At 38.7% G+C, this 72,089-nt stretch overlaps 6 protein-coding genes across 6 annotated transcripts; 3 read left to right on the plus strand and 3 right to left on the minus strand.

The window, feature by feature from the left end:
- Positions 1-1,276: 1,276 nt before the first annotated feature.
- Positions 1,277-2,474, minus strand: LOC306757073 (adenosine receptor A1-like; the record flags this gene model as incomplete). Its single annotated transcript, XM_079242036.1, has 2 exons — positions 2,134-2,474; positions 1,277-1,949 (listed from the first exon to the last, which is right to left on the minus strand). The coding sequence occupies exons 1-2, from the start codon at positions 2,460-2,462 to the stop codon at positions 1,277-1,279; spliced, it is 1,002 nt and encodes a 333-aa protein (XP_079098162.1). The 5' UTR covers positions 2,463-2,474.
- A 4,442-nt stretch (positions 2,475-6,916) lies between these two features.
- Positions 6,917-8,769, plus strand: LOC306757074 (adenosine receptor A1; the record flags this gene model as incomplete). The annotated part of the gene is made up of 2 exons (XM_079242037.1): positions 6,917-7,269; positions 8,136-8,769. The coding sequence occupies 2 exons, from the start codon at positions 6,917-6,919 to the stop codon at positions 8,767-8,769; spliced, it is 987 nt and encodes a 328-aa protein (XP_079098163.1).
- Positions 8,770-12,142: 3,373 nt separating this feature from the next.
- On the plus strand, positions 12,143-14,217 carry rplp2 (ribosomal protein, large P2). The gene is made up of 5 exons (XM_079241702.1): positions 12,143-12,216; positions 13,425-13,548; positions 13,641-13,689; positions 13,779-13,874; positions 14,089-14,217. The coding sequence occupies exons 2-5, from the start codon at positions 13,426-13,428 to the stop codon at positions 14,163-14,165; spliced, it is 345 nt and encodes a 114-aa protein (XP_079097828.1). The 5' UTR covers positions 12,143-12,216; position 13,425; the 3' UTR covers positions 14,166-14,217.
- A 15,743-nt stretch (positions 14,218-29,960) lies between these two features.
- Positions 29,961-31,649, minus strand: LOC306757479 (potassium voltage-gated channel subfamily A member 10-like; the record flags this gene model as incomplete). The annotated part of the gene is made up of 1 exon (XM_079242535.1): positions 29,961-31,649. The coding sequence occupies one exon, from the start codon at positions 31,647-31,649 to the stop codon at positions 29,961-29,963; it is 1,689 nt and encodes a 562-aa protein (XP_079098661.1).
- Positions 31,650-35,810: 4,161 nt separating this feature from the next.
- Positions 35,811-37,622, plus strand: LOC306757075 (general transcription factor II-I repeat domain-containing protein 2-like; the record flags this gene model as incomplete). Its single annotated transcript, XM_079242038.1, has 2 exons — positions 35,811-35,826; positions 35,932-37,622. 2 exons carry the CDS (start codon positions 35,811-35,813, stop codon positions 37,620-37,622), a joined length of 1,707 nt encoding a protein of 568 aa, XP_079098164.1.
- A 22,316-nt stretch (positions 37,623-59,938) lies between these two features.
- Positions 59,939-61,435, minus strand: LOC306757480 (potassium voltage-gated channel subfamily A member 2; the record flags this gene model as incomplete). Its single annotated transcript, XM_079242536.1, has 1 exon — positions 59,939-61,435. One exon carries the CDS (start codon positions 61,433-61,435, stop codon positions 59,939-59,941), a length of 1,497 nt encoding a protein of 498 aa, XP_079098662.1.
- Positions 61,436-72,089: the final 10,654 nt, after the last annotated feature.

Genomic DNA, 72,089 nt, shown 5'->3' on the forward strand with positions numbered 1-72,089 from the left:
GTAGGTTTTACATGCTGCAAAATTGTAGGTAAAGAAAACAGGACATGTGTGACACAAGGAGAAAATAGTCCTTTCTCTTTTTTCTTTCCTATTTCTTATTCTTATAATATATATATATTATATATATATTATTTTTATATAATATATATAAAAATAGTCCTATATAAAATAGTCCTTTCTCATATCTCTGTCTTGTGAGATGAGACTATGACTGGAAGATAAAGCAAGTTTACAAACGTGAGAAAGTTTAATGAAAAAAATCCTTTGTAAATAAATTAATACTGTGGCGCCATAAGGAGAGATGGCCACCATCTCTGCAGTGCAACGTTTTGAATAACACAATTTTTATATATGTACAGTATATATCTATATTATTATACTCCTTATCTAAAAAGTAAAACAAGCCATTTTAACAGTGCAGGATATTTTATTTCATAAACCAAACAAATTATAAAATGGAGTACAATGCATACAACCTTAATTAAAGTCAGCTGTGAGTAAATAAACATTTACTGTGCAATGTTTGTTGAAAATGCCTGTAACTGGTAACTCAATACTGTGGTCATTTGCAAGGTTGCACTTTGTGGTACTGTTACAGTGCACCATTGTGAAATTTGTGCCTGTTCTCAGCTACATGCCCCACACCCCCACACACAGACACACACAAACACACACCACTCCCCTTAAAAAAAAAAAAAAAAAAAAAAAAAAACAAGATCATCATTGCAGACTTAAAATGTGTAGAGTAGAAATAATATACTTTACAGTTAATGAGTGTAATTCTCAGAAAAAAAATTGTATGCGCTGATTTTTAATGTATATGTTGTCATTGGCAGTTTTACATCTTAGTTGCTAAATTTGATTCTTGGGTCAGCACTGAACAGGATTTAAGAATTGGTGAGCGGTGCTTGTGGATTCCCTTCCTGTCGTTTCAGCACTTTCTCACAAACCAGGCAGAACTGAAACTTGAACTGAAACACAGCAAAACAGTGATATGAAACTTTGCATGAAAACAAAAGCTTTCTATTATAAGTCAGTTAGAAGTTGTTATTTCTCTCTGCAACACAAGTTTTTGCAACAAAGACAGACATACCAACAGGATGTACAAACAGAAATCATTCAGGGCTCAGAGCAGCATTTGTTTTCTCTATCTGCACATACCCACTGAGTATCATATGAGTTAATGAAAATATTGTCTTTGGATTCAAAAGTCTAAACATATTTACACAACATCAAAAAGCTGTCAATTAAAAATAACCTGAAAAAATCAAACAAATCACCTTGGAAATTGGTCTTGGTTATCATTGGTAATACTGTCACTGCTGGGATTGTGGTCTGATATCTGACTTGTCTGAGAAACTTGATTTTCTTCTGAACATGAAATAAACCGTCTCCAGATCTTCACATATGCTGTTCTGATTTTTGGTATTTTGTATGCGTACACAACTGGGTTGACAGCTGAGTTAGCATGAGAAAGCACAATGCCAGTGTAGAACGCTGTGTCTGGTACATTATGTCCATGCTTATACTTATTCTTTATGTATTGGATGCAGTTCATTATATGGAGAGGCAGCCACGACAGGGCAAATAGAGCCAAGACCAAAGACAAAGATTTGGCAAGCTCTTTCTCTTTTTGTAAGTAGTTTTGTGACTGCTTTTGGGCACCATTGCCTGGTTTTTCACGAAGGTTTCTATGAATGTTATAGAAGACACAGCTGTACAATACAGTCATCACCAACAGAGGGGTTAAGGTACACAAGAAAAAATTGAAGTAAACCAAATAGGGCATTGGAATCACATCTATAAACTGGCAGGCATTGTTGGGATTTTGGAAGAGCTTTCCTTTATTGTACCATCCAAACATGGGTACAAAGCTCAGTGGTATTGCAACAATCCAACATGCTGCGACCACAAGGTAAGTGTGTCTCTGCGATACAGTCCTCCTGTACCTATAAAGAGGAATAATGATTACTGATCATATTAAATAAAAAAATAAAAAAATTCAAAGAATAAATATAATAAATAAGTAAAATCACTATTAAACTGAACATTAAAACAACATTTTGGTCTGATGTAACATATGAACTATTTATCACTGACATCTGCAACATTAACAACCTGAAAAAGTTTTACCTCAGAGGGATATGGACTCGAAGATAACGGTCCACAGCAATGGCCAACAGACTGAGGACTGAAACAAGGGTCAGTAGGATGACCACACAGCAGATGAAGAGACAAGCATGGAAGGAAGTCGTCACTTGTCCATCTACCACCACCGCCATCGGTATGGCCACGCATCCAACCAAGAAGTCAGCCACAGCCAGAGAGGCAATGAGGCAGAAGGTGGGTTTTTGGATGCTTTTACTGGTCCACAGTGCCAACATAACCAGCAAGTTACCAAGGCAGCAGCTGATTCCAATGAGTACTTCCATCACTGTGTAAATGATTTTATCGACATCCATAATGCTACCTGTCAGAATGATGTGAGTGTCAGCGATGAAGCGTTGGGTGAGAGAGTGTAAGTCTGACTTTGTGTTGTGCTGTGAAATTTATCATTCATCTCTCTCTTCTGAAACCTTTGAGGAAGTCCTTACCCTTTTTTTCAGCTTTGGGTGCAGCTCTTGCAACATCAACTCAAAGCACTCTGTCAAGCCACTGTAATTCTTCTCCTATTTTCTTGCCAATGATTATGTGCATTAGTGTTTTTAGTTAGAAGCTCTAATGGCAAAATTATGCCCATCTCACCATGGGCTGCCAAAAACCAGCATGACAACCCGGCTGTCAAGTGACCATGAAGAGGTTGCCTGAGAAAAAACTCCATATCAAACCAGCGATGGCGTTAAAGTTTGAAGGTTGTTCTCATAGTTTTCAATTTTCCCAATTTGTTATTGACAGAAAATTATCCATAATCTCATACAATTATGTATAATAGGTGTGCTGTGTCTGCCTGATCTTGTATGTTTTGTATGTATGACTTGCATGTTTGTGTCTAACCACTGTGGTCAGGTTTGTACTGAAAGACAAATTTCTTTGTACTGGGACAGTGGACGTTGGTTCATTGATGATAAATAAACCTTCTTCCTTGCTTGATATTCTCAGTTTTAAAGCTAGAAAAGATATAAGGTGAAGCTAGTGGTGGTAGGGCCGAACAAATACACTTGGTTTTTCACTGTCACATTGCAAAGGGGCTGCGAATAGGAAACACTGCCAAAACTCAAAAAACCACCAAGAGACGTTTGTTATTATTACTCTAACCAGTCAGTTCATGGAACTTCTTCCATCTTGAAAAACACCAACCACAGGTTTTAAAGATTATTGTCATAATAAATTATGTACTCGCCCTACGATGGACTGGCAACCTGTCCAGGCTATATCCCGCCTCTTGCCCGAAGGCTGCTGGGATCAGTTTCAGTGGTTCAAATAATGAATGAATGAATAAATGCTTTACTCGTCCCATCACAAAAATATCTGAACAACTTGCTGAATATTTGGAAGGAGTGCATGATGTACCATCATCACTGACACAACTGATAGCCGCCAGCCAGTTATCGAATCTTTCTGGGCTTTTGAATTTTAACAATCTCATTTTCTATCAGAAACTATGTTTATGTCAGCCAATGACGACATAAATTTTTGGCAGATTTACACTTCAGAAACCTTGTGTTTTTTTCCAGGCAAAGACCCGGAGGACAAAATTCCTAGATGCTTGTCCCATGTCCTGTGATCGTAAAGAAGGATTTTAACAAATTCTTGGGTCCACACAGTGATCTGGATCACCTCCAAAATCTCATCACCTGCTCCTTATTCCATTTCAGAGATTTCCTAAAAATTTAATCAGAATTAATCCATGACTATTTGAGTTATGTTGATAACAGATAGGCAGACAGACAAACCAACACAAAAGTGAATTAATACTAATAATCCTGAGTAGCTCACATGAAAACCTTTATGTAAATGTTATGATCATTGTTAAGATTGATACACTGGAGGTATAGATATACTGTAGACATATTTGTATAGACATATTTTAGTTAGTAAACTACAACAAAAATATCACTGCACACATTAGGTTTTCTATGCTTATACGAGACTTTACAAATGACAAGAGCTGCCTTACGGGTCCTTTTCTTTTCAAATTGCAAAGAATAAAATGACAAGTTTTATTGCAAAGATTTTCAAAGTTCCTGGCAGGCTAGAAACAAATTTCTTTCAGAACAACCACAGCTGTGACTCTGATCTTATCTGTTGTAGTCTGTCACTTGTGTTGGTCCTTTTCTATCTGTGTGTGCAAGAATCTTATCTAGAAATGACAAGATAGTGAGGTACTCAGAGAGTGCAGACCTCCACCAAGCCACAGGGTCACACACTTGAGAATAACTCCAAAAGGCCCCCCTGCTTACCAACCCCATGTGAACACTCTTCAAGCTAATATGAAAATTTATCAGGAGAGATCCACTCATTCATTCATTTTCTTAAACTGCTTAATCCAATTAAGGGTCACGGGGTTGCTGGAACCTATCCCAGCAGCCTTCAGGTGAGAGGCAGGGTACACCATGGACAGATTGGCAGTCCATTGCAGGGCTAGGATAGATCCAAAATATTTATTTAGAATCCTTTGACCTCTAAATATACTCGTATAAGCCAAGATGAAAGACTTTAGGTTTACTTGATGACATTTATTAAACTAATTATGAGGGCTACATTTTCATTCAAGCACTAATGTGACAAACACTGACCTGCTGTAATAATATGTTACTTAAATTTGCAATAGACATATTTAAGCACAAATGATGCAGTTGTCTGGAGATATGTAATTAGTTTGATAAGATTGGTCACTTTTTTGCATTATTTGAAAGCATGACAGAGATAATAATCAGATGGCAATGAAAACAGAAAGAAACCAAACAAACAAATGAGCAACAAACTTCCTCAAACTGTGAGGACTCCCATATGCACTGCTGCTGTGAGGAGAATATGTCTTCATATTCAATTTCACAAAGGTCTATTTTTCAATTCTACGTTAACTTGATTAATTTCAGCACTAATTTCCCATTGAATAAACTGCTGAGGTTCAGATCAACATAGACACAAACTGGGACTGCAGAGCAGCGGCTAATTTCAAAGTGCAATCAAATTTAGGATTAAACTGGAGGTTAGTGAAGGTGATGAGAAATTTCTTTTAGTTAAATTGAAACTAGAAAGAGAAGCTCTCAAGCATGTAGTCCTTATTATCCATGTGCGAGCGGATGCTTGCAAGACCATAATGAAATTCCCTACATCTGTTTCTTGATAATTATGTTGTGTCTTGCAAATATAATGGTGGAAGACATTATAATGGCAGATTATTACAGATGGCATTTTCACTTAACGGTTTCAAATAATGGAGGTATTTGTCTGGTTTTAATATTTCTGTAGACATCCTTAACTTATAATAGCTACCTGTTATTATAACAAATTATTGCAATGACTTGTTGAATTTACTGTTCATATAAGTTTGCAGTTATAACTGACTGCAGTGCACTTTTCGCCTTTTTTTCCCCGAGTGGTTTGAAGCATGAACTAATGAATTATAGCTCACAAACACATAAAAAAACGTTGCTGTTCAAACCATCATAGCCAGCAAGATGCTTTTTTTTAATATAACATTTTGGGGTTAAACACTGAACATCTGAAAACTGTTGAATATTGGGTCCAAAGAACCAATAATGTCAAATCTATTATTAATAAGAAACCTCACTGCAATGTAAAAAATGAGTTGTACATTGCCAGATTGATGAAAACCACAGGAAAATCAATGAACAAACAATCAACATCCAGCAGTCCTGAGTGCAAAATGCTAAATGCATACAGAAGAGCTGCATGTTTGTTTTCCTTCTTTGAGCTTTGTGATTATTGCATCTTCAGAAATGTGAATTCATGTGAACAGCTACAGTGATGACAGAAACCCAATATAACTGATTCATTCACTGGTGTTTTAATGTAAACACCAAAATCTGTGATCGTATGCAATGTCCCAAAACAAAATCCAGAGTCATCGCTTTCTTCAAAGTGAACTGATCCAAGTGAATATATTAACAAGCAGACATTCAATTTGCTGGCTTAAGCAACTAAAGACAATCTCGTGATTGCTTGCTCAGTGAAATTTGCTGCCAAAGTCTTTTTATTGTTGGCCAGAGCAATAGATAAAGTTGTTTAAGCAATGGAACTCATTTCTGCAGATAAAATTCTTTCATTGAGTTGAAAAATTATTTGAGCATTAAGTGAATGTTAACAATCAAGATGTCTGTTCAATAAGGAATCGCTCCCTCTGTACTTATAAAACAGAGTATATGTCTTGAACGGGGAATTTTTTATATAATACAAATAAGAGATAATCTAAATGTTCAGCTAAAAACTGCATCATCAGAATTTGATTCTACTTATTTTGATGGTAATAGACTTATCAAAGGTTCAGATCAGTTCCGATGTATATCTGTTGTCGCAGCTTAAATACATCCTGCCAGTTATTACAGCACATTTCCTCCGAAGAACTACACACACACACACACACACACACACACGGGCACACACACATACTTGCAAGAAAAACTATTGCTGCAGAGTGCTGCACAAGGCAAAGTCCCACCCCCTGATGTTATGGCTTCCATATACAGACCAGTGAGTGAATAAGTGAGAGAGCTTGGGAGTAGTTATGCACTGGTTTAAAGTGCTCCACAGAGCCTGAGCTTTACATAAAGGATTTATAATTCAGCATGTCTTCATGAACATTGATTTTTCTCACAACAGGGCAACTTGATTACTGGAAGATGTTTTTGCTGAATGAAAAGCTGAAGTGAGGAGAACAATAATCAACAACCGGTTTTTGTTTTTTTTACAGTCTGAGTGAAGATAAGTTCTGTGTGTCAAGAAAGGAAAAATGACCTCTCCAGGTATCAAGCCACTGGCGCGTGTGGACATGGTGTACATCTCCATTGAGACAGCTATAGCCCTGGCCTCTGTCCTGGGGAATGTGCTGGTGGTACTGGTGGTGTGTCTGAACCGGGCTCTTCGCAACACCACCTTCAGCTTCATCGTTTCTCTAGCTGTGGCTGACATCGCTGTGGGAGTTTTAGTCATCCCTCTGGCTATTGTGATCACTTTGGAATTTAAAACTAAGTTCTACACCTGCCTCCTCCTCTCCTGCCTGCTGCTGATCATCACTCAAAGCTCCATCCTTTCCCTGCAGGCCATAGCCATCGACAGATATCTGCGAGTTAAGATTCCCACCAGGTGAGCCAAACCGCTGTTATAAAAGGCAGCAGTACTTTCAGTTAAAAAGTGTTATTTGAGATTTTTTTCAATTTAAATACAAACTGCATGAAAGTTATGGAGATTTGTTTAACCAAGACTTTCACTGGCACCTTTAAAAGTTGTGAAATGTGTACATATACTAAGAGTCATGTGATTTCATAAGAAAATGAGTAAATATTTTAAAAAAGATACCAATAAAAAGTAATGTGAGTACCTGCTCCAGTTTGCTGCAGTTTTGTCAATATAAACTATCCGTTGCTGAAATTTGCTTTAAATTTAAAGCATTAAATATGAACTTATACAGAAGTTAAGTGACTCTGCTTATCGATATTATTGTCTGAACTGAGCTTTTTTTTTTTTTTTATCTAAATAGTAAAACCCTTTAACATACTTATAATAAAACAAGCAATATATAATCATGGTGACTGTACTAATAATATAACTGTACCCTTTTTAAGCACTTACCTTTAAAGAACTGAATTTATTTCTTTAGCATTGGAGCCGGCGATGAAAAAAAGGTTTTTATGTGAATGTTGTACATACAGTTGTTAATATATCACTCTCTGGCTTCATGTAAATCAGTGGATCTGGCAAAAAAAACCTTTTAGGCAAATTAAAACGCCCCTGTCAGTCTAAATTACTGACCAGGGTAAGGTTTATAAATGGAGCTGGCACATGCTCTTGCTAGTGTTTGTTTAGCTGCTGAATGCTGATGACAAAAACTGACTCTTGACAAAAATGCTTCTGAAACTGGCATTTGTTCAAAGTATTGCCATTAAAGTGGTAAGTGTGTGCATTTAGGTGATTAGAAAAAGTAATATTTCTTTTCCAATTGTGATTCCCAGGTACAGCATCATAGTGACCCAGAGGAGGGCTTATGTGGCAGTTTGTCTCTGCTGGATCCTCTCCTTTCTCAGTGGATTGGTTCCAATGACTGGCTGGAATAACCGTGCTGCTCTCAAAAATGTCAGCTCCAGTGAAATAGTCTGCGAGTTCACCAAAGTTATGAGTATGGACTATATGGTTTATTTTAATTTCTTTGGCTGGGTGGTGGTCCCACTGACCATAATGATCATTCTGTATGTGGAGATCTTTCGACTGATCCGGCAGCAGCTTAACCGCCGGGCTGAAGCCACCTGCGATGGAGACAGGTATTACCGGAAAGAGCTAAAGCTGGCCAAATCATTGGCTTTAGTGGTCTTCCTTTTTCTTTTGTGCTGGCTGCCAATACACATCATGAACTGTATCACCTTCTTTTGCCCACAGTGTCACATACCCAAGCATGCCATGTATGTAGGGATAGTCATGTCCCATGTAAACTCAGCCCTGAACCCTGTGGTTTATGCATTCAGGATAAAACGCTTCCGTCTCACACTGATCCAAATCACTCGCCGTTACATTTTGTGTAAGCCCACAGAGCCTACCCCATGCACCACCAGCGTTCCCGGTATAACCGAGAAAGGGAATGTAAACTTGTAACAAGGACTACACCACTCCTGTTTTTACACTGCTGCCAGTGGGAGTGCATCAACAACAATCATCGGATTACAACAACACAGGAGATTGACTCATTAAAGGACACAGCAGTGCACTTCATGAGTGAGAGGAAGCATTAGTTTATCATTCAGATACATTTCACAGTCTCTCGCAGTCCGAATAAAACAAACTCCTATCAGTTTGCACCATTGTTTTCAATTGTTTACTATTGTTTTAATGTTGGATTTAAATGCTTTTCTTAACAGCTGGCACAAGATTTGATCATCAGAAAGGTTCATATAATGACCTTTGAACAGTATTTAAAACACAAATCTCAAAGAATGAGTTGATGGACTTAAAATTTACATTATGTCAATATTTTGCTTAAAAAATTTGTCATTTTAATTACTGTACTAACAGGGCTTGATATTTGGTGGTATATATGCAATGAAATATTACAGGCATTTCTGTAAAAAAAAAAAAACCAACAACAACAAAATTAACTTGGAAAACAATCTCAATTTTAGAATGTTTATAGTGTTCTAAAACTGAAAAAAAAAAAAAATCTGCTTGTTTAAATTTGAAGTTGTTTTCTTCTGAATAAGCCGACTACATGGCAATGTATCTTAAAAGTGTGTATGTTTATTATTAGGTCCCAACTTGAAAACAAGAACTTTCTTGCGAATAAAGTTTATTTATCCTCTGTAGGTTGAACACAGCAACCTCAGACAACTATAACATGATGACTTTCCACCCTCATATGAAGTGAAAATACTCATTGACAGCAAAATTAAATGTGTGTGTTTTGCACGCTAAGGAAATAACCACTTTTTATAGTGTGGTCATAGATGTTTTCCCAGAATTTATCGACCACTGGTCTTGTACTTACATAGTGCCTTTCCAGTCATGCTGACCACACAAAATGTTTCACACTACATGTCATAGTAACCCATTCATACACACACTTATATACCGATTGGCAATATGTATGGATCCGTGTTTTGGCCCAGGACACTTAGCCATGTGGGGAAGTCGGCCTGGCATCAATTCGCTGACCTTCCAGTTGGTTTGCACTTCCACCTGAGCTACAGCCATGCCAGCAAACATGGGGTCTGACAAACATGTTGAGCAAAATTAAATGTGGACTTGCTGACAGTGCTAGGACAAAAAAACAAATCACCAGTGTTTATCATGAGTAATGCTTTAGGCCTTGTCCACCACATCTTTGCAAATGCAACGGCAATCTGGCACACACTTGTTGAGATATTTTAAACTGAATCAGGGTGGTGGACTGACTGAAAATTAAATTAGATTTAGAGTAAGGATTTCATTTTAGAATGATCACTCTGTGGTTGAAGAGTCGCATATATCAAGGTAGTGCGGTCAAGATGGAAAGATTTACTGGGGCGAGATCGATAGAAAGTTGGCTGTGTGTTAAACAGAAGCCACTCATACAGAGAAATGAAAAGGCTCTGCTTGGACAGCAAACAGTAAAGTCACTACTTTAAATTAAACTCTAGCAAGAGCAAAGCCACTCAAACCAAGTCTTTATCACAGGATGCAAGGATATGTTCAGCTAAGTCAGCTTGTTAAAGTAATATATTTTAAAAGCTGTGGCAGAGAGGTGAAAGGCTCCAAGGCATTTGAGTAAATTACCAACAGGGCATTATGCTAAAGTGATTTATTCCTAGTCTATAGCTAAAACTTCTGCATCAGGTCTGCTTTGTTATCTGTATGACTTCTACTGGGTTTCAGCCGCAGTATTTGATAAACTACAAAATGTCAAATTAGGTTTTTGTGTGTTTCTTTGAAAGATTTTTCTTTAAAAAGTTTTTCCACCTTCTGTACTTAAGAGTTTTACTGTATTTAGATATATGCTTTTTTCTGACTTGCAAAAATACAAGACCTCCCCCTCTTCTTCTCTGCTACTGTCTCTCAATCACCGACACATTAATACGAATATTACCATCTGTCACCTTCATCCTTACTGAGGGATTTGAATCTGCTGAGTGAGGTTTAATCCTCAGCCCTTATTAGTGAGGTAGGTAGATACCACACAACTAATTCGGAATCTACTGCCTACACACTCCATGTCTGCGTTCTATGGCCTAACAAATGCTAAAGGAGCTGAAGCATGGTCCAAGTTTGCTGAGGAAATATGTGTTTCTTGGCTTGATACCATCGAAAAATCAAATCTTTTTTAAGGTAAGGCTTTTGCTTTTGATCTTAAGACAAATATTTCTTTGCCTTTCTACAACAGCCATCTCTGCTGCACTTCAAAAAACAAAACTAATGTCTTGTTTATGCTCTCTGGCTTCAGAGGGAAATTTAAACTTTCAGCCATAAATTTCAATAAAATGGCTGACACAGATGGGACAGAAGAAAGTCAAGACCCAGAGGCTCCACAGGAAGACCTGGATGATGAACACCAATCCTTGCTGCACTTCAGCAAACATGTTGAAGCTCGTCATGCCCAACCATGGCAGCAGTGGACCTTCAGAGAAAAGGCAAACTATTACATTGACCGCATCTTCCTTGGATTTCTGTTCCTCTTTTTAATGGTTTTGGTGGCTGAATGTTGCTATAAGATGTGGTATGTGTCAAACATGAAGAAGATAGCAGAGTTTGTGTCAGACTTGGTGGTGTTTCTCTTTGACTGGCTCTTCACACAGGAGAAACAGGAGGAGCTGGCTGAGTTGTAGCATAGTAAAATATGTTGACTGACTGTATTGTCACTTTTTGTTTTGTTTTCTACAATGTTTGGTCATACAAATGGTTAGTAAATGATCAAACAATAATTACTGAATTGTTTTGGAATGTAAATTAATAGAAATAAAAGTTGTTGGAAACTAACTGTCTCAATGATACCATCCCAATGCCGCTTCACATAAATATCATAGTAAATGCTAAGGCTGAGGAAGCCAGTGGGGGGGTGGGGGGGTCTTTCAAGTTACTGTAGGAAATAAACCTTCACTGCTTTAATGTGTGTGTCAAAACAAATATGGAGTGTTTATTACCTGAAATTGTTAAAAAGAAAAAAAGAAAAAAATACAGGAGAAAAAATTGCGCATTGTTACAGTGATATCCTGTTAGGCTTTATTACATAAATCTGATACAATAGCAGACTTGTACAGAGTTTAATACATTATGAAAATCTGTCGTTTTTTTCTTTTAAATTGCTAACCGACAGCTAACACTGGTAAAAACATAACCTTCGACACCTCCTTGGCAAATATAATAATAATAATAATAATAATAATAATAATAATAATAATATATATATATATATATATATATATATATATATATATATATATATATATATATATTTTTTTTTTTTTTTAAATCTTTTTCGTCAACGGCTTGATTCATAGAACTTCCGGTGACGCGTCCTTTCCTCTTCCGGTTTTTCTAGCGTGTCCGACGTTTCGTGTCTGTTTAGACTTAAAAGTAAGTTGAAATGTACTCATTTAAAACAACATTTTGTGGGTTAGATCGTGCGTTAGTATGTTCATGCTGTGGTTCAAACTGGAATAACGCAGTTACCAATAACGTTGCTTTGTGTAAATCCTATGCAGTCTGAAATGATGGCGCCATGCTGCCTCTGCTAGCAGTGAAACGTGCGCTATAAATAACGTGGTTGGATCCCCGCATCAGGCCACCTTACTTTAGGCTGTATTTGTAGTTTAAAAAAAGCCTCACACGGTGATTACTCGAGTTTAATGTGATTTATGAAATTAAATTGAATGAACTCAAGCTAGTTTCTGCCGAGTTAGCATCAAAACATGGCTCCTCTTGGCGTGTTTAAACGCTCCGTGTGAAATGTCCTTAATGCTAAAACGTTTAGCATACACGGAAGAAAATGTAAATAATGCCTAAATCTTACTGGATTTAAGCTTCAAGGTAACCGACGTTGCTTTTCTTGATGCGATTATTAATAACCACACTGTGTGACGCCTCCCTGTGGTGATTATCGGAACTGTTGGAGACGCAGGCGGGAAAAGGGTCACCAGTATACAACTTTTATATACAATTATAATGAAATATTTATTATAAAGGAGATTATGCCCTAGTTTGTTAGGCTAGTTTATTTTCTGATATACATGTGTTGATTATTTTGCAAGTTTTTATGTGGCAATCTAAATTGAAAAAATATGATTGCATTATATTTTGTAGATGGAGTTATTCATTAATAATTTGATTAGATATATGGCTTATTAATTCTTTGTGTGACCATGGAAGGAAATTCTCACTCTATTCATTAATTAAACACGTTGCATAGGTCAAGAAGAATATTACAGCTGTCCATTGTGTTTGATAGCTTCATTAAGAGTTTTGTTTTTTGTTTTTTTTTCATGAGAAGATGGATTTAAAAACTTATTTCAGGTCAAATTATTGTAATACTGAGTACTCCATGTCGTTTAGCAGAAAAGCTTCTGCTAAATGACTGTAGAATAGAATAATATGACAAGCCCATTTCAGATAATTGTAGACGTAACTATTTTAAAAGGCTGAGAGAATAACTGATAGGTATGGCAGGTAATAATACATTATACATTTGAGTTGATATGTTTTTCTACGTTTTTTTTTTAAATAACATTTCACTACATTTGATAACTCTGTGTCCAGATGGTTTACATGTCTTGTTTTCACTCCAGAATGCGTTACGTGGCCGCTTACCTCCTCGCTGTGCTCGGTGGAAACACCAGCCCCTCCGCAAAGGACATCAAGGACATCTTGGGCAGTGTGGGAATTGAGGCTGATGATGAACGCTTGAATAAGGTTAAAACTATAGTAATGGTTTGTTGCAGTGTTTGGAAAAAAATATCGAGACATTAACAGTACCCTATAATTGAATTGTGTTCTCCCAACAGGTTATCAGTGAGCTGAATGGGAAAGACATCAATGAAGTCATGAACTCAGGTAATGACCCTTTAGTGAACGTGGCTGGGGAATTTTGAACGTGCTGTGTGCTGAAGTTCTCTGAAGATGAGTATTTCTTCCTTTTATAGGCCTCTCCAAGTTGGCCTCTGTACCAGCAGGTGGTGCTGTAGCAGCACCTTCAGCTGCTGCTGGGGCTGCTGCAGCTGGGGCTGCACCTGTTGTTGGTATGTACATATCGGCTGTTTGTTTTGTATAACTTAAAAAAAAAAAAAAAAGCCTTTAAGTAGATTTAAGATCTATCTAGGATCAGTGACACTTTACTGCATTCTTATTAGTTTGAAGTTTTTTTTTATTTGTGCTTGAATAAAACTGTAACTGGATTTCACTCCAGCTAAGTATTTTTGTTGACTTCTCCTCAACCTTTACTGTCATTTCCAGCGGAAGAGAAAAAAGAAGAGAAGAAGGAGGAATCCGAAGAGTCAGACGAAGATATGGGCTTTGGGCTCTTTGATTAATCTTTCTTCTCTCTGTTTAAAAAGCAATAAAAATGTAAAAGGTTTACACAAATTGTTGTCTTGTCCATTGATTTGCTTAAAATACCACTTAATCATGATTTCACGATACTAGGTAAATTGTTCAAGAAGTACTAGCAGTCAGGTGTTTCAGGAAGAAAAAGTGTAGGTCTTCATGATGAAATTTTGTTTTTCCTTCTAAAAATAGTGAAGACTGGGTGGCCAGACATCATTGGGCAATCCAGAACCTGCATGTGGTCAGTTTGTTAGTCACATAGATAAGACCACAGAATGGCAGTGTTGAAAAGACAAGCAGTCACAGATGGAAGTCAAACCACAGTTCGTTGGTGTTGGTGTTGGCTGGTTTTTTGTAACTGACTACTGATGTTTCTATCAGGAAACAGTATTTTCCAAATGTCCCGTCTTGATGAGTTGGAAGTTGTTGCTAATTTACAATCCAAAAAACTGGTATGTAATGTAAGGTTGCTGTGAAACAGGTTCAACAACTGAAGAGATGAGTAGGTGGAAGGCAAAAGCTCCTCATTAAAGAATTAGAACAGATTTCCGTGTCCACAAAATATTATGTCTCAGTTAAAATGTATTGCAAAACAAGTTGATAAAGTCAGTGATATAGTTTTATAAAGCAGCACTGGTATTTTACAAGGATGGCGCCATTGACGCAGCAGAGCAGTCACTAATGATATTAATTACTTGTCTTCACTGCCCGGAGCCAAGATTGTGCTCCTTCGTGTGAAGCATGAGTCATTACTGGCATGTTAGTACAACCTTTCCAAGTTTCTCTTTTTGTTTAGCTTTGCTTGTATGGCAGCTAATTTGGTCACAGAACATGTGAGCCCAGTTAAATAAAAGCTCATTTTCCATTACCTGCCTCCTGTCATGTCGCCTTACCAGCAGAATTTATGTTCCGAGTGTGTAAGATTTTGTCTCAAGTTTCAACAACACATTTCTGTGGTTTATGCTGCACCGCTGTGAATCCAGAGAATGGTTATGTATGCTATGTTCCTTGCTCATAAAGCAGTTGTCCTGATCTGCAGTTGCCTCTGGTGTCTCAGCAGTATATACGTACATGTGTTTTATAGCACTGGATGCACAGAAATCCTCATGAGTCTTGTTATTTCTGTTACGTCTTCTCATTATTCAGCCGAGTGCAATCACTGCGATCTCCTATCATGCAAATGACAGACTTTATGCTATCTCATAACTTGTGGTCTATAAATTGATCTTTCATCATTCAATTGATTTGAATTTTTTATTTAGACTTGTGGAATTATGTAAAAAAGGATAAATATTTTGATAGAAAGAAATTAAAAAGTATTACATTACTCAGCCTTAACCCTTATATACAGCCTGTAATAAACCAAAATATTCATTCCCATAAGGAATGATACAATAGAAAATAAGCATACGAATAAGAAACAAAGACATAAGTGAATAATGTATAAGCATATATACTGTGAAATGACCTTATTTCCTCTGTGGATGTCTTGAAAACCATGTTTTTCTACGGATTTTTTTAACTTGGTTGTGCTTGGACATTGGTTGAGCTCCACATACCATCTGTTCCATACTCTTGCTCCACATATTAAAAGACAGAAAGATTTTAATATTGTACAAAATGTACCAAATTTGAAATGGAAGCGCTATCTCAAATTATAATCCCCTTCTCTGCTAAAAAAAATAAAAAAAATGAAATAAAAAAGTTTTGAATATTTCCAGAAAGTTAGTTGTTTATTACTCAGTACATTACCGGTACCATTAGAAAGTGAAGCAGATCACTAAAGTTTAGTCATTTTGATTTTTAGAAAATGGTGAATTAGTGTGTTTTTCTAAAAACTGGCTTTATGAATGATCCATGTGGCTCTTATTTGCAGTTCATAATGATAATGATTACAGTGAACATTTATATGTACTGTACCAAACCTCTGCACAGTAATTTAGATATGGTAAAACCAGTGAAAAATATGGAGTTATCTGTGGTTCAGAATGTGTTTTGCTTTACACAGTACTGCAATGCTCCTTGATAGTTTATTACATGTTTTATGTGAGATTTCCAGTTTATTTTATTTATTTATTTATTTTTTAGATGAATTTATTTTGAACTAAAAAAACAAACTTTAAGACAAAAATAATCATTACAACAAACAAAACAAGCTTCTTAAGTCAGAAAAGGGTCTTGGAAGAAGTTGAACACTTATCTGGTCCAAAACCCCCTCATAAATAATGTCCTAATGTTATACAGGATCTCTGATAATTAATGGACATTATGTTACATTACAAAAAAAAACTTAAACAATAAATAGTGGTAATACACACAATAAATCATAATATACAATATACATTAATTTCAATCCATATTTGCCTCATAACTTTTAAGTATCTTATCTTTTATCATTTGTTCAAATTTTCCTATTAACTGACATGTTTTTATTTCTTCACTGCAGCTGAAATACAATGGAATTTGGTATTTGTCCTCACAGCAGGTTTTTTAAACATATGTTCCTCTCAGGCCAAATATACTCTCTCTTAACTGAAAAAACTTTTGGATGCTGTTGGGTGTTGACAATTTTTAACTTTGTACGTGATTTGAAGTATCTTGAATTATTATTTTTTCTGTCATCACACCAAAAAACTTGTATACTTTGATACTTTTCTGTATGTTATATATACACACACAAACTCCATGGCTATCACTGTAAAATCTTTCTGATCTGATCAAGTAGACGTGGTATTGGTAGTTTTTAATAATGGTATGTTCATTTCATTGCCAGGAATGCTTTATGAACACACCCTAATGCTCTGGGCTGCTGTCTCAGCAGAGCAGAAGTAAGATCCACATTTCTATGCTTCTAAAACATGTGCTGACTGGCATCTGTGTATCCTGAGTTTCAGAAATAAAGGATCCTCTTCTTGAAATTCATTACAAAAAATGTATTCCTCTATTACTGTGGAAGCCATATTAGGTTTTAAAAGCAGTGACTAGAAAAGATGAAAGCCTCCAGAGCCTGAGAAACAATACTTACCACTATGTGCTTTTTCCAGATGGACTGACAGGCACCTGCATTTATCAACCTCTGTGAGCCTGCTGATACCAGATCAAAACACTGCTCTCGAGCTTTGGAGCCCAATATAATAACTGCTACTGAAAAACAAATGACTCGATTACCTTTTCCTAAGTTCAGGTTGCTGCCTGTCCTCCACATGTTCAACATTGGCTTGCTGTTAGATCTCCCTTCAAGCCATTTATTATATTCCAGTCAGAACGCAGCCCCTTTCAAAACGTCTTACACTTGTCTTGTTTCATTTATTATATAACTAAAGGTCAGCGAAGGAGCAGGAAAGCAGAAATAATACAAATGCAAATAAGTTTTATAATGACAAACACACAAATCTGTCTATTGGAATTCCATATCTTTTATTTGAGACGTTTGTATGAATGCCTGCATTCATGACGACAAATATTAACAATCACAGTTTGTTAAGCTAGAGATGACAAACATAAAAAAGTGCTTAAAGTTGTCTAGCTTATATAAAATGGAAAGTTATTGCACAGCTTGAATTAGTAAAAATAGTTACAAAAAAAAATAAGAGCATCATGTTTGTAGTGTTGCAGGGGAAACCACATTTGTGTTGCAGATAGTGCTTTTGTAGTGCAACACTATGTTTGTTGTGTGCTACCAATATCTCCAGCTTTCATCTAAAATGGGAAATCCACGTAAAATATAAAGTTTTTTGTTGTAAAAATCTGGTTGAAACAAATTTCTCAATCACAAAAGATTAAAATGGACTCAATGTTGAAATGTTTTGGGTACAAGCAGTCTCTCCGTGCCAGGTGGCCCCTTCCATTGAAAGAGGAAGGGGATGCAACACATTCTGTTGTAAAGATTTCCGTTTCAGTTTTGCTTTTAAGCGGCAGCCTCTCAGTCATCACTATCCGACCATGGATGATCTGTACATGCCTGGAAAAGACAACAAATTATGTTAAATTACTCCTGTGCCCCGTCAGTTTTCTTCTGACTGTCTGCATGTTGTACTGTTGTGTTCTCACAGATAAAGACTATATGAGGCAAAAAACTAATCTAGCACATATTGGTATTCCAACATCTTTAGGCCCAAACGCAGTTCCTGCCTTCATGTAAGTCCTGTCTTATTTAGGAGATTGAGGAGTAGTGGTCTCAGTCCTTCAAAAGGGACATTGGGGGTAATTTAGATAAATATATCACAACTATTTGCAATCTCCATATTCTTCAAAGGGAAGATTTAGGTTCACATAATGTCACCAAAGGGCAAAACTGTATTTGCGTCTGTAGAAACAAGTGTCTGCTCCCATTATTTATTTATTTCTTCTGTGTTGCCTCTTTTCTGTGATTCTTACCTGTTTATACTCAAATCGATCCTGCAGATATCGGTTCCCAAGACCTGTAATGTGGCCTACATTCTGCTTGGAGAGTCCGGCGATCCTGGCTGTGAAGTCCAGGGTGAAAGCCAGTTTGACCAGCTCAGGTGCAGTAGGTAGAACAGTGAGAGGAGTGTGGGTTGGTGTTGCTTCTTTCTCCAGATATGCATCTGCCAATTTCTGGAAGGAAGAGTAAGACATCTTCTGGAAGAAGTTGTTTAGTGTAGGATTATCTTTCATCTGGAAGAGATACAGAGGGATGGCGGAAGTCAATGAGCACTGCATGTTATATGCATATTCACATGCATTTTTATTGTAAAAGAAATCCGAATTCACAATTTTTTGCTTTAAAATCATCAATGTAGTTGAAAGGTTTATAAAAAAAAAAAAGAAAAGAAGAGATATTTAACAATTTTGCTAGATTATCTAGATTGTCATTTATTAAAGACCTGATAGTCTCTCATTTGATAGGGTAATGAGTAGCAGTTCTGCCCTGGGAATGTTTTATGAGATACAGTTTCAACAGACAAAAAAACTACTATGGTCAAATGACATGCAGCAGTTTTCATAGCAGCCTTTATGACTCTGCACTTCACTTTGAAAACCTCTTCTGCTTTTTCTCCTGCTGCATTTACTGTAATTTCGACAAGTTACATCTTATGTGCAGAATCAAAAAAAGGGTGATTTAGGAAAAAGTTGCTAAAAGCTGTTGAAGTGTGTCTCTTTAACACCAAGTCAAGACATGAAATTTTCAATTACTATCTTTTTATCTGTACATCTATGGTTAATTTGGGAGCTTTTTCTTGGAATTTTCTTGTGTCTCTCATAAGAACACACAAGGATGATCTTAATCTCACTGTCTCACCCTGCAAATGTTATCAAATCACTGAATGTCATCTAGATTTTCATCACTGCATACTAACCTTGTCGTCTATGGCGTCACCCTCCATCTTTGTCAGAGCAATGATCCTGTTGATGACCTCCTCTGAGACCAGGCAAGAAACAGATGATATTATTAAAAAACTGAGCAGTTCAAGATTGTCTTAAAAAAAAAAAACATGTTTTCACTGTTAGGACTGCATATCACTCCCACATTTGACTGTAACGTGCATTAAGTTTATATAACTTCTGCTTTTGTATTAGGCAAAGCAGGTAATAGTGTTTCTTTCTTCAGACAGTTTGCTGCAGTTATCTCTAAAGGCTGCATGCTAAATATAATGAGTGCTTCTTACCATCTGAAAGAATTGGAGCTTCCTCTTTCACTTTGACCTCATGCACAATTTTTTCCAGTTCCTCTGACACTTTCTCATAGTAAGAGTATGTTGGTTCCACACTGATCACAGCTGCAAAACACAAGTTTGCTTCATGTTAATCAAGATCTGCAACAATGTCCTACAAATATAGAAATGTTACACTAAATAGTTTTTTTTATTTTTTCATACATGCCTTCTACACCAGTGATGTCAGCAGGGTTGAGATCTTTGCCAAGTTTGTTTTGTCTAAAAGACAGTCGTCTTTTTGAGAGCCTTCTCTTGATGGATTTTCTGCTCATGGGCTTCTTTTGCAAGGTGACCGGAGTTGCGGGTTGGACGGGGGCCGCAGCATGAGAGGTGTCCACCACGTCTGCTGGACAGTCTTGCTCTTCCTCCCTGTCCTCATTACTTTTGCGAGAGAAGATGCCAAACAAACCTTTCCAAAATGAAGGTTTCTTCTTCTTTTTTGACTTTTTGGTTGGTTTTTGTGATTCTTCAGAAATTCTCTTTGGTTGATTTATCATCGGGTCAACTACAGACCCTACAGAAAGGGTACCAATATCGCTGGGATCTGAAGCCCCAGCCAAGTGAAGAGAAGGATCGCTGGAGGACCGCCTTTGCCTTTTTGGAAGGGTCACCCACTTTTGTTTCCTTGTTTTCCGCGTTTCCCCCACTGCACCATCATTTAGGCTGAGGCTGCGCTTGACATACACCTCCAGAAGACGGATTGTGTCCTTGTGAGGCACAGAGATCAGCTGGCTGTTACCAGGCTTTTGTTTTTCTGTTTGCGTTTCCATGATGAGGCCTGCATAAAACAAAACATCACAGTCCAGAGACTATCAGCTTTACATTGTTTTGTTTACATAAATCATCTTGAGCCACTTCACATCAGAAATCATTTGAAATGAAATCATTTGGGAGAAGCTGCAACATATTTCAGACTTTTCAACCAACATTTCTAACATTTTGGTTTGCATAATGTTTAAGGTTTAAAAATGAGCATGCTCCATTGTGTCATGTGATCATTAACAAAATATCTTTATCTTTTATAGCGTCATTCAAACGCAAGCAGCACAATATTCTGGTCTGTTTAGGTTTTAGAGAAAGATTTGTCACAATTCTGGACCCAACACTCACACAATTTATCCATAAAGTGACCAGAGATTGATATGAATAGTTATTAGTTGTGCCTAAAACGTAGCTCTCAAGCTAATATAGTAAGCATGCTTTTTTTTTGTCTCAGTATGAGTCCAAATCCTTGAGAAAAAGAACTGTAAAATCAGCAAATATTTACATTTCTGAAGCTACAGAAAACAATTAAACATGTGTGGATGAATTTTCAGCAACTAACCATAATTACCTGAAACAACAAGCAAGCTGTTATTTTATTTACAATGTCAATTAAATAAATGAATAAATAAAAACAGTCTATTTGTAAGAGTTATGTGTTTTTACTGCGCTATTTCATACACATTACAGCAGGAAATACCAGAAATAAAAAAGGAGGCTACAGTAATGTTCCCAATACGGTAAACCAAGAACAAAACGTTCAATTTAAAAGTACTATTTCTGTAGACTCACCTCCACCCCACGTAAAGTCTTAACTCTCCACAAAACTCTGTCTAACTCTTCTTTCTTTTAGTTAGAAGTGATAAGCTCCAAGCTAACTCGGGGGAAATAAAATTCTCATTAAGGGACTCTCCACCATGCGACTACCTGCGCGTGCAGACTCCACCCATGTCCGGACACGTAGCCTCTACTTCCTCACCTGTTTTCAGATGCCGTCATCTACGAAAACAAAGGTGGCGCGTGCTGTGGAAATTTTCTGCCGAGACTTCGTGCTCACGAAAGCCGGCGCTGCACTTGTTTACGGTTTCACCTCAGCTGTGCCTTATCGGAAGTTGACCACGCTTTACAGGAAATGAAAACTTTGCTGTCTGTCTATCTTAAAGGCGCATTAAGATGAAGCGGCGTCTGTTAACGTGATATTAGTCTTTCAAAGTCATTTTAAGTTTTGTTTGAGTTGTCTCAAAGTCAGATTTTCTTATTAAACCATGTTACAGTCTGAGTTCATTTTTCTGACCATAAGCCACCCAAATTCATACAAAAAATAAATTTAACTGAGCCAAGAACTTTTTCTTCCAGTCTTCTGAGTAGTTCATGGACAGTATGATGAGTTTGGATCCCGGGTTGGAAAACGAGGCCACATAAAGATTCATTTAAAGGCAGCTTCACTGGTAATGACAGCAAAACTTCACATGACTTTTTATTCGTGTTTATCATTTTTATACATTTCCCGTCTTAAATTGATTGTTTTCTCCAAAATGTGTCGGAATATTTAATATTTTAAACAATAACTCGAAACTGAAAGGCAATCCAGTTTATTGTTACCTTTAAGTCACAAACAGCTTCTTCTGACATTTAAAATATAGGAACTTAGGATATTTAAAAAAAAAAAAAAAAAAAAAAAAATCCGAAATTACCAAATTTAGTGGGCTAGTTTCACTTTCATAGTTTATAAGCCAAACTGATAAGTTGGTTTATAATTATTTGAAATCCCAGAATATTTCTACATTTTCTCTACATCATCAGCTTTTATTGACAAGCCATCTGATTTTATCACAATATTTCCTTAATAGTTATGTAATCATTTATTCCATGAGGGATGCCATTTAATGACTGAGCCATTGTGACTTCACCTCAGACTGTCCCTGAAATTGTACTTCTGTTTCACAGTATCAATGATTTGTCACTGTGTGTGACTCTATGAAATACAGTCAAAGATTTACAGGAAAGAGTTATGATCAGCGTAAACTATTTTCATTCTGTCAATGGCAGTCCTTACTGCCTCATTGACTATCTGTTTTTACCATCTATGTATCTACCTTTATCAGTTCTCTCCTTTATGACCTGTTTACTGGAAACAGGTAGAAACTGCAACTAAAAGTATTGTTAACAGCCCACAGCTGATAAGTTGTACTATTCATCATATGACGGTAAGTGGGCTTCATACTATCACTGAGCATTGTTTTTTCCTTTTGAAATATTAATTACAGTTCTAAACCCTTATATGATGACATTTGTAAACCTCTACTGTAGATTGTAAGAGATCAAATTCAGCATTAACTGTTGCAGAACAAAGCCAAAAATGGTTGTGTAGTACCCCAGAAATGACACAAGGTGTCACACTTAACGCCACTGTGGAGCAACAAATCCAGTGAGTTAGAAGAAACAGTAGTACCTGTCACATATCCCTGTAGGCAGCTGAGCTGCATGATGGAAGTGTTTTACACAGGTATACTTGAATACAAATTCACAACAATATGAGGACCAAGCATTAAGATTAAGTTAGCAGTGCTTGTTTGATGGAATTCAGTGGCAAATATTGTTCATTTTTGTGATAGTTTTTGCTTCAGAAAACATGTTCAGGTAAAACATTTTGTGTGCACATGAGCCTAAAAACATTTGTTTAGTTACATATAAATCTTGTGAACTATTGTTAGTAGTGTAAATGCACCTACAAAACTATAATAATATACCCATTTTTTGAAGATTAACTACTTCTATTTTTGGTAATTTGAGTTTATTCTGTGTTTAACCTTTGCTATTTCACATTTCTAAAAGTGGGGATGTTAAATGCATCTTCTTTTTACATGTAATTAAATATTTCTTTTTTTTTAAACTGTTTCATAAAAAGATACTATAACAGAATGAATACCTTTCTTTCTGACACGTAGTCTGACGTTGCTTCATCACTGACCTGTTTTAAGAACAATTTTGTGGACTGCTTTAGCTGATGAACAAGTTGGAGAAATGTCTGTTCTTAAAGTAAATGCAGTGTCAGTAGAGTTTATCAGAAAAGTAACTGACTAAAGTTTATTTTTTCCTTTGATTTATTTGCATCTTACTTTGTTGTAGTTGGAGTAATAAAGTTAAAGATTTGTGGTTCCACCCAGGCTTATCTTGCAATTACTCAACAGCTAAAAGTAATTTTATCTGCACAATCATATAGTTATACAGTCTCTAATGAAACTTTCTGACATTTCCGTCCTGCTGCTCTTGTGTAAAGCACCCCTGTGCTCATCTGAAGGCAATTCTCCATCAACTGTCTGGTCCCAGGTGATACTTAAGGTCACCTCCTTCATTTTTCATGGGAGTTAAGCTGGACAAATGTGAGACTCACATTTCGTCCCACAAGGTCTGGTCATTGACCTCCAGGGCCGATACGCCACAGTGGAGGAGTCATGGTGCATTTACCTGTCGTAAATCTTTATCTCTTTGAGTCATTGCCCATTCTCTCTCTGTCGAGGGACTCCACTCTCCAATCCTACAATGATACATGGGTGTCCAGTTGAGCAGAAATGCCCGCACACTATAAATATCACAACTGTATTAATGTTAACCACTAAAATTATGAATGATATGCATCAAACAAAGTGTGAATGCTTTCACGTTTAACTTTAATGTATTTGACACTGGAAGATGGTCAATACAAACTGTGAAAATCTCAAAGATTCAAATAAAACATAGTCATTAGATTTTCTTTTTCCAAGAAAAAGTTCCTCTGCCTTGCAAACAGGGTCACAGGTGTGTCTTACTTCATATCTTTAGAAGAAGAATCAGAGAGAATATCTGTTGATAAGTAACATACAGCACACTAGTTTTATATTACCTGCCAACAGCTGCAACACCACACTGCCCATAACTGTCAGTATTCATAAGTGACAAAAAATGATTAGACAGTGCCAAAGGTTTGCTGTTACTAACATAGCTGATCATGGACTTAGTACTTTTTACATTTTGCATATTTGCACATTTGTTTAATACTATTTCTTCTTCCAAATGTAGATTTTTTTAAAAATGAAGAAGAAAGAAAGAAAGAAACCAGGTCATAGCTTTAAACAGCACATTCTCTTAAAAAGTCACAGTGATTTCCTTAAACACCTGGGCTCAGCTGTTCTCAAAAAATGACATTAAAGCGAGCGTTATTAAGGCTATTACATCTATTTTAAGTTATGGATTTATAAAGACTTGATGATCTATTGAGTTCACTGCAGCGGGACAGTATAAATGGGCACAAGTAAAAATGGATGCTTTTGTTCATGGTGATAAAGTAACAAGTTACCAAGTGCTTTATTGCTTATTGATATTTTTTCCATATTGATAACAAAGGAGGGCTATGGTGCAGAGAAATAAAATACAACAGGCTAAACCATAAAATACTTGCTGTCAAGAAATTTTCCTCATGAGACTTAATAAGAATAGGAAGCATACATGGAAATCTGCAAAGCTTATTGATCCAAAAGGTCTCTGAAAGAATATTTGCTTCATGATACGGCTGCAGAGTTTATAAGCCTCATATCATGTGCCGGTCCGTTTAGACGTCTGTAAAAGAGAAGACATATGGTCGTTGACAGAGAAGTAAATGTCAAGGCAATGTTTTACAGAATTCTATGACCGAAATACTTAAAGGACACCTATACTATTTCCGGGAATAAGGTAAAAATGTTACATGATAGATTTTTTAAAATGGGGAAGATAGTCTGCCTTTGTAAATAAGGTAATTAGATAACATCGATAACACTATGCATTGATTTCAAGAACAGAAATCAGATGCACGTCTGAAACTTTCTTTTTCTCTCCCTTTTATTGGTGTGTTAGACAACCAACCACAACAGTCAAAAATCAGTGTAGTTCAGGAAGTTTTTTAAGTAGGACATGTTTTGTAAATCAAGCCATGACTGAGATCTGATTAAAGTCTATAAATAATTTATAATGTAGAAAGGAATCGATCTAAGAAGTTTGGTGTAAGAAAGTTCACTGCATTTCAATACTTTGATATATGTCAGTCAAAATCTTGGATTTGATACTTTTATAAGTATTGCATTACTTCTATGCTAATACAAATTATGCAACATTAGAAAACCCGTACTGTTGCATTCCTGTAGTGTACTTGGTGTCACAGTATTATGCCTATAATATGATAATGATGATCATTATTATTATGCCACTAATGTTAGTAATGAAAATGTATTTCAATATTTTCAAGCTTGATGCAGGTTCTTGGGCACTGTACTCTTCAAATTAGAAAATGTAATTAATTTTATATTATTTTGTAGTCTAATTATTTTGTACCATCAATTAATGGGATTGTATCAAAATAAAAGATGTTTGTATTGCTTATCCATAAGTTCAACACACATGGAGAAGGGTTGCTCTGATTATAAGAATACCTTGAAAACAACCATACATGCCTAAGTGATTAAACAACATAATGGTTTTGCCTGTATTAGAAACACCATGACTTAAGTGAAGTCTGCTGTGTTGACTCTGTATTCCCCCTTTGCACAAACAAAAGCACAAAAAGTGGCACACAAATTGATGCAAGTAGGTATACATGCAATGGCACTACTGTATCATATAACCTGGTCTTGAGATAAAACTTTTCGGTCTGTCTATTGGCTTCTGCCAGGTTAAATAGGTACATGTGAGACAGCAAGCTGATTCTGTGACCAGTGTGATATCACACAGTCAGTGTGCATGAAACTCACCTCATCACATAAAAAGTGTGTCCACATGTCCATCTGCAATCCTCTCTAATGTTAGGTGAATGAAGAGCATCTTGTCCCTGTTGGTCAGTTTTTTACTTTGGTTTTTGATTTAATCATATAAGACCTTCAGTCAATAAAGTGGCTATAGAAGTAATGCAAAACCTGTGTTTGAACCTTCTTGGTCAGCAAAGTCAGGACATAGAATCTTAGGCTCAAGTAATATTGAAAGTGAGGTCAGTTGAACTTTAATCAGTATTAAACCTGCGATTGCTTTGCCGCTCAGTGTTACACCTACTGTGCTACAGAGCAGCATTGTGTTCACACTTTGATCAAAAATGTAACAGCAAGGTCGTCCAGCCGAGTGGCTGCTGTACGACCTGTCCTACATCCAGAAGACTCGAAGAGATTGGAAGAAACTGGAGATTTTCAAGGGGCTAATTCAGTAACAAGCCACTAAGTTCCAGGTGAATTCACCCTCAGGAGGGCACGGACTACAGTACACAGGCTGCTGCCTATGCAGCTCTGAAAATGGCAGAACGTGTCTGCTGACAATACAGTAACTCAATCTGCTGATATGAGACAGACTGTCTGAGCTTTCGTGTGAGACTTGTCCGTTGTTTCCCTGAAAGCAGTGGGACGCAACTTGTCAACAGTTTCAAGAAGAACACAGTCATGCCGCTGATATTTATAGTTCCATTAAGGGTTGCAGAACAGTGCTGTGTCACAGTGACTGGGCCATCTACTGGTCTTTGAATAGATTTCTTTGGATGAATCTCAATATGACAAAAAAAAAGAAAGAAGAAGAAAAAACCCGGGCTGGACGTGATCTCTTCATGGAACACCCCATGAATTATAAATGATAGCCTCACTTTGGTTTTGACCTTGCCGGAGCCACCTGCTTGTTAAATGCCAAAATGCTATCAGAGATCGTCTTTGGGATATCACTGTACGATCAGTGATCAGAGGGGTGGCCTGCTGGCCTCAGCTTTAACTAGTTACAACAGCAGCAGATAGCTAAAATGGAATCAGTATGTTTAAGTGGGGGAAGAAAAACTACAACTCAGTCTCACTTTGTCAGAAATCAACTCAGAAATTGAAAATCATAAGCAAACCATAAATTGCAGACAGCTAAAATTTACTAACAGATAGGGCAACGTCAATGTGACTGCATGGGACAGACAAGCATCCAAAAAGCCAGCGCCAAGTCTTGCAGGCCAAGATAGATCATCTTATAAATGATTCATATGGTCTGCATATTTAATTTCGTGCGTTTGCTTCTGAAGTGTTCCCAGTCAAAGGTATTGTCAAGCACACCGTGCTTGAATTTCTCAACATTAGGACAAGGCAGCTAATTATCTTGGTAGTTTACCTTTTTTATTGAATTTCACAACCAACAACAAAACCCGACATTTAGTCAGTTTTCCATACACACGACTTTATATCTTTGGTATTTTAGCCAGAATGTGTCCCTCTCATTTCTTCATGAGCTAAAAGGCCCCATTAGTGGAAAGGATGATTTGTTTTGAACACAGGGACAAACATCTACTCCTTCACTAACAACACAGCACCACAAATAAACATATTTCATCATTTCTGATAAAATAAAACAACCTGGTGCTGCTTTTTTCTTGTGATGTGACAGCATCACTGCATAGATCTATTTTTTCATCCCAGTATCAGTAATGTGAACCAGCAGTAAGGAGGCGTTAATAATAGCCAACATGAGGTGTTAATGAATGTTCAGCCCTGAAGACATGCACTGACATTTACACCTCCATTCATCACTATCATAATTATACACAAGGAGTATAGAAATACTTAAGACCCTTAAATTGGCTCAGTTGTGGGCTCGTTATCCCAGGAAGTAAATCATTAAATCAAATGAATCTTCACACAGTTAGGATACATGTTTAATGAAGGCACTCTTTGCAGATTAAATAAAACATACAGTAGCAAATTATGACACTGTGTACTGTACAAAGTTGACACATACAGTAACAGTCCCCACATATTAAGTGCTTCATAATGAAATAAAGTGCAGATTACTGAAGTGACCAACTCACTTTACCTGACATTTCAGGTTCAATACAGATATTGCTTTATCAGTGAGTAAAATTGACAACATTTGTCTTTAACACACATGTCACCATATTGCATATTGTAGGATTATTATAAAGGCATTGACTGTGTTACAACTACATCCACTGACATCTCAAAAAAAGCCATATTTATATGGATAATACACTCACATACAGTACATTTTCAGGATTGAAATGTGGCATGCATATATAGTGCCGATTTGTATTTATCTCATGATATGTGCATTACATGTCATCATTTGTCTTCATTTAGCAAACCCAGTTAACTTATTGGCTCTTCCTATCATGGAATATAATAGTCTTTACTATATGTTCAAAATATAATACATTCAGCATCAGTATATATAACAAACGTTCAGTTACTGATAACAGGAGTTCACCTCATTTCAGAACACTCTGCCATGCAATAAACAATGGAGAGAGCAAAGGCAAATGAAAAAATGTTCAAATAAAAAAAGCTATTTTTTTACTACTTAGTCTGATCACAAATATATATCCTATCCTCTATTTCTGTACACTCTAATAAACATGTTTCCCTGCCAAAAATGTATGATGTGGCGCTCCCAAAGTGCTTAAGAGTTATGTGGAAAAAAGCTTTCAGTGCAATGACTTGATATGATCTTTAAAGGTGAATTAACTTTATAATAAATTAGATAATAATGGCTCGTATTACAGCTTGTACTCTGTAAAATTGGGAGTTAAATGCCAAATTATAATTAACCAAACATAAAGCTGCTGCATGCAACTATTGCATGTACAATATAGTCAAGATTAACAGGCTTGATTTATACTTTGCAGCGTATCTACAAGAATAAAAGCAGACATGCTACTGTACCAGCTATTTATCACACAGATATGGTTACACTGTATCACCCAGAGAGATGCTGCTGGCCGAGCTTTTGCCGCTATAGATTTGCTGATAAGACAATGTGTGTGCTGATGTCCTCTTACTTTACACTGCACACGCTCCCCTGCCCTTGAACATCATGCAAAAGGCTATCTTGAGTTTGCTGAATATGATGAAGTTTAGACTAACATGGAGCTGTGATGTAATATGAGCTCTGCCTACACGGTTTAAATCTAATAATCTCCAAACTGTTTCCATTTTATTTTCCTTTGTGGGACAAAAATCTCTCAGTTGATTATGATTAGATAGACACACCAGTCACAAATCTAAAGTTTAAAGATAAAATACATGTCTATAGAAATAGGATTTTACTTCAAATTGCATTGGTGTGTTCTTCAAAGATAGTCAACGTAGTAGTTGTTGTGTTAATTGCACTTTGACACATTTACATGCAGACCGACAACTTGTGTAAAGGCTGTCTCATCACACAGCGTCTCTTAATACTGTAATTATCTGCTGAAGTGCTGCTATATTTGGAGTAAAAAAATGTGAAAAAGATAAACCGAGTGTGTCTCAGTAACAGATATGTTTAATTTGTCTGTTCTTCGTACGAGTAAATGTTTTAGTTTTTCCATCAGTGCATGCCGTTCTTGTCATTCTGCCAGGTACCGTTACTTTTGTTTAATGAAAGCGTGCTTCCACACTTGTTAGCAGCTGACATTTTTTGAGCAGCCTCTGCTGCTGCGTCCATCACTTGTTTTTCATCCTGCTCAGTCTCACGGTGGTAAAAATAGTTAAAGTTGGAGACGATGACAGGGACAGGCAAGGCAATGGTCAGGACACCAGCAATGGCACAGAGAGTGCCGACCATTTTGCCTCCCATGGTGATGGGGCACATGTCTCCGTAACCAACAGTGGTCATTGTTACCACAGCCCACCAGAAGCCATCAGGGATGCTAACAAACTGTGTCTGGGGCTCATCCACTTCTGCAAAGTAGATGGCACTTGAGAAAAGGATAACTCCTATGAAGAGGAAGAAGATTAGGAGCCCCAGTTCCCTCATGCTGGCTTTCAGTGTCTGACCCAATATCTGAAGACCCTTGGAGTGTCGAGAGAGCTTAAAAATTCTGAAGACTCTCACGAGTCGGATGATCCTCAGGATGGCTAAGGACATGTTCTGACCCGAGTTCATATCTTCATCAGGTGTTGTTGCCAGCTCGGTTCCGAGGGTCACGAAGTAAGGAATTATAGACACTATGTCAATGATATTCATGATGTTATTGAAGAAATCACTTTTGCTGGGGCACACCACAAAACGAACGCCAACTTCAAAGCAGAACCAAATGATGCAAATAGTCTCCACAATGAAAAATGGATCAGTGAAATATGCCATCAAATCTTTAGGGGCGGGATGAGGGGAATTGTCCTGGGTGCCATTGAGCATTGAGGTGAATCCTAGAGGAAAGTCACTGTCGTCCCTGAACTCCGGCAGGGTCTCCAGGCAGAAGATAAAGATGGAAATGACTATGACAAGCACAGAGACCAGAGCTACTGATCTGGCTGCACTGGAGCTTTCTGGGTATTCAAACAGGAGCCAGAATTGTCGCTTCAGTTCATTGGTGGGCAAAAGGACTTCGGGTTCTTTGATAAACCCTTCGTCTTCACGGAACTGCTCCATCGCATCATTACCCAGCTCATAGAAAACCATTTCATTTGCAAAAACATCTAAAGGAACATTGGCTGGTCTCCGGATCCTCCCCCCTGACTGATAGTAATAGAGAATCCCATCAAAAGACGGGCGGTTTCTGTCAAAAAAATACTCGTTTCTCATTGGGTCAAAGTAACTTATCCTCTTCATAGGGTCACCCAGCAGCGTCTCTGGAAACTTACTCAGGGTGCTGAGTTGGGTTTCAAACATCAAGCCTGAAACATTAATGACAATTTTCTCATCTTTCTCATCTATGCAGTGCTTTTCGAACAGATCTTCATTTTCATAGTAATCCTTCGGCACTTTACTGAAGACACTGTCAGTAGGAGACTCGCTGTTGATCAGGAGCTTTAGATTAGATATCAGGCTGCTGCTGCTGGTGTTTGCTTTAGAGGTCAGAGTTGGAGGAGTGGAAGGTGACAGACCATCTTGACCAGAGTGATGCCCACGCCGTCCTCTACGTGGTGACTGCTGAGGAGAACTCAGGCGGTGGGTTAAAAGGCTCTGATCAGGTGCCTCTGAGGTGGGTGAGGTTGGGTACCCAGAGTCGCTTGGGTCACCCAGGTTGATGCCGACATCATCCATGTTTTCAAAATTAACAAGTGGCACCTCCATTGCCTGTCTTGTCGCTAGCCACAGCTATGACTGTCAGCCCGGTTCAGGAGACAGAGGAGACACCTCAGCCAGTGCCACGCTGAAGATCCTGCCAGGACTTCCCTTCTCCTGGTTACCATTCAGCCTGCTGTCCCCTACTGTTTGACTTGGTCCTCTGAGTAATCTGTAAAATAGAGGTCAAGGAAAAGAAATCTTGGTGAAATTTTGTTAAGTGTTGCAATCTAGTTTTGTTGGTAAAGAGATTTTCTGTCAGCTCCTGTTTGCATCAGCAGCAAGTCAGCCATCTGATACTCTGCATGTTATTTTTTTCTGCCAATTTCTCTCCAATGACCTAAACGAAAACACAAACTCTGCAAGATTGGCTGTGAGAGTGCTTACATGCAGTATGGATGGCGTATTGCTGATCATGTGCTGCAAAACATTGATTTCCCTATGGAAAAACACATCTAAACCACTGACAAAAACAGAGAAACTCCTCAAAACCAGAACACGTGCTTTTTCTAAATTTCTCAATGTTTTTATTATGTGTTTCTAATGATTAATTTACTTAATACATCCCAAACCTACCTCAAATTTTGGACAGTCTACCTGCTTTACATTTACATTTATCTCAAATGAACTGTTTATCATCCCTGTTGTCTGGTTCAAACAGGTAATCAAATCTGACACACGCTATTAGCTGGAAACCACTTGACTCTGAGGGCCCTGAAACATTCAGTGACTTATGTGACTTTGTTTCCACTTGCTGTGCAGCAGATAACGTAAGAATCCAGGATGCAAACTGAGTCTTTTGTAAGGAAATTATATACGGCCTGTGCAAAAAATATCTGCATGGACTGTGCCATGTCAGCAAAGATTGCCTATTGAGTTCAAAAGAGACGACAATAAAACTGAAACTGAAAGATACAATTTAACATCCTAACACAGTTTTAACTGCTACCAGAAGCCACTTTTTACTTCTCAACATTTTGAGATGAAATAACCTAACCTATTTTGTTACTGACTTGACTGAAAAATACGTAGATCTCAAAAATACTCCACTGACATTACACCCTTTATCAAACCTGACCATCAATTCAGCCTAAATCCATGCAAATTAGTTTCTTAAGAAGAATAAAGTTTAAATCCAGCTGTGGGCAGATGTCTGCAGCACTCACCCGTGTTCCCGGCTCTGCAGAAGTTTTTGTGCCCTTTCTGTCCTGCCTGCTGGGTCCGCTCTGTTCCCCTTTACTCCCTTCACTCTTCCTCTTCCAAACTCCTAATCAAGAGTGTCCCTAGCTCTATTAAAGCTCCCACTGGGTAATTTAACACCGTAGGCGAAACCAGAGATGCTAAAGGTACCCACAAACATACACAACTGCTCACACATAAAAACACACACACACACACACACACACACACACACACAAACACAACAACATGCACAGGCAACTGTATTTTGAATGTGGGGGTCACCTGGCTTTGTTCTCACTGCTCCCTCCTCCGCCAGCACAGACATTATAGGTGAGCTCTGTGATAGGAGATTTATGGTGCAGGAGCCAATCGCTGTTTGATGAGGGGAAGGGAGTGTGGGTCCCACTCTTTTCCCCCTTTCTTGCAGACTAAGCATTCACAGGAAGGATCATCCAATCCACCCTCACCTTGGGGATTAAACTGTATTCTTCCCCTGTTACAGTACTTGTCAAAGATCTCAATACCTGCAGCAGCGCCTGTTTTCCTGGGGATTTCAGCTTTTTCTTGTTTACAGTCTAACACATACTGGCATGGATTGTTACTTCATCTGACAGCAGCACTCTTTGAAATGACACTGACTGAACTGTGACAATAGTTTTCTGGATCTTTATAAATATCTGAAGCCTTCTTTCTGTGTGTTGCACTTCTGCTGCCATACCGTGATGCACTTCTTTGAATTTGTACAAACTCCAGTTTGGAGGAAAGAAAAATCTCAATATAGAAGGAGAATATAGAAACGGAAGGGTTAAAGAGGTTAAGAAAATTTTGGGCTATTTCTCAGTTTGTAATAGGATTACAACAAATGAAAATTCTACATATTTTTTCCTTTTTTCCCCTAACTCAAGTATTTTCATACTTACCAGTAGAAGGTTTGCCTGAGCAATAAAGACAATAATCAGACACAATTTGAACAAAAGATTTAATTTAACTAACCAAGTACCATATTTCTACTTGAGTTATTTTGAATTTTCTCTGTGTGAGAAAACTTTAATCAAAGTTAATCTTTTACTTTTTAAAAGGACGGCCAAGTTGGCAACATGGATCAAATATTGTGTTACCTGATGGAGAACAAATTGCTTAAGGCTAGATATCATCTCATCATCTCACTGTCATCCGACTGCAGCCAGCAGCCGGCTGTCTGTTGGTCCCCTTTAACATTGCGGTGTGAGCAGGACCACTGCAGGGAAGTGCGGGCAAATACGTTCAAGGTCACAGAAAACCCATACAGGGGCGTTTTTACTGCTATATCCTTCTATGGCTTGTACATGTCATTGAGAATGAATTCAGTTGAGGCATGACCTGCCACTTAAACACTTCATAACAGAATTTGCTACAGGCAGGGAGGTGAGAAGATAGACGGTGAGGCGGGGAAGATCATAGACTGCACGAGTCTGGCAGATAGAGTAAATAATCAACCCACTTCCCCAGCAAAATTATTTGTGTCCGTGAAAGTGGGAAAAGGGAGGTAAACGGATGAGAGCTGAACTCCTGGATGACGTAGACTGCAGCTGCCGCAGTGTCACTACTCTCTGGAGATCTGACAGGGTACCAGAGGGATTAACGGCCCTCCCTCTGCCTTTCCATGCAGCCCTCAATCCATCATCCATCCTTCCTCCTTTGCTGCATCTGGGGTTGTCCCTGATGACACTGTCACCTCAACTGGTAAACCGACTATGTTGATAAAGCAATTTCTTCATCAGCAGGCTTATTTGTGAACTATACTGACACTGCATAGTTGGACAAACCTCCTGCACACCTTAATGACAAATGACTTTGAACCACATCTGACTGAACTAGAAACATTTGTTATGAAAAATACACCAAAACTTTGACACTTACGTGAAAAAAAAAGTACCCAAAAAGAAAAAAACCCCATAAACGACTGAGTGGAAACGCTCACTTGGTCTGGAAGTAGAATTTAATATGATGCAATAATGTATTTTATTTTGCTTTCTTTCAGAAACAGTATGCTTACATTTTACATTCAGACCACACTCTATTGGCAGTTATGGTCAATAACACTAACATATTGTTCTTACTTTAAATTTGACTATCTGGTCATTTTATTTGGGGTGAACATGGAGAGCAGAGAAGATAGAGGTCAGAGGAACCGCAGTATTCAACATATCTGAACATTTTCAGACTACTTGGTCCGAGAGTTAAATTAATTAACAAAGCTTCCTTTATATGTAAACTTAAAATGAGTGTGAAATTGCGATGTTGTGCCTCAGAATTTAACCTTTTTCAAGGGTGGTATGGTGAAATTCTGAACATGCAGCAGTGATAAATCAATACTGTCATTTGTTTGGAAAATGTGTTTCTGAACTCTTTAAGTTCAGGTTTTGGTCTCTTTCAGCTTCCTATGTTTATATTTTATGAGTAATAAATACAACCGGATTCCAAAAAAGTTGGGACACTTTAGAAATTGTGAATAAAAACTGAATGCAATGATGTGGAGGTGCCAACTTCTAATATTTTATTCAGAATACAACATAAATCACAGGTCAATAGTTTAAACTGAGAAATTGTATGATATTAAGGAAAAATATGCTCATTCAAAATTTCATGGTGTCAACAAATCCCAAAAAAGTTGGGACAAGAACCTATTAGAGCAGTGGTCCCCAAACTACGGCCCGCGGGCCGGATACGGCCCGCCTCCACATTTGGTCCGGCCCCCTGAACAATACCAGAAAGCATTTTGATTTTTTTTTCATATATGTGTATTTGTATTTGATAATAAAGTTGGACTTTTGCAATAAAATGTTCCTTAGTTATGAACTATTTTCATTATTAACTATTAGTTAGTAACTATTTTATACACGCATATAACGTGACATTCTGTTCCAACCTTGTGCAGTCTGTGCCCCTATCTGGCAACCCCCAGAAAAAAAATCCTAAACCCGCCCCTCTCAAAGAGAGAGCGGAATGATGGCGAAAAGATTAGGTAAGAGAAAAATTGATTCAGAATGCAGGGCATTTAACCTGCAGTGGACAAACGATTATTTTTTTGTTCAATGCAAAGAAAAGGCTGTCTGTCTCATCTGTCAAGAGGCGGTGGCGGTATTCAAAGAATACAATCTGCGGCGACACTATGACTCCCGTCACAAAGACAAGTATGATAGCTTGCAAGGCCAAATGCGAGCAGACAAACTCTCAAAGCTAAAAAGTGGACTGTTAGCTCAGCAGAATACATTTGTACGCCAAGCTCAGCTGAACCAGTCATCTGTTCGGGCCAGCTTTCGGGTTGCTCAACTGATAGCAAGCAGTGGTAAACCTTTCACTGATGGAGAGTTTGTCAAGAAATGCATGAACGCTGTCGCGGAGGAGGTGTGTCCCGAGAAGAAAGATGTCTTTAATGCCGTGAGTCTATCAGCGAGTACAATCACCAGACGCATTGAAGAAATCGGGGGTAATGTATATGCCCAGCTGCAGCAGAAGACAAAAGAATTTGAATTTTTTTCATTAGCACTGGATGAGAGCACAGACGTGCAGGACACCGCGCAGCTGCTCATTTTTATTCGTGGAGTTAGTGCAAACTTTGAGATGTGCGAGGAGCTGGCAGCACTCCAAAGTCTGAAAGGGACTACGACGGGGGAGGATATTTTCGGCAAAGTGTACCAAACCATGGAAGAGTTGGACCTGGACTGGTCAAAGCTGGCCAGCATCACAACTGACGGGGCTCCTAGTATGGTGGGCATGTCTCGGGGTCTAATAGGACGCATGAACCGGGAGATGGAAGAACGGGGTCTCACCGCCCTGCTACAAGTCCACTGCCTAATTCACCAGCAAGCACTGTGCTGCAAAGTGTTGACGTGGGATTCTGTCATGAAGGTTGTGGTGTCATGCATAAACTTCATCAGAGCAAAGGGACTTAAACACAGGCAGTTCCAAGAATTCCTGTCTGAACTGGAATCTGCGCACGGAGATGTGCTGTACTACACAGAGGTCCGATGGTTGAGCCGGGGCAGAGTTTTGAGGCGTTTTTATGAGCTGCTACCTGAAATTAACGCATTTCTTCATTCACAAAACAAAACGGTGCCAGAGCTGACGGACCCAGAATGGAAATGGCACCTCGCATTTTTAACAGACATGACAGAAATGCTGAACAGCTTTAACTTGCAACTACAAGGCCAGGGGAAACTCATTTGCGACATGTATTCCCACATAAAAGCATTTGAGGTGAAACTAGAGCTGCTTTTGGGACAAGTGAAAAAGCACAGCTTCATCCATCTCCCTGCTACACAAAACCTCTCTGCAGAGAACCCAGCGGTCCCGTTTCCAGCTGAAAAGTGTGTGGAAGCATTGGAAATGCTGAAGGCGGAGTTCGGTGTGCGATTCCGTGAACTACATGTTCATGCAAAAGAAATCCGTCTTTTCCAGAACCCATTTGTTGCCGACATTGATGAAGCCCAGCCTTCTTATCAGTTTGAGTTGGCCGAGTTACAGAACTGTGATGTTCTGAAAGACGGATTCAAGCCCAACAGTCTCATTGACTTCTATGCCGCCCTCCCAAACGACAGGTTCCCTAACATCAGAAAACACGCAATGAAGATGTCAACACTTTTTGGCAGCACGTATATCTGCGAGCAAACCTTTTCACGCATGAAACTGCTGAAAACTCCAATGAGATCAAGATTGACAGATGAACATCTGCATCAGTGTTTGAGACTGGCAGTGACTAGAATGGAACCTGACATTCAACTTCTCACCAGCCAGATGCAGGCCCACAGTTCACACTGATGAACATACAAAGGTAAGCTCACTTTTCTGACTTGAATGAGTCATTCTGAGTATAAACAAATATAATCATAATAAAATCTACTGGGATAAAATCCATCTCCACAACCATACTGGTAGTGGTACTGGTTGTGCTGTGTAGGTCCTGTATCACTTAGTTCAGTTTCTCAGCCTGCTTGCTTGGTGGTTTTCACAGGGAAGTTGATGAGAGAGAGAGAGAGAGCTGCAAACAACGAGGTCTACAAGCTTGCTGGAACCTACAAAAGGATTATAAGGAAGGAACACAAGAACTTTGAGAGACTGCTCATATGAGTCATTTAAGTAAGAGATTCTGCTCTGACAACTAAGCTGAACTTGGACCTGTTAAGACTGTGCACGGCACAACAGAAAGTTTATGTTCCATGGACTTTTTTTCTGTGAAGAACCCAGAGAGGGTTATTTGGTTATTATTTATTTAATAAATAGTGTTATTTATTTCCTGGCTTTTTTTCTGTGAAGAGCCTAGAGAGGGTTATTTGGTTATTATTTATTTCATTAATAGTGTTATTTATTTTCTGACTTTTGTTCTGTGAAGAATCCAGAAAGGGTTATTTGATTGTGGCTTTCTGGAAAACAATAAATTTTTACATTTAGGCACTCCTGCAATCATCACACTTTTTCTGTTACAAACTGACCCCGGCCCCTCATCAGAGAAGGGAAAAGTTATGTGGCCCTCACAGGAAAAAGTTTGGGGACTCCTGTATTAGAGGCTGGAAAAAGTCATTTGAGCATACAGCAAACACCTGGAAGACCAATCAGCACTAATCAGGTCAATTGGCAATATGATTGGGTATAAAAAGTGCTTCTCAGATTGGCAGTGTCCCTCAGAAGCCAAGATGGGTAGAGGATTGAATGAGCATATTTTTCCTTAATATGCTAATATTTTTCCTTAATATGCTAATATTTCCTTATTTTTCCTTAATATCATACAATTTCTCAGTTTAAACTATTGACCTGTGATTTATGTTGTACTCTGAATAAAATATTAGAAGTTGGCACCTCCACATCATTGCATTCAGTTTTTATTCACAATTTCTAAAGTGTCCCAACTTTTTTGGAATCCGGTTTGTAGACATGAACACATTCACTATTAGAGTTGTCCTGGATAAAAACTTGTTATGAACACAGCAACTATGCCATTTTTCTGTTTGGTGTTGGTGGATGGTTTATGATGGCATGTCCGTGCCACAGTAAAAACTCAACAATGACAGTGAAATTAACAGTAACAATAAAAGCATATTATTCATAGAATATTACATAGTATATTATGTGCTACATTTTCATGTATACATAGTCTCAAATATTCTTAAATGGCAAAAAAAAAAAAAAAAAAAAAAAACATGAGAAGACTGATTTAAAATCAACCTGAGTCCAGGTGGACACGGAAAGGGTTGGGGGTGTTAACGAAAAGCTGTGAACAAGTCATCACATGTACGTGATCTGGGTAATTCTATCTCAGAAGCCCATATGCTCATCCACTAAGTGTGACAGGATTTCAAAGTGCATATAAGGTAGCACGGATTAGATATTCCAGCCTCGTAATCTTATAGCTGCGGCAGTGGTAACTCGTTTTTCCAGTCCAGTAATCCTATATATCACACCAGGAGTTCTCTTCATTGCAAATTACGTAGATAGTTGGATAAGGCGCATACAAGGGCAATAAAGCTACAGCATAAAATCTTTCTATACAGCTAAAAACATAAAAAAAGACAAAAATTCAATATGACACCTCAGAGTGTTAAAAGGCTGCTAAATGACTGTAGAATAAAAGTTATTGTAGATGTAGAGTTAGTTGTGTCAGTGAAGTTGAGCTACAACATCCTAAAGACAAAGTGATCAGGCTTTGTTTTTTCATATTTATAACGAGAGGGTTCCAGGAAAAGGTAGAGGATGTGCATTATACAACAGTACAGATATTAGCTGAGTATCATCTCTCCTCTCTCAGCCTTCATTTCCTCCTCTCTCCTCACTATCCACATTAATCTGAGGCAACAATGCCCAGATAGAGAAATGCAATCCTCAAATTCATGTGAGAAGGTGAACCCTCTGTGGGGTCATAAAACCCCTGTCCTTCCTCCTGAGGTCTGTGAGATCAGTAACCTTGTTCTACCTAATGTTGCACGTGAGTGGACCTTACTGCAATTTGCTCCAATGACTTCATTATATAGAAACTTACAGTGTGTTCCTGAAACAAAGTTTTTCACATGTAACAAAGTCATAGCAAGCCCAGATAAGTCTGAACATTTGCGGACATATAAAATCAAAATATTTGTTTGATGTGATTTTTTTTTTCTTTTAAGATAGAAATTCACAATCAGCATACATGCATGGCATCAAGACTCAGCATCAGAGCGGCAATGGTGTCACACTAAACATCTCATACAAATATGAGGAAAATTAAAAAAAAACACCCATAAAAGTTTAGATGCTTTCATGCTGTTTAGGAAGTGACAGAACATTTCCTTTGAAATCATTTAGTGATAAAAGTATTTTATGGGTGCTGTAGATTTCAAATGACCAGCAATATATCTGAGAGAAGAGGTTACTGAAAAGATCAGGCAAAGTGTCCAATAACCCTTAAATTTGGAGGTAATTGCTGGGAACTGGGAGCTGCTGTATGGGAGTTAAACCAGTAGAAATAAAAAAAAAAAAAGAACCAATACTACATTTTTCCTGTGATCTCTGCCTAGTTATTGAGAATACTTTAGAATACCATCAAAAACCACTGCCAGGAGGGTGAAAACAAAAGTAATGCAAAGCATAAACATGTATTATCCTTAAGGCTTTCAAAACTTTCCCAGTACGAGTGGAATAAATACTGCATTGAAGTGGGTTAAAATCTTTCCTGCCAGTGTTCAAGGAGCAAACAGAAGGTCAAGAGATACCAGGATGCGATGGATCTGAAATTCTGCAAATTAAACTTCATATATGCCGTCCATGTCAGCGAAGCCTTCATCCAATCAGGGCAGTGATTGGAGAACAAAAGCAGGTTGAAAAGTTTTAATATAATGAGACATTAGCTATTATGCATCAGTGTGTTCTAACAGTTTGCATCCATTTTTTTTTGACTGTCACTGAGGGAGTTGCCTGTGTTCACTCTGCGGATTGGGACTCCACTAAGGAGATTATGTAACACTGGAGATCAGCCTCAAGAATCACCCTCACAGATGACTACTGTGGACCAAATGATACAGAACTATCTGGATTGTTTTTAGCCTCACTAATCAAAAGGCAAATGCTAATCTGGTCTGACATAGAACGAAGAGGTGAACTAGCACAACAAACAAATCACAGCACAGCCATAATGTTTGAAACTGAAGTTGTCTGTGGTGTGAACTCACTGGCAGAACTGTACTTTTTTGCATACAACTAATGTGCCTTGGTTGTATTTTTTCTGCCATTTCAGCACAAAACCATTGCTTTAGTATCAAAATGATGAATGGCTTAAATTCATAACACACTGTAAATCCCTTCACATGCAGAGAGAGGAAGTGTTTTCCAGGCTACGGGCTGGATCGACACTCCAAATTTCCAGCTGTTTTGACATTACTCACTGTTGGAAAGGGAAGATCCACAGCTGCAGGTGCTCCAAGCTCATGCAACGCCTTGTGAGTTTTACCAAGGTTCCTCCTTTTGTGTCCATATGGCCTGTTGTCTACAAAACATTATAATGATGAGAAGTAGTGGAAAAGTGAAAAATGACTCCAAAAGATGGGTTTTAGCATAACATGAATACGCTTGCTGCTCTAACTTTCACAAAGCAACAAAAGAATAAATGATTGACTAAAACAAAATGATGCAGAGATAAAAAATGAAAAAAAAAAAAACAGTATTCATTTCTCATTCTTAACGTTTGAAGCATTGCATTGAGTTTACCTCATAATCCAGCAGTGACAGAAGCTTCTCTAAACTCACTCACGCATCGTCTTAGATTAAGTAACTGCCCTGGCGATGGCATGGTCTTAATGAGCATTTGCAAATCTCTTTAAAACGGGATGTTTTGGCAGAAGGCAGGGCCAGTTACAGTTACACACGCCATACACAGGACAGATGTTTCACACAAGAAGGTTCCAGTTGTTTAGGCCAGTCTGGGTGTCGCACTAATAAACAAATTTGATGTTGTCATATTTCTGTGCCTCTGAACATAGATGTTCTTCTATGTTCAAATGTTTTTCCAAAAATCCATCCATCCATCCATCCATCCATCCATCCATCTTCTGCCGCTTATCCGGGGTCGGGTTGCGGGGGCAGCAGCCTAAGCAGGGAAGCCCAGACTTCCCTCTCCCCAGCCACATTTGCCAACTCTGCAGGGGGGATCCCGAGGCGTTCCCAGGCCAGCCGAGAGATGTAATCCCTCCAGCATGTCCTGGGTCTTCCCCGGGGTCTCCTCCCAGAGGGACGTGCCTGGAATACCTCACCAGGGAGGCGTCCAGGAGGCATCCTGACCAGATGCCCGAGCCACCTCAACTGGTTCCTCTGGATGCGAAGGAGCAGCGGCTCTACTCTGAGCCCCTCCCGGATGACCGAGCTCCTCACCCTATCTCTAAGGGAGAGCCCGGCCACCCTGCGGAGGAAACTCATTTCAGCCGCCTGTATACGAGATCTCAATCTTTCGGTCACGACCCACAGCTCATGACCATAGGTGAGGGTAGGAACGTAGATCGACTGGTAAATCGAGAGCTTCACCTTCTGGCTCAGCTCCTTCTTCACCACGACAGACCGGCGCAGAGTCCGCATTACTGCAGACGCCGCACCGATCCGTCTGTCGATCTCGCGCTCCATCCTTCCCTCACTCGTGAACAAGACCCCGAGATATTTAAACTCCTCCACTTGAGGCAGGACCTGACCCCCGACCCGGAGAGGGCAATCCACCCTATTCCGGCTGAGGACCATGGTCTCAGATTTTGAGGTGCTGATTCTCATCCCAGCCGCTTCACACTCGGCCGCGAATCGCTCAAGCGAGAGCTGGAGATAAAGACCAGATGAAGCCAACAGGACCACGTCATCCGCAAAAAGCAGGGACCCAATCCTGAGGCCACCAAGTCGGATCCCCTCAACACCTCGGCTGCGCCTAGAAATTCTGTCCATATAAGTTATGAACAGAATCGGTGATAAAGGGCAGCCTTGGCGGAGTCCAACCCTCACCGGAAACGGATCCGACTTACTACCGGCAATGCGGACCAAGCTCTGACACCTGTCGTACAGGGACCGGACAGCTTGTACAAGGGGGTCCGGTACCCCATACTCCCGGAGTACCCCCCACAGGAGCCCCCGGGGGACACGGTCAAATGCCTTCTCCAGGTCCACAAAGCACATGTAGACTGGTTGGGCAAACTCCCATGCCCCCCCCAGAGAGGGTATAGAGCTGGTCCACTGTTCCGCGACCAGGACGAAAACCACACTGCTCCTCCTCAATCCGGGATTCGACTATCCGGCGGACCCTCCTCTCCAGGACCCCTGAATAGACCTTACCAGGGAGGCTGAGGAGTGTGATTCCCCTGTAATTGGAACACACCCTCCGGTCCCCCTTCTTAAAAAGGGGGACCACCACCCCAGTCTGCCAATCCAGCGGTACTGCCCCCGATGTCCACGCGATGCTGCAGAGGCGTGTCAGCCAGGACAGCCCCACAGCATCCAGAGCCTTAAGGAACTCCGGGCGGATCTCATCCACCCCCGGGGCCTTGCCGCCAAGGAGCTTTTTGACCACCTCAGCGACTTCAGCCCCAGAGATAGGAGAGTCCACCCCTGAGTCCACCAGCTCTGCTCCCTCATGGGAAGACGTGTTGGTAGGATTGAGGAGGTCTTCGAAGTATACCCACAACGTCCCGAGTTGAGGTCAGCAGCTCCCCACCTCCACTGTACACAGTATTGATGGAGCACTGCTTCCCCCTCCTGAGCCGCCGGATGGTGGACCAGATATTTTCCAAAAATATAGCATTAAAAGTTACACACAAAGACAGTAAATCACAATATGGACATTTGTTGGCTTGTTGAGCACAAGTCACCTAGCCTCTATCAGAATAACAAGGCAAAAAGAGAACTTGTGTTGGTGCCACAAAAGTCTCATTTTCTCATAGCTAGTGAAGTCCTGAACCTGCCTTTCTTTCTACCCGGTGCTCTTGTTTGGCTCTTTATCATATTTCACAGTTGTGCTCAGGATTTTGTCCTGTGCCAGCTTTTCTCTAAGTGGTCACCTCTCTGCCCTCTCTAGTGTTTGCCTAGTCAGTGGGGTGACTTGTGGACCCTGTACCATCAAAAAGACTCTCTTACTTTTATGTAACTGCCTTGGGTCATCTTGTTAGCAGAGCTCTTGGGACATTAGTGTTTGATATGCCTGTTGCATTTGTTAAGATATTTCAACAAATACTGAACATCAGCAAGTCAAACTTTTACATTGATAAGTTCTATTGATCCTTAAAGACTATTTGGGTAATTGTTTTATTATTCAAAGAGGATTCATTTGACCGATTTGATCATCTGTTCAGTTTTCCGTTTATATTAAATATTAAGTCAAACAAACACTTTACTCTGTGGTTTAGGACTGAATACCAGCAAAATGAATAGCATTTTATCAAGATGTAAATTTATTCATTTTAACGACTCTGCAAAGATCCACTGGGACCCCTTGCAGCAAACAGCAACTATCCATATGTCTGGTTCAATCTCCACTGAGAATAACAACACACCAGACACAGAAGGTGGGGAGTAGAAAAAGCAACATCCATGATTGTTTTGCAGGAGTGTTGCAGATTTTCACACATTTGCAATGTATTATTGAATCAGACCAGACCACTATTTTTGAGACAACCCCCTGTCCTTATTCTGCTGTTACAATTGGGATGGTGGTGGACCAATAAAGCCATTATTTAGTTTGTATAAATAGTTTCATTTTCGTTTTCAGAAGACAGCTGGTGCATGTTCAAGAGTAATGCACACACACATATATGCAGCACATTATTGTATGCTGGCAGGTGATGTACTGAGTGGCTCATAACTGTCCCACATTGCTACTGCATTTACAATAATAAATCAGAGCAGAACAATTAATCCGGAACCAAAAGAGCCGAAATGTTTCTTTTTGACACACAGGGGGAACAACACAATACTCTAAACAAACTACAACATAAATTTAACTAATCAGTGTAGTGTTAAATGTAACCTATAAAAGTAACAGTCTGCAATTTCCAAATAATACAAAAACAACAATCAAAAAGAAAAACCTAAACCAATCCTACACTTCCCTTCTAAATAAATGGCTGAGCCCAATTAGACCTTGGCCTGATTTAAGAAACTCCAGTGCAGCTGGGACTCTTCTTTGGCAGGCTGGGCGACTCCAACACAGGAACTGGTAACTCAAAAGAAAAGTATATTAATTGAAAGCAAACCAAATTAATAAGATGACAATGTAAGTTAACTAAATGTGTGCACCCAGTCAGTTAACCCTCTGTCAACCAAGTTATTAAAAATATGAAATCTAAAAGATGAAAGTGTATATTTAAAAATGTATAACTGAAAAAACAAGAAAGCTACCAGACCTTTACTGGTGTGGCAGCTCATGCTGCCATCACAATCAGCTAATGAAATATTTATAATTAACCTTTGTTACATATCTTTTTCTCAACTGATCTTTATTTTGTACACATAACAAAAATGGACTCTGATAAAAGTTTTAGTGTCCATGGGAAATCTTTGTCTCTGACTATGTTGTTGTATTCTACATGCTTTTCTTGACAAAACTTCCAAGTATAAAGCTTACTATATGAGATGGTTTTCTGTGATCAGCTGGAAGGAACGAGGTAACGCATCAAAGCTGCTCGCACTCCGAGTCCTTCCGTATCTGCAGTAGGTGGTTGTGTCTGAATATCTGGCTGTAAGAAAGAGCTGTCTTCACTCCATTCACCTCTGTACTCCAGCATCTGTTAGCAGCCTGAAGTGATCCTTCATGATTATCAAACCCGTTGTGCAGGCTGAGAACACAATGACCTCCTAGCTCTCCATTAGAGCTACAACTAACAATTATTTAAATAGTCGAGTAATCTGTAAGACAATATTTTTGATCAGTCACGATCATTTCGGTCACGCCCACCATCTGTGCTTCCAGTTGATGCAGCGCTTTTCATAGGCTCCAGTATGTTTTACTCCACTCTCTTCATTTGCATCATATGAATGTCACCCAGATTCTCAGTCAGTCACAAGATAATGTCCTTTAGTAAGTTAAAAGAACGAATCCTGAACCAGTTGAATGTTTAATTTAAGCTTAACAGCTTACTACTAATGTATTTTGAAACATTCAAACTTAGCTACAGTACCATATCTAAGCTGTACTAAATTTGCCTCAAAAGGAAAACAAAATAAAATAAAATATTTCAACATCTTAATTTTAGTAGCATTGCATTGAAATGATTATTAACATCTTGAAAAAGCCTGTTTTGTAAGGTAAACAAGGGCCAGAATCTTTTTTTAAAAAATCCCTGAATCCAAATGGTGATCCGGTTCACCACCAAAATTAAATCACTCTTCCTTTTCACATTTCCAACAACTCCTGAACATTTCATGAAAATCTATACATAACTTTCTGAGTTATCTTGAACAGAAACAAGCAGACAAATGCCGGTAAAAACGTGGCCTCTTTGGCAGAGGTAACAACCACATCACTACTCGCTAATGCTAACTTTGCCATCCGGAATGCTGGAAACCATGACTCCATGATGGTGCTTTCGTTTCAGATGCTCATGCATGACTGTCGTGCTGCCATGTGTGGTGTTCTGCCTAATCAATAGAGGGCCGTATGAGAGAGGAAGAGAAGACGAAGAAGAAGAGAATGAAAATGCCACGTTGTGTACCGTGTCTGTTCTGATGCTTCAGAAATAAATAAGAGTAAGAAAAAGGAACTACAGTCTACTTTCTGAAGATACCACAAATTGGTGACGAGGATGGCGGCTCTGATCCAGCCAACACCCTTTCTACAAAATGTCGGAGAACCGCCGATCCTGTTCAGGCCATGGATCCGAACTTTTGACAATTACGTTCTAGCAATGTCGGGACCGGACCTGCCTGAGGCACGTAAGAAAGCTCTGCTTATTCGTTGTTTGGGGGTGGAAAGTCAGAGACTTTTCTACACTTTGACAATCGCTGATGACAAATATGAGACAGCGTTGGAGGCTCTGACAAACTTTTTTACACCAAAAGTGAACGTAGTGGCAGAACGTTACCGCTTCAGACAACGAGGACAACATCCTGGTGAGACTAATGACCAGTTTGCTGCTGCTTTGAAGGAGCTGGTCACAACGTGTCAGTTTGGAAATATGGAAGAGGAGATGATAAGGGATCAGATCGTGGAAAAGACTAATTCAGTACGCATCAGGGAACGTTTATTGCTGGAGGTAACCCTCATGCTAGCCAAGGCGTTAGCAATTGCAAGACAAATTGAAACCGCTGTTTTGGAGGCAAAGGGCATGTGTGAGGGCGCGACAGACACTGCTGTGAACGCTGTGAACCAAGGATAATGGCACAGAAAGTTTAAGAAAGGCAAGCAAGGATCACATAAATCTCTTCAAATTGAGCAAAGGGAGGCATGTTATAGATGTGGTTCTACCCAACAAACCCAACTGCAAACTTTCAAGGATGCCATGCAAAGGACAATGCACAGCAAAAACCATTCAGTGTGGACCCAACCTTAGGTTTGTTTCTGACCTTTTATTGAACAGTTTTCTAAACAATTAACACAGAGAACATTAAATATTTTAGATGTAAATACTGTAATTTCCTTAACCTTATATATATATATATATATTAAAAAAACTTCTTCTAAATGAGTATTTACAGAAGCAGAGAGATTTTGCCTTCTTGAGTCATATATTTTGTTGTTACTTTCCTCTGTCATACTATGTCAGTCAGCTAATAAATCAGATTGTTTTTTATGTCTTTTATAATCCAACGCCCTATGTGGAAGAGCTGCTTTCCATTCCAATCTCAGATGACCTGACATCACGCTTTCTTTTTCATTTTTTATATATACATTTAATTAGGAGCGTTGTAATACTTGTTATACAACATACAGAATTGTACACACTTAAAACAGGTTATAATAAATAGTTGTGCATTTTCAAACTTATAAGAATTAATTGTTTAACAAACAAAAATAAAAAACTAAACTCAGATATAACGGTAATATTCTAATAACAATTTGAACAATATAGTGATAACTCATTCCCAAAAACTTACTTCCCCATTCCTCTGATTTTCAAAGGCCCACACGGTAAATAACAGGCTGCTGACCATAAAGGTTCACCATGCGTGCTGGCTGCTTAGGAGTTTGGCTGAGTGGTCTTTTAACCTTGAAAAACAGAAATTGGTATGATGACATGGAACTTTAAAAGGAAAGTAATGTCATGATTATGACTCCATTTATTCATAATTCATCCCCCCTGTGTTATCAAGAACAGATATTCTTTCTGTAGGCAAATTCTGGCACAAACATTACATGTTTCATATCATCACAGTTTGTCACAACTAAAGAGGTGTTTTATGTTTTAGTTAGAGGCTATCAATTTATGCCAGTAAATTAAACCCAGTAGTAATTGATTTGTATGCAGTATTACGGATGGTGTTATCATCTGCTTTATAACAGTCATTGATTCATGCAGTTGCAACTAACTGACTGCTACATGCTGAATACTGACCCTCATTTACAGTCAAATATGTTCAACACGTTTGGTATGAAAGGAGCATTGGCTTCACATGGTAAGTATTTAATGCATGAAACTTTACACAGAAAAAAAACTTTGATAGGGGAAAGTGTACACAAACATGACGGCCTATGCACCCTGAGCCTTTGCTAAGTGTTATAGCGTATCTGATAGATAAAAGATTCAATGTAAATAACAGACCAACCATTCACCAACGTCCCATTGAAGTCTTAGAGCTGGTCTTTCTCTGTGTGCCCAGTGCCTGATTAGGTTTCACAAAGGTAGGATGTCATCACTGCACGCGTTTGGCGGTAGGCCATTTTTTGTTGGCATGTGGCTGTTTCTCAGATAAAATAAATGAGGCAAAGGGAAGAGGTAGCATGTGGCGTGCTTCATCTAAACTATTTTCACTTTGCCCCAGCAAGAAGAACCTATGTATATGGTAATACATAAATAAATTGTGTGAACGTTTTCGTGTGGTTACACCATGTTGTGGCTGTGGTTTAGTAGCGCTGCAGCAACGGTCCACGTGCCGTTACCATGGGAATGCAAAGAAGCATTGGTCAACTTAGCAGAGGCCCGCCTTCAAGAAGATGGAGTGGAGCAATGGACAAAGACATAATATGCTCAACTCCCTCTGGGTCTCCCCTTCAGAACAAGCAAAGCCTGGAGAAGTGTTCTCAGACGGGTAAGAGAGAAGCCGTTTCTGTCACGTTTTGGTGGAGACGTGAACCCAAATGCAGGACAGCATGGCAGGCGGCAGATGAATTGTGGGAACCGGTTTAATCCTTAAACTAAACTAAAATTAAATAAAATAAAAAAAACAGGTCGACCAGAAAAACTACCACAAAAAGTTAACACTTGAAGTTAACACAATGAACCAGCAAACAGAACTGAAACAAAGGGATATAAATACAGACAGAAACAGAACAAGAGACAGGTATAATGACTTAACTAATTGCGTTCAGGTGAACTTAATAAACAGCAGGCAAAACAGGAAACAAGACAAAGGGGAACTAAACAATGAAAACTGCAAAATAAAACAGAAAACTAGAACTAAAGACACAACACAAAACATATCATGACAGTTGCACTCTAACTAAAGGTTAGATGATGGTTAGATTATGAAGGTGACCAAAGTAGAGACAACAGAGTTGTTTCAGATTGGGAATTAAGTGCATGATATGTCACCTTTAACCTAAATTGCCTTGCTCCATAATGGCCTGAGAGTTGGAAGACCAAAAGAAAGAAGATGTCCAAAATTATATGTTAATGGTACACCAGAATCAGCTGTCTGGGTGGTAGAAGTAAACAAGATCAAAATTTTGCCCAAACATTCAGTGACAAAAACTCACACAAACAAATCTGTCGCTTTACCAGAGTTTACTTTTGAAAGAAAGTAAATTCTAGAAAAAAGCTGAATGTACAGGCATATAATGCTGCCATGTTAAGTCACTAACCTACGATTCCATGTTGGTTTTATTTAGCAGATGCTTTTAGACAAAGCAGCTTACAGTTGAAGAACACTCTGGGAGGAGTTGTATCCTGGAGAAATAACTTAAACATATAATCTTGAAAAGATAGAGACAGAACTAAAATCTTTCTGATAGAAGTTTATACCAACCTGATCTAACAGACATCCTTAGCAAAAGCCACTTTGACCATTTTCAGCCCACATATTAAACTTGCTGCTGACTTTGACACAAGCTTAATTTCTGTGTAAATGCATTTTCTGTTTGTGTCAAATTTTCAAAAAAATAAGGTTTGACGTGGTAGGAAGTAATAATTCTCCAGCCAAGGACAGTAAAGGAAAAGGCTTTTCAGAAATTATATAAATTATCAAGTCTATATGCCAAGGTGTACAGGACTGTAAAATATAAAGTCTAGTCCCCCCCCACCCCAAATGGGGAAGCTTTTATGCAAAGTAAAAAGGCAGGTTAAGCCTTTAAAGCCCGACCTAAGAACAGCAAGGCAGAGAAGTCCAATTTTTTTAAAAACTGAAGTCTTTACATGGCCCTTGAACAAAATCAGAAAGTTTATATTTTGATATTTCAGCATTTATTACCATGTTATAGGTCAAAAGTATTGTAGTGTAATCTGCTTTCTTGTATTCACTGAGAGGGAGGAGACCATACGGTGTACATCAGGGTTTTCAGCTACGTTTCTACCGTAAAGTGATTGGAAATGTCCCAGAAACCATGGCTATGTAACAAATATGATACATTTGGCTTCATGGGGTTAAAAGCAACACTTAGAAACAACAGTTATGCAAATATTTTGCAAATGGGGTTGAGTTTCAAACAGGTTTGGTGGAGCTGAAGTGCCAACATTGATGGACAGTAAGTGATTATGACATTTTCCACTATCATACCTAGTTATAAACTTTTAAAGATAGTTGATAGAGAGAGATAGTAAGATAGAGTCCAGGAAAAGCACATAGGAGAGCCTGGTTGAAGCATCCATGAGCATTTTGCATGTATCTTACACACAATGCAGACCTTTTTGTCTCAGAGATAAATGGCCTATTACCAGAATACAGCTCTAAAACCCCTGCAATACCTATCATGCAATTGTCTACTACTAACACTCTACTGGAGCAGCATTTCTTGTTGCCTTATAAAATATTTCTGCACCAAACCCTGGGGTTTAATCCCCAGGAGATCTCTGGTTGCTTTGTTTGGCTTCTTGCTGTTGAAATGTGCAGGAATTAGATACCTCAGTGTGTGCGTCTCAGAGGTGCTGAAAGGCCCTGGTTGCGTCCATGTTGCTGGGGAAAGACAGACAAGTATTCAACTTGAAACACTTGGTGTCTGCTTATCCAGTGGAACATTGTGGGCCTTTTGTTGCTCTGGTGTGGTGGCATGTGTTCCTGTCACAGGATGACAGCTATGATGCTGTTTTCTTTTTAAAAAGAAAGACGTAAACTGATGAGAAGCACTATTCTCAATGCGTCTGCAGCTGCATGTGCTCCTGCATAAGTAATTAGACAACATGCAGGCTTTAGTTTTATGTACTAATATACCTCTTGGGACAAGGTTGCTGCCTAACATTCAAAATAAAGACATAAATTCTTCTGTTGTACAAGTTTCTTTTTACCTTGGTATGGCTTCAAGAGAAACACTCTCCTTGATAATGAACTGCCTAATTTCAAGCACCTGACACAAAGGCTCCACCCAGGATCCAATTATAACATCAGACAACCAGCTGAAATTTCTCACATGATGGTGCAGATATTTATGGTAAGATAAAAACAAAACAAAAAACTGGAATTTAAGTGCTTTTCAATTTACCACAAAAAGAAAAAAAAAAGTGCAACAGTTTCTTTAAAGAATAACAAACCTGTAACCATCAGCATATTCCAGCTCATTAATTTAGTTTTTAAAAGGCCAGAACTTCACCTGCACATTGTCTTTTCGTGCTCTGATAAGGTACAGCTTGTTTTACTACCTTAAGTGGCAAAAAGCTGACAAGGAAACTAGACAAAAGGAAGACAACAAACTGGGTCTTTTTGTTGTTTTGTAGGTTTACACATCTTTTGTTTAAAAAGGGCAAGAAGCACATGGTGAACAAACTTTTTTTCTAGATCAAGTGCTCTACTTTATTTGCAGATGTTTCTCAAAGTAATTCCTCCAAGGAATTAAGTTGGAAATAATCCTTCATACAAATGCCAAATAAAAATACTACTAAAACTAAAAAGGTCTGTACCGATGATTATGCATTATGGTTTATGATTTTAGTATGCAGAACTTTATGAACGTGAGCAGAAGTTCTTCTAAGGCGGGTTCATAAATTTATTAGTAATCTTTTTTTGTCACGGATGTCAACAAAGGCCATATGCACATTTGAGGTGGTTTCATCATTAAACAAATGACACAAAACAGGAAAGAAATGTCAATTCTGTCGATATAGTGTGTTGATTCAGCAGGAGCTAATACGATTATTTTTCCGCCAGAATAAAAGAGCAAGGTAGAAGACAGGCTTTTCCAGGTTGATGCAAAAAAATGCTCAAAGTGGTAAAATGATCTTTTTAAAACCAGGATATCCTCATAAACCCCCACTGTATTTGAGTACATAAACTAGTGTGTACACGCAGACTTCTGTCATTGTAGTGTATTTGGTCAGCAAAGCAAAGCAGTGCCTTCCTTGCAGTGAGTGTTCGGGGCACGAAGGCATCTCTTCATCAAGAGATCATTGCATACATAATGAATAAGCTCAGCGAATGCAGTGGGACATGTTCAGGCACACATGTAACTATCTTCTCTCTGCTGCTCAGCTCATTTTTGGTTTATTGTTTTAATTAGACTGCTGCTCATCAGACACATTTAAAGGTGCTCATTTCATGTCATCAAGGTTCAGCTTTCATCAAATGACTCCTCTCTGTTTTCATTGTGCTGATGCTCAATCTTTGTATTCTGCTGTGATTTTATCACTAAATATGCATCAAACAGCAATCTTTTTGATTGAAATAGCTTTGAGACAGTTAAGAGAAGGTATAAAACAGATGCAGTTGCAGTGCAGGCATCCCAGTGCCAGTTCCTGCTCTGTGCACAATCAGAGTTGGAAGTAGGATGTAAAAGGGGGAGGAGGCCGTGGCATTGAGTTTGATGAAATATTAAATTGCGCAGGATATTTAAAGCCTCTGACATTCTTCCACTGGTTGCCATGTTGAAAATGGTCTCCAAATGAAACATATGAAGCCAGCAGAAAGGATAATAATTTCTTTTCGTGTGGACTGACATTTAATGTGTTTTTACAGTTTCTTGGCAAAATAATTTATTTATTTATTTTTTTTTATCAATCTTTGCTTTAAATGCACACCTTTAACTTGTAGTATTTCTATGTTAGGTTTTATGAAACCAACAAAACTAGTTGTCAGGTGATGAAAAAAATCATATTTATATTTAGCAAACTGTGTTAGTAGCAGGCATATCAGTCTGGTGGGAGCTTCCACTTTATATTGAGTGTTCAGTGTCAGAGGCAGCGTTGTTATAAAAGAGATAGTGGCAATAATGCTTCTTTCCATTTATTCTCAGCGATTTTTATAAGATTAATGTTCATTACTGTTGTTGGGCAAATATGAAGCTGGGACAGTGTCTGCTTCGCTGAAAAAATAAAGAAAGGGAGATAAAAACAGTGTGTCTGTATGAAAAGATAAATGCAAATCCACCTTCACTTTGAAGCAGAATAAAAAAAAACCATTGGGAGTTTTTTTTATCCTGGCCATGCAATTTGTGTTCACATAACTCCTGTGTATCATAAAAATAAAATCAAATAAAATAAATAAATGCACAATTTCGATCGTAATTGGTCAAGATCACACAGGATTAATAAACCTACCTTTACCATGAGATGTCTCGTTGTTACTCATTCCATACATATCTCTTGTCAGACAGCTGATCTGATGCATCACATTGAAGTTTAAGGAGTGCTGCCGTCTGATTTCACTGGTTTCTGTTACCTCTGCTTCTTTGTTCATTCAGATTATGTTTTCACTATGTAAACATTTTTTTTCCACTTTTTACAGACATGACTTAATGTCTCCTGGCTTACAACTCCAGAGCATCTGTCCATCTGCTTTCTGTGCATTGTAACAGGTTCACTTTTCTACTCATGGTTGGCTGACCTTAACCTGGCCCACTTCTCACCCCCAGAAGGCTGAAGGTATATGCGGTAATGTTTCACTATATGAATGTACTGATTCTCCATATATAGCAGAAAGACTTGAGGTGGACATATGTTCCTCTGACTTGGGGATAGTTATACTTATCTCACTAGCAAAGTAAACAGAATGCTTATTACACAAAAACCTGCTATTTAAATGTTTCATTATTTAATATGTCCAAGTCATTGGCTGTTAGACTATGGCTATCTTTTATTATTATTATTATTATTATTATTATTATTATTATTATTACTATTTACTAAAAATAGCAGCTTTATTACCCTTAATAGCACAGAAACAAAGCCACAAACATCTTGCATTTTCTGAAAACGCCTCTAGAGGGCATACTTTCATCTTCAATCTCCATGATCCATAACAGTTCAGTTAAACTGAACATTTTCATTAATGATTTTCATTTCCCTGTAAGTTAAACAACTACTGCCAGAGATTGCAATGCTGTCTAAAAGATGTCAGCTTGAGCATCTCAGTATGTTAAACCCTCACTAACTGATACCAACGCAAGAGTTAATGAGGTACAACTGAGCACCTTTTAATGGCAGGGTGTGGTCTGATGCTAGGGTGGCCCTGTTGGATTAACTCCAAGTCCCACAGCGCTCCTCTACTAATTACAAGCTGGTAAGCACAGTTCAAGCCTGTATGGCTACACAACCATGCTCCTTTGGGCATACTACCATCCCTGAAAAAAACAACACACACACTCTCAATCCTATCTAACAATAACAACAAAGCTGTGCACACTGGCCGCCACCTGCAGCAGGACTGCATACTTGGTTAGGCGGCTTGATCCCATCTGCCTCTAAATGTTTGCCCTGGTTTCAGTGAAGCGAGCTGCATAGTGCTGCACTGCATCGCTGGATCAAAGCAAGACTAATGACTACAGCAGAGCTGAGGCTACAGCACTGAGGCCCCAAGTGCTTCTGCTCACAATGCAGCGCTGTACTTAAACTACAAGATGACAAGGTGGCAGATAACTCAAACAACAGTGCTTTCAGGTGCATGCAACAAAAAAGTGTTCAATTCTGCCAGATATTTCTCATGATAGTCCAAGAGTACAGGATGTTTTTTGAATAACGGTCTTGATGTAATAATATTTCCCCAAATTATCTAAAATCTAGCAACAAATGTAATGGTCCTAAAGAAGATTATAATCAAAATGAATTAATCTCCCAATCAAAAGTTATTCAATCTAAAATACCAACAAATATCTGTTTCATTTCGCTGCTATGGCTCATCTCAAAGGGACATCAAGACTAAACAGCCGTATAAAGTTTGCACTATAAAAAGAATTTCTTCAAGAAGCTTTCTTCCGCAAGCATCTCCATTCCACCTTTCTTCATGTCTCCGCCTCTGCTCACATTCTTCTTCTTCCTCCTCCGCCTTCTCCTCGTCCTATCTCTTTCTCCAACAAAAAGGCTATTAATAGAACACCCTGCTCTCTCTTTCAAACTGCAGGGAGCATATATGTGCACTTAAAGGGAGGCAGAAGCTGAAGATACCGGGAGGCGTTTGAAAATGTCCTCTACACTGCCTGTGGCTACAAAGACGCTGGCTGTCCTAAGAATAACAACAAACAGGCCTTTGATGGATTCATGGCATTTTGTATCAGTGCAGATGCTGTTCAGCTAAAATTAGCCCCTCAAATCATTTGCAGACTAAATACCTTGTAGAAATGGTGATGTGGAAGAAAACAAGGTACTAAAACACCTTTGCTTGTGTTTCTCTCGTACAAGCTGAAACTAAAACAAAGCAAACACGATTTCCTGAAACGAAAGTACAGAAATCACACAATAAACACACATAAACATATTTTCAGATGAATTATTATTGGTTTCATTATTGATGTTTCTTTTTTCCATGGTTATGTTCATTTGGAAGGATTATATGTATTCTTTTATTCAATCTTTTTCTTATCCATAGATTGTCCCCTTTTGTTGTAAAGTGCAGATAATACTATGTTTTGAATCCAGACTTCATATACAGTATATAGTACATGTTTTTTTTGTTTTTTTTTTTGTTGTTTTTTTTTCATCCATAGATTATTATTTACATTGATCTTCCAAATTTCATTTCACAGAAAGAAAAACCATTATCCACTGTACCAGCATTGATGGATGTTTTCAGGCCTCTGTGATACTGAAGGACAGGGGTGACGTGAACAACTGTACATATTGTTTCAGTGGATGCCACACGATCAGGCTCTGGGGTCAAATGAAAAGAAAGGTCACTGGTTCTCAAACACACATGCACACAGTTTGCATATTGATCATCTTGTTTCCTGTGTGTGTGAGCTATCTAGGCGAGCTCTGTCACAAAGAGCTGACATGGCAGTTCAAAAAAACCCAAAGCACAGAAAGCTCATATTCACATTCCACCAATGTGTGAGAGTCCGAATCACAGCAGCAGGATGGAGGATTGCAGGATGTTTCATTTGTAGTGGAAGGTTTCTTTCAAATACTCTGTCAGCTCTTGGATCATCTCTGATCAGATACTCAATGTAAAATATAAAAATGGAAAACACAAAAACAGGAAAAAAAAAAAAAGGCAAACAATAAAGCAAAAACTGAATTTAGTCCCTCTTCCCACACTAAAAAAAAAACTCTGAGCCTATAATCAATCTCTGCATAGATTTCTCATTGTATTCAGTGCTGGGCACCCTTCTCATGGAGTAGATTTGCTGGTGGGCCCCTCAGCAGGTGAGACATGATATTCTTAGAGGCAGTTGTGCTTTCTATAAAGCCATAAAACATAATTTCTCGCTTACTTTAACCACACCGAATTAAACATTTTGTCAATTAATTCCCCAGGAACACAGAAGTGGATGATTTTGTTATATTTGTGCTTTAAGCAGAAGTAAAAGTTGACGCTTGGGTACAACGTTGCGATCCCCAGCAAATGAGTTGCTACAATGAATTCGACAGAGTTGCAGGGACACCCAATGTCAAATACAACAGATAAATGTTCAGGGATTCACATTTATCATGAATCTCTTTTCACAAAAAGATTGAATGAAGATGAGAAGATATGGTGCATTTGCATGCATAGACAGATATTTTTGGTCAGACTGTGAGTGCCCCCCCCAGTGGTTTTGCTCTTTTTTGCAGACACACAAGTCCTCACTGTGCATCAGCACAACTATTCAGAACCCACTGGATGAACAATGGGATCTTGGTTAGACTGTGAAGTTCCATAAAAAGTTAATTACTACTATTAAGGTAACATATATGTGACTCTTCTACCAAAGAATTATGAGGATATTGCCAAACGATTCTTAAATCTCATCCTACTTGGGGACACAGACTATGCACCATCTCCAATCCACTTTGAAAAGGAAACCACCCAGTAAATAAAAACAACAACAAAAAAATCTCTAAAAAACTTCTGGTTTGGACAGAGACAACTTCAGAAACCTCATGTCAGGCAGTTGGATGAGGCATCCTGAGCGCATTTTTGCAGCAATGGTGTAAAACATTTTGCTACTGCAGGTTGAGACTGTAGTGAGCAGAATGAAACCCCTAAGAAAGTAACCCCTAAGAAAGTAAATCCTGCCATGACAGAATTTATAGAGACTGGTTGCTACAGACCTTCTCCTAATCCATTATCTTTCTAATTACTCATCCGCAGGAGAACGCAGAAAGACAACAGACACAGGAGTGATGTCAGAGGACCCCAAGGCTATACAATATCTGCTACACCGCTGCTAATTATCACTTCCCATATTGATGTTACTGCCTTGGACTGTTACCTTGGCAGTGTTGAGCGAACAGTGGAAACTCTTAGCTGGACATGGTCCTAGAATTAGATCTTAATTCCTGTTTAATGCCTGAGCTTCTGGTATCAGATTTCTCAGAGGACATTTGGTAACATTTAGATTCTGATCAATCTAATGGCAATGAGAGCTTTTGGATTGAAAACTTCAGAGCAGGGACAACAGCTTTTTACATTACTTTTCTTTGAAACAGCTACTTCAGAGAGGGCAGTTTTAAATCAACTAAAGCAAAGATCTAGGTTTAAATACCTTTTTTTTTTTCTTAAACCTTACCAGACATGAATATATTTTTTAGATGGCTAGTGATAGAGTGTGTCTTTGGCACTCTGGACAGGTTGTGAAACAGGAACACAACAGTGCTCAAAACAGTTACTGTTAATTTTAAAAACAAACATATGCCAATGATCTGCACATTGTGGAAAGACTCTTGCTTTCTCTTAAACATTGCTATTATAAATTTAGTCATTTCCTACTCAAATATATGTGTGCTGTATATGCGTTCTGTCTGTATACATAATTTTTTTTATTATATAAGAAATAAATATGTCTATTGTACTCATCTTAAGTTTTTTTTTTGTCTTCGAGGCTTCTTTGAGTTTAAATGCATGCTAGGAATGTTCTTGAGGTCATGCAACACTAGGAGAGTAGCGTAAACCCAGAAAAGAGGCAGTTTGGGGAAAGCGTTTCTCTATGCACGACTCCTTTAAAGGGGCTGTTTTGATCACGTCAGCTCAGTGTGATGAATTTGTGAAAAACACACCACTGAAAGTCTATCACATCTGTTGCTGGGATAAATTTCCAATACTAGAGCCTTAGTTAACGGCCAAAATCGCAGCCCTTTTTAGCAGCGACCTGGCAAAAGTTAAATAGCAATGACTTCTATATGGAATGTTAACATTGATACGCATCCTGTTAAGTGTAGAAACTGGTGTTATAATTGTTCCTTTTAAAAAAAATCCTCAATATACAGTTTAGTTGTTGGAACAGCTACCTGCAGGCATCCTTTAAGTGTAAATTTGTACAGAAGGCAGTGTACAGATCAATATACAGTGGCGAGGTGAAGCAAGTGGCAGTTGAGAAACAAGTGGATCTTCTCATTCAGATAAAAATGTCATGCAGTAATCTACTGACTACAGTTACAAGGTACAGCATCTACCTACCTAATGGCTATCAGTTAAGTCACAGTTACGCTACCTAACAATATGAATGAGTACTGTGTGTGTGTGAAACTGTGAAAAACAACAAAAGAAAAAAAAAACATTCAAGTTGTCTCAAAGCTCTGCAGTAAGACCAGTTTGGGTGAATGGAGGTCGGAAAGCTTGCATTGCAATACATAAAGTACCTATAAGACCAAAGCAGTGAAAATTCAAGGCCATTCTCAGTCTATTCATCAGATACTGATGTCTACAGGGAAGAAAGGTGTCGAACCACAAGCTGAGCGCTGATGGCTGTCATTCATCCTTGAAATAATGTGGTGTTCTTAACCACCAACCTTGTCATGAGTCACCCACAGGCCAGATTAGCACTGTAGTGGGCTTGCTTTATGCTCACACATCCTTTTATCTCTAAATGGTGAAGCATAAGACAGTTTTGTTTCATTGGCTCCAAGAAGCAGCATATGTAGCACATGACATGCTCTTCCAAAAGTGCATGGCAGAGCAAAGTGCCTTGGGAAATGAAAGATGGAGGGACGGGGTTTAAAGCAGGACTTGTGTTTCCTCTTTTCATTTTCTTTTTTGAAAGCTTTTTTTTCCCTTCTCTGCTTTTGGCGTATGACTGTTGGCCACAGTTGTGAATAGATCATTTATAAATATTGTTTTTTTTTTTCTTTTTTTGTTTGGTTTTGTTTTTTTTCTTCAGCACCCACACAGAAAAAAGCCAACTCCATGCAGAAATTCATCCTTTTAAAATTCACTCTAACATTTTTTAGGAGTTTTAAGGGTAAACCGTGAAGAGTGATGAAAAGATGAGTGCGGAGGGAGGAAATGATATTTGCAATATTCTTTAGTCAATCATCATCAACATTCTGAATTATATTGCCTTGATTTTTCCAGCACACAGGAGGTGGGAGGATGCACATCTGTCCCATCCGGTTGTTCAGCTCTACATTCCCCACTGCGACTGGGAGGAACACTCCAGATGACTACACGTCTGTGAGCATTTTGGTGATGTTTACATAGTTTGTGTTTGCCAGGGTGCAGTTGGCTGTCTTAAGGTTCTCCTCCTGAAAGTCCTCATTGCTGTTGTTCACAGCCTCCTGGATCTCCATGTAGTCCGATTTACTGATGGTGGAGCCGCTCCGGCTCTTCTTCAGCTCCTCAGCTGAATCAGCTTTGGGCACGTTGACCTGCAGATACTGAGCCTGCTCTTCACCTTCAGTCTCACGATGATAAAAGTAGTTAAAGTTGGAAACAATGACAGGCACTGGCAAAGCAATGGTCAGCACACCTGCAATGGCACAGAGGGAACCCACGATCTTGCCACCAATTGTAGTAGGTACCATGTCACCATAACCAACCGTTGTCATGGACACTACAGCCCACCAAAACGCATCTGGGATACTCTCAAACTGTGACTCAGGCTCATCTGCTTCAGCAAAGTACACAGCACTGGAGAAGAGGATGACTCCTATAAAGAGGAAGAAAATTAGAAGGCCAAGCTCTCTCATGCTGGCTTTCAGGGTCTGACCTAAAATCTGGAGACCCTTGGAGTGACGGGACAGCTTGAAAATTCTGAAGACTCGAACTAAGCGAATGACCCTGAGAATGGCTAAAGACATGGCTTGTTGACCCGCCTGACCATCTTCTGGCCTGTCCGCCAACTCTGTACCCAGAGTGATGAAGTAGGGGATGATGGCCACAATATCAATGATGTTCATTATATTACCAAAAAAGCCTGCTTTGCTTGGGCAGGCAAAGAATCGCACTAGAAACTCAAATGAGAACCATATAATGCAAAGAGTCTCCAGGATGAAGAAGGGGTCGGTGAAGTAGGTGGACGTATAGCTGATGATTGTGGTGTTGGTTTCAGGTGAAAACACTTCTGCATGAGACTTGTGCATTTCATCTTCATCATTCCGGAAAATTGGGAGTGTTTCTAAGCAGAAACTGACAATGGATATCAGGATGACCATGACAGAGATTATGGCAATAATCCTAGCAGGACCTGAGCTCTCTGGGTACTCAAACAGCAGCCACACCTGTCTCTGAAACTCGTTGTCAGGAAGAGGTCGCTCCTCCTCCTTGATGAAACCCTCATCTTCTCTGAACATCTCGATGGCCTCCTCGCCCAGCTCGTAAAAGCGAATCTCCTCTGAGAAAATATCAAGGGTGACATTCACTGGCCTTCTCAACCGGCCTCCTGATTGATAATAATACAATATGGCGTCAAAGCTGGGTCTGTTCCTGTCGAAAAAGTACTCGTTCCTAAGTGGGTCAAAATAGCGCATCCTCTTTTTGGGGTCTCCCAGCAGAGTTTCTGGGAACTGTGAGAGGGTTTTGAGTTGCGTCTCAAAGCGCAGCCCTGAGATATTAATTACCACCCTCTCACAGCACTCATGATCAGCCTCTGGGTCGTAGTCCTGTGGGTGCCCTGGGTGTGCGGCCGCCTCATCAGAGGGGTCGCCTGTGGCAACAGTCATTCTGCAGGGGGAGGAGGCCTGCACTTTTCACTGAGTCTGGGTCCTGCAGCTTGAAGAACTGCAGGTGGGGGACAGGAGAGGGAGCGGGCTCAACACCATATGGACCTGACGGCGACAGGATGCCTCCTAGGATCTGACTGCATGTAGAACAGATAGAGAAAACACATCAATGTCAGGTAAACCTGAAAAGGCATTAAACGCTCAATATGTCCTCTGTTCATGGATGTCAGGAATTTGCTTTTAGCCTTAAATGTTAAATAGTCCATTTACAGAAACTTGAGGGTGACGCATACTTATATGCAGAAAAGCATCTGTGTTGCATATAAATAACTTTATTGCAGGCTAACTGGCAAACAAAAAAATTCATAAGGTCATAGATTAGAGCACTGGCCAGCTGCAGTATCTACAGAAATTAATGAGAGTACCTTCTTTGTTTTTTTGTTTTTTTTTATAGCTTAGTGAAGCCCAGCGATGTATGGAAATGCTGCAGACATTAAAATTATACAGACAGCATTCTGTCTAGGATATCTGCAGTCTAACACAAATATGCAAGGCTGTCATTACTTTATCTTGGAAAAAAAGAGAAGGAAAATGAGCAGAAAACCACCAAAAAAAATCGGACTTGTATTTAGTTTTGATGGAGCATTTTAGACTTGAAATGGTGCCCGTTGCTGAAATATTCACAAACATAAATAATTTACCCACAGAAGGAAATGGGTTCCAAGAGAAAAAGCTGTATCTCTGTCTGCATCATCTCCAAACACAAAGTGGGAACACAGTTAAGCAAAATAATATCCTTGTCAACCAAATACACACCTGCATGTCTGATCAGCATGCGTCTTCAGCCATGGTGCAAACCCGCACATCAATCACAAGGAGCCATGTTTCAGGAAAAATGATAATTAATGCCACACATACCTGCAGACATCTTTTTAAATTTCTGGATAACAGTTGATGCCCCCGATGCTTTCCACAAGGTGAATAACCCGCTGCGACAAAACAGGTCTTCAGTCTCAAGAGTAGGTTTGAAAAAAAATAAACAAATAAAAGGATTTCCAATTTGGGACAGTCGATGTTTTTCACCTCATGTTGTCTGCAGCATCATTGCCGTGTACACCGCGTACAGTATGTGCGGGTGTGTCCTCGCTTTCCCCTCCCTGACTCCTCTCCTCCGGGTAGGCTGTCGTGGGAATGCGATTGGCAAAAAGGGAGGAGGGAGTCGATCAAGGAGGTGCCGGTGCTTCCCTTAATAACCGAAAGGTGCTGGGATCAGCAGAATGATCTTTCCCCACTGTTCTCCCTTCCACGCCAGAGCGACTATGTGACCAGCCGTGGGGCTGCACACAGCAGCAAAGGTAAAGTAATTAAATAAAAAAATATATAAAAGAGACACACTTAGACTCACACACAAACACATTTATGTTTATTATATTTATTTATCATTATATTATTCACATTTATTTATTTTATTTTTATATTTATTTATATATTCACACACACATACACACACACACACACACACACACACACACACACACACACACACACACACATATATATATATATATATATATATATATATATATATATATATATATATATATATATATATTTTTTTTTTTTTTTTTTTTTTTTTTTTTATAGCCAGAATAAGTTACATATTATATGTCGTCTTTTTAAGACGCCCAAAGAGACAACGTGTGAAAGAAATCTGCGAGAAAGAGGAGGAGGGCTTTAACATTTAATTTTAATCTTATTACCTAGACTGAATAATTAGAAGGATGAACATCATCAACGTATCTTCTTTTTTCTGTCAGTTATAAAAAAAAAAAAAACCCATAAAACTTATTCATGCGTCACTCAGCTAATATGCATTTATTTCAGTCACGTTCTCACTGAAATCACAGTTTCCATAAAATTCCAAGTTAGAGCTGCAGATATGCAGAGTCAAGTGCGTCCCAATGTTTAGTGCACAGAGACACTGGGAGCCTCCTAATAGCCTACATGGTGGGCAGAGCGGCGTCTTCAGACACTGACTTGAAACGACATGCATGAAAGAATCGCCCCACGTAGTGGGCTAGAAGATTATGCAATTTCACTAAGCCAGCGCCCCACGCACACACAGCAACACGCATGCAAAGCGGCCTCTAATGGTCTTGCACACCTCGGCAGGAGGTGCGATTTTTTTTTTTTTATTAAGTGACATAAACAGTTGTGGGTGAAAGATCCATGTGCAAGGCTTGTCTGCAGTGCTGGGATTGGCCACCGTTTAAAGCTTAGTCAAACCTGCAGTCAGGCACTGCTATGCATACCAAAAAGAAAAGCTGGGGATACAGCAGGAAAGACGAAAAAGGCGCTCCCCATCCACGCTGTGGCTTAACAGTACCTATCTTATCTGCAGTGTGGAATTTTAAAGGGGTACACAATTCACGATTGCCTAAGAGGAACAGCTGCTGGTCACTGAATAAATAGTTAAAAAATAATTGATTACACGAGAATTTAGTTGAGTTACAACAATTGAAATCTAGCAATGCTTAAATAGGCATTAACATATTCCAAATGATTGTGATCCTATATCAAACTATTTAAAGTTTTCTTCCACAAACTATCTCAGACTGCATCTTTCAACAAGCATCTGTTTCAATGTGTTCATCAAATAAGGTGCCCAATACGGAGGCAACAAAACTCAGTTCTTTTTTAACTCAGTTTGCTCACAGCAGCCATTGTTGTAATCTTTCCTGGCAACAAGCTCCATGAATAATAGATAGAAGGGGGACAAAAATAGAGAAAAACCTCCATCAGTGTGCCTGGCTAGATTCCGGAAGAAGAACAAAACGATCAATAGTAAATCCCTCCATCACTATCGATACTGGAGGAGAGAAGAAAAGGCACCTTGGCTAGAGATGACCACCAGACACCAGAGATGACAAAGGTCAGCGGGAATCCCCTCCACTGTTGGAAGGAGGAGGGTGAATGAGGAGAAATGGGGGATGGGGAAGGCAGCAGGATGATTTGTGTGATGCTGCTTTGCCAAGGTTAGACCGTTGGCAGACCTGAGACCATCATGGCTGCCAACCTCTTCCCTTGTGTCTGCTTGCTTGCAGCCACACAAGTTGAGAAGCTACTTCTTGCTATCTCTTAATGGATTTTCTTCGTTCCTCATGACAGCACAACCATTATTTATGAGCAGAGGGCTTGTTACAACGACTGTAAATGGCTCCAAGGCTTAGCTCACTTTATATTAGGTGGCTTGCTGTAATTAAAAGCAAAGCCTTCCAGTACTCTAAACACTCTGTGTTTTAATCATATGGGCCTGGGAAATGGCTGGCTGAGTGAGATGAAAATCAAGGTGTCAACAATGAATTCTTTTCCAAGCTATATTGATTTTTCAGACTTATATCCTTCAGATAGTGGCTTAGCAAATGGACAGGCAGTAGAAAATAAAATAAACTTAACAACTAAGTCATTAAAGCATAATTATAACAGTTGTGTTAAATAAAAGCCAAGCTTTTTTTTCTCCCCTTTTTTAATTGTTCAATTTTAGGAACAAGTTCAGTTTAATTTATGGCCATAGTGGGGATAATTTTATGTTTATATATTCAACACAAAGTTAATTGGCCTTTATTTCCCCTTTGAACTTGGGGGATTTTTGCAATATTAATTTGATTTTTTTTCTTCTTTTCTGTAACTTAAAGCATAATTTCCTAATAAACTTGTTTTATCCTTGGTTATTGTATGAGCACCGGCAGCTCTATAAGCCATAACAACCTATATGAATATTTTTTCTTAATTTGTAAAGAGAAAGTGGAATGGTGGAAAAGTTGTTAATCTGCAGAATTAAAAAGATTAGGAGATATTCAGGGTTGCTCAGTCTGGTCCTATGAGAATTGCAATTCAGCAGGTTTTCCAGGCATCCCTGCTCCAACACATCTGACTGTAATTAATGAGTCATTGTGCAGCACTTAATAGGCTGTTTGATCCATTTAATTTTATTTAGGTGTGTTGATGCAGGAATACATTAAAAACCAGCTGGCTTGGTGGCAGGACTGAAATGGGTAACATGACTATGACTCTAATTAGACAACTTAATGCCTCTATTCATGTGAAATATTTCTCTACTGCTGCTTTTATAAACAAATGTAATTGCCAAAGCAATTAGGACATTTTCTAAAGTGTGACAAAAAGTTTTATCTGCAACTTAACTAAACCTTCAATTTAACTGGATTTAAAAAGTCTAAAACATAATTTGGGTCCAGTAACATCCTTAAGTTTAATGCAAAGCTGTGAGCCATGACCACCCATTATTCCTTGGACAGAATGAGCTTATGAAAGATGCTACTTTTATGATGCCCTCACCTGTCAGCAATAGCTGATTGTAAAATCTTTCAGTTCAATGAAACTGGTCAGTGCAGGCATCGCAAATGATTTATTTTAACTTTTGTTTGTTAAATGATGGCCAAAATTAATCAAAATACAGTCAAGCATTTGGATGAGCTTTCTCATTAAATGCAATGGGAGAGTGTGTCCAGAGTTTTGATTGGTTCTCTAGATTTAAGTTTTTTATTACATTTCTCAGTGTCCTGATCTTTAAAATTTTTTATTTTATATTGATAAATGTAAATACTTTCTACAATGAATTTTGATTTAAGAAACAAACAAACAAAAAGCTAAGCAGGAGACTTTTTCACAGCAAGTAACTGAGTTATAAATTAGGCTTACAAAGAAAAAAAAATGAAACAAAGAAAATCAGTATTTTCATTAGAAGGAATTTAGCTGTCAGCTTGTTACGAATGGCACGTGCCAGCTCTTTACAGCTATTCGAGTGCTGGGTGGTCTGCTGTAACTCTATGCTCCTTGATACGGCATTGCAGCAGCTACAGGTTTTAAACACACACACACACTTGATATGTGAAAGGTTTGAAAAAAGATTTGAATCCTATCATCTGAACTTTGATATGCATATTGGAAGCATAGTAACAGTTGACATAATGCCTTCAGATGGGAAAGATGAGGTCTGCATACCATTTTCCGCTACGTTCACACAGATTTTTGTGATGCAACATCCTTCTCTTTACAACTCCTCACTTGCAAATTCCCTCGAAAGAATAAAACATGAAACAGGAATCAATTGTAGGAATAGATAATCTTATTTTGCCAATTTATGTCTTTTCTTTGTTTTCCTTTTTTCTTCTCTTATGGACCTCCAGCAGTTCCACAACATTGCTACAAAGCACTTCTTTTCCAAAGCATATTCAGCAAGGCTCAAATTATTTAACCCTCTGGGAGATGAGTCATTTCAGAAAATATAAGCTGAAGTGTCATGCAAAACAGGCCGAGTTACACATACAACTATGGGACCAGGAAAATGGTCCCAATAAATAAGTGGCTAAAGATACATGAATTTAAAGCATTACAACTCATTTTGTCCTCAGTGTGCCCTGGAGCAAGTGCATCTCTGGAACTTCTAAAACGTAATGGAGACAATGGAGGGGCGGATAGGGCATTGAGAACATTGTGCAGAGAGAGAGGAAGAGAAAAAGGAGGGGACAGAGAGAGTTGTAGTTGTCAGACTGAGACCCAGCAGGTTGAGGGCAGATGCTGTAAAAAAGCCAGACACCAGGAGAGGTGCAAGGACACAAATTCACTGTGGTATAATGCCAAGCTGTATCTCATTTAACCAAATAACCTCCCAGTAACAGACACTCATTCTCTAAACTTTTAAGTTGGTGGAAAACTACCTGTAGACATTTTTCACTTCATATCTGTGATCGTATACTTCAAGATATGATGCTGTCTTCCAACATTAGCATGAAGCAAACTCAAGCGCACACATTTCATTATCTGCACAGACAGCAGCACAGTGACACACAAAAAACATCCTGCCTACTTTCAGTTCAGTAAGCTATCCTGATGCTGAAGGGAAGGACTATGAGTCAGTGAGTGAGTCAGTGTCACTGTTGCAGGGATACTTTATGCTGCGTTATACAATGTATGAGTGAATGAAATTCAAGCTAAGGTAAGTGCTTACTTTAGGAACACTCTGTTATATTACACCAAGGTCAAACTGCAAACAAGATATCTATTGTTGGAGGGTAAAAGAAAAAAATATATGTCAATGACATTTGCATTTTTACAACGCTGCAGGAATCTGTAAAAAACAACAACAAAAAAAAACAAACATGTGGCTCTCTTCATGTTTTGCGTGCAGCAGTGACTTACACCTCACCCCTGGTTCTGCTCCTTTAAAATACTAAAATGATGCATGAAATAATGTGTCATGATGTCCACATTCAGGTTTGCTATGTACTTTGTGAAACAGATGAGGCTGCAGCACAGATACACATTATGGGATTTGTAGAATTTACAGTGGGGGGCACTATGTTTGACTGATGATGCAAGACTCAGGTTTTTGTTCGTGAATGAATCAAGGATTCAAAATACGTGCCTCAGCCGTGAGCTGCAGCCTGTTTTCTACCTAGCAGCACCATGTCTCGGCCGGTCTGACTCATAGGCTACCTGAGGGATGAGCGAGGGACGGCACATTTTCCAGTGTCATTGCAGCTGCCAGCCACAACCTCACACTTGTCTGACTTCATCCCATCTTAATGTTATTAATCAGATCTGTTAAGATGATGCAAAACAGATCTACAGACAGGCAATCAAAGAACAAAATAACTGGGAATAAATGTTTTAAGTCAGTACTGTCACAGAAGTTGGGTGACTTTTCCTCAGCCTCGTTTGGTTGCTATGGCCACCACATCTGGGGAGGAGGCAGGTGTAGGAGGAGGCTGGGAAGTGGCATCACGCCTACAGCAGTTCTGTTGCTAGTGAAATATTTCAGGTAAAGTTACAGCATGATGACAAAGCAGTTTTCATTATCATGCAGCCAGCTGCATCATCTAAGGATCATTTGTGTTCAGAACAACCATGACACGTAGATTTTGATTTTCACACCTAGGACATACAAATTAAACACATATATACAAGATTTTAATGTAAATACACATTTATCAGTCAAAATTATATATATATATATATATATATATATATATATATATATATATATATATATATATATATATATATATATATATATATATATATATAAACATATATACACATATATACACATATATATCAGGCATGCTTTCTGACAGACTGACTTTTCCTTTGTCTCACTGAAAGCCCTGAACAAAGACACATGATGCAGAAGAGTGAACTTTATGAATAGCCCCAAGAGTGCCATTACATGTTCTGGAGAGAGCAGATGGATGAATGGCACCCAGAGAAATAATGGCAAAATGTCTCATGGTTTCTATTTGTGACAACACTTACTTACTGTTTTAGGGCAAATACTGTACCAAAGCAGGATGGAAAGTTTCCTATGCTGTAAATAATTGTAGCAGATGCAGCCATGCCAGCTGTCTTCCCTTCACTGATTTGTGCTTGACATGCATCAGTAAAGTTCAAGGATGACAAGAGGCACCTCTCCTGGCAGACACTCCCCATGCTGCGAGTCATCAGAGGTAGCATGCTGCTGCGAGACATGACTCCTCTCATGTGGTGAATATTAGCATGATGAGAAGAAAAAAAGAGGATGTGAGGAGAGGGGAGGCCTGAGGTCTCCTCCACTCTCCATCCCAGCCATCCTGACTGAGCACATTCCTGTATTTTAGTCTTTACATCTGCCTTAAGCAGCATTGTCAAAGGGGACCAGCTGTAGAGCTGAATGATTGTGGTTTTTGTGTGTGTGTGTGTGTGTGTGTGTGTGTGTGTGTGTTTGTGTGTGTTTGTGTGTGTGTGTGTGTGTGTGTGTGTGTATTTCTACACCATGTATGCAAGCTCAATTATTTGCCATGTACAGTTTGTGCTAGTATTTCTGTTTTGTGATCCCATAGCAGTGTCCACTGAAGCATGGGAGCTGTGATTGTCTTACAGCTGTGCAGGACTCAAGCATGCTCATTCATATTCACACACACACATCAAGGGTTACACAAAGGAACAATGACGCAGATGTATATGTTATTGTGTTAAAAAAAAAACAAATAACACATGTAAGACAGTATATGTCCAAATTTCGGTCCCTTCTTTAAATGCTATAGCAGATTTATATGCTTGTGTGCATGTGTGTAGGTGTGTGGTTTTTTTTAAATACCTATAATGACAAAGAAGTGTCATGATTATATAACCAGGACAAGGTGCGTTTTAAAATGCTGTAAATTGCAAAACAAGACATTTATATATAAATGTTCATGTAGGAAAAAGTGTGTTTCCCTTATTTTTTCTAAATCTAACCAATGAAGCTTATTATCATAGAAATTTCCTGACATGGAGCCAGTTACCATGTAACAGCTTTATTCTAACCTAATTTTTATCTACACAAGGAATTATCACATTGAAGCGGCTATGGGTATGAGACATCCATTATAGGACCTAATCCTGCAGATATATTGGATATATTGAATAGCCAATATGAAAATATTCTGAAGGGAGCTAGTGAATCGTACTTGGAAAGGAGTTAAATTTGGAAAACATAATGTCAGCATTGGTCATTTTAATATATTAAACTGTCTGACCCCTAAAATGACAAATGACTTGTTTCCCAACAGTTATTTAGCTGCCTGGGATCAATTTAATGTTTAAACATTTCAGTTTATTTACAATAAAAAGCCGAAACTTGAGTCTAATTCCTGGATATATGGACAAAAAGCTGCTTTTAAGCAGGTTATGAGTTATTATCTGATCAATTATTATCGAAAAGAAAGACAACTTTGTGACACTGAATTTGGACTTTGAGCTCAACACAGCTCACTAAACAAACTGTTGTTAAGATGAAATGGATTGCAAACACAGTGGTAATCATGTGTTCTGAATCAAATCACGTTTTATGAGATTCACAATTCATTGCACTCCTTTTTTATGAGTGTCTTGAACAGCATCCAGGCTTTTTTTTTTATAAATTGTGTTTGTGTTCTCAATAGGATAAATAGGCTTCATTGTAGATATGATTGATATATGTTACCAGCTTTAATTTGCCCTTTCTGATTATTAGACTAACACGTTAACTGCTTATAAAAATTCTTACTTCCTCACTGGCCAGAACAGATGAAGACAAGCTGAACCGCAGGTGTTTCTTACAAGCACTGCTGTTGAGCTATGTAGGAGATGATTAATGATTCTGGGTAGTTTGCGGGCACCTTTTCATTTTCACTGGTTAAAAATACATTGAAGAAGGGCTTTATCTGCAGCAAGGGCGACAGAGGATATGGTACGACTCAGCATGTCTGAGGCAGAGCACCTGCAGTTGGACACATGGTATCTGGTCTGCAGGACTGAACTCTTTGGAGATCTATATCTAGAACAGAAGATTCAGCAAAGAAAAAGCTCACTAAAGTCTATAAAACTTCATAGAAGAGACCACAGGAGATTTCCAAAGTGGGGTTTAGCCTGGTCAAAGCCCTATATTCTGCAAAGCACCTTTTCATATCCATTTCTTAGCTTGTTCAAAGTCAAACAAAGTGTAAATAAAGAGTCCCCCCCCTCCCTTGGCTTGGGCTCACAGCCTTTAATTCCCTCTGTCTCATAGGAAATAAAATAATGGGTCATATTAAAAACTTCTGGTCATAATTTACAGTAGTTTTCTGACCTACATGACAAATCCCAGATGAGTGGACTTGCTGTTCAAGGACAGAACATGATTCTTTTTCAGTTCATAGTGTAAAGACACTAGTAGTAATAATACCAGCAAATCGATAAATGTCTTATAGCTGGGTAGTACTTCAAACATACAAATATATTCTGCCCTGTTCATATGGGATGGAACATAGATTAGGAATACCAGTAAAACTAAGTGATCAAAATCTCATATTATTTTTCTATACTGGACAGCGACTGTGAATCCATGTTGCATTAAAATTGATTAGACTGTATGTGTGTAGGGCTTAATTAGGGTGTCCAGTTAGGGAGATGTTTTTCTTCTGCTATCCACAAACTAAAAAGGTTTACAGGGCAGCTTGAGCTAGGTGTAAATCTATGTCACAGGGAAAACTCAATTAAAAAAATTCCAGATTGATTTCAACACTGGAGGATGCGGTGCAAGAACAGTACTACCAAAACCAGTTAACCATACAGGACACACAAAGAATCATGTCATTTCTCTGCTCAATTTAAAGCTGCAATAAAGGTGATAACTGTAAACTTAATTAAAGTAAATAAAGTAATAACAGAAGACTAGGGGACATGACGATACCTTCAACAAGCTCAAAGTATGAGCAAATAGATTGACTATAAAAAAGAAAAAAAACCATAGTGAATAATTTTTTTTTTAAATTATGTTTTGTTGGTATCTATGTACCTGTTTGCTTGCTACTTTATTGTGTAATTACAATACAGTTCCTGGTTTGAAAAAAGTTTGAGGAGTTTTGTGTGAAGATGCAAGTTTCCCACATGCCTAGAAGCATTTTCTACAACTACAGTCCAAAAACATGACTGATGACAATTGGGACAGTCTCCAGGTCCTTTGTTACTCTATGTAAAATTGGATGGTATCAAAAATGGATGAATAAAAGAAAACTGAGTATTTATGGTCTTTCAATTTAAGAGAAGTCTTTTTTATTAAATAATTTTATATGTATATATATATATATATATATAT

This window comes from Telmatherina bonti (genome assembly GCF_933228915.1).
Source record: "Telmatherina bonti genome assembly, chromosome: 6".
Classification (NCBI taxonomy): Eukaryota; Metazoa; Chordata; class Actinopteri; order Atheriniformes; family Telmatherinidae; genus Telmatherina; species Telmatherina bonti.

Excerpts from the sequence above, each read along its gene's own strand:
- rplp2 (XM_079241702.1), top strand. The coding sequence starts at position 13,426 with ATGCGTTACGTGGCCGCTTACCTCCTCGCTGTGCTCGGTGGAAACACC. Across the intron at positions 13,549-13,640 it reads ATGATGAACGCTTGAATAAG|GTTATCAGTGAGCTGAATGG; the intron begins GTTAAAACTATA and ends TTCTCCCAACAG. Across the intron at positions 13,875-14,088 it reads TGGGGCTGCACCTGTTGTTG|CGGAAGAGAAAAAAGAAGAG; the intron begins GTATGTACATAT and ends TGTCATTTCCAG.